The sequence below is a fragment of the Camponotus vicinus genome, unplaced genomic scaffold, assembly GCF_025532165.1.
Source record: "Camponotus vicinus isolate PSW18456_S1 unplaced genomic scaffold, iyCamVici1.0 SCAF_12, whole genome shotgun sequence".
NCBI lineage: Eukaryota > Metazoa > Arthropoda > Insecta > Hymenoptera > Formicidae > Camponotus > Camponotus vicinus.
The window spans coordinates 1,319,745-1,391,833 of record NW_028141948.1 but is presented as its reverse complement, the minus strand read 5'-3'; the positions used below and the strand labels follow the sequence as shown (position 1 = coordinate 1,391,833).

Genomic DNA, 72,089 nt, shown 5'->3' with positions numbered 1-72,089 from the left:
AATATTTAGCAACATCAAATGGAAGATTATCAAGAAATTAATTTTTCTGTTGCATTTAACACTTAACACGTGACAATAATTTACAGAATCTTACTGATATCAGAGTACCCATTCGATTTGTCTCGAACTTTTTAATTACTCACACATTTTATATTATATCATGCATCATCCTAATATATTATTAAGAATAATACAAAAAAAGGGTTTTTGCAAATATTTGCGCACATGTATTTTATTATATATACATATACACTCGTCTTATCTAAAATAAATGTAATATACTGAGATAGTGGAACGTCCAGTGCCTGCAAGTGGTTTCTTAAAAGAAACCAAAAATAAAATTAATTCAAAATTAATTAATAAAATATACTTGTTTGTAACCATAATTTTTCAAATAATAAAAATTTTGCACAAAAAAGTTTGCGCAAAAACTTATTAAATTAAATTTATATTTGAAAAAGTGAATTTTATCTATTATATCCATTTTTGAACTATTATTAAATATTTTCATTATTAAAATAATATTGATATTAATGGAAGAACATTTTTAATAAAAAAAAAGAAAATATATCTTCTCTCAAAGTATACTTAATGAATTTTGTATTTTATATTTAATAAAATCGATTTCAAATATACGGTGATCATCGTTAAATCACTGCCAAAAACATTGTTTTCAGGAACCGCCAAGAAAACCTGGGTTTAATTCCTACTCTGTAATGGAAACTTCCAATTTTCAATGAGGCACCGAACTAAGCATTGCGGATAGAGCCCACAAAAACCGACGAGAAATAACTCTCCGCAATGAAGATCGTTTCGACTCTCCGCCAGTACAAACCGCATTTGCTAGCGTCCACCTGACATGAGGGACAGCGATAAGGCTTCTTCGCCAAGATAGCGATCACGTCCAAAAACGTGAAAAGAACGCAATTGTTTGCAATATAATTTATTATAAAATCGTAAATCAATAAATCGTAAATCAATAAATATTTAACGCGATTCGAAATTTTCGAAATACATTTAATTAAAAACGATAATCAAAGAAAATTATTTTGTTTTACAGATTTTAATTTCCGCGTGATCGATAATGTTCAATATTTCGCAATATTTTATTTTCGAATATACTTACGTTTCTATAATATTAAAAGCGCGACAAATTTTACGAGTAAAAAGCTAATATCTAATTATTGGGTTAACATCGTGTTTTTCTTGATTCACTTTTATTTAATAATCTTTATATTATGTAAAAGAGTTTTTTTACGGTATTTGCGCGAGTTTCTCGAATTTATTAATAATCTTTTAATATAAAAAAATAAGCTATCCAAATATTTGAATAATTTTGCAATAAAAATATTGAAATAAAATATATCAAATGTGTTAATTAAACAAATTTTGTTATTGTACGTATTCATCTAATTTCGTGTAATGTACAATAGATTTCTTTTACATTATTACAACTAGATTATAATTTATATACAATTGCAAAGAAAATTATTAAAAATAAAAAATAATATAATTACAATTTATAGATATAATTACAATGTTAGATACAATTTAATAATTGATGCTATTAGTATCAATATTCTCAACACAAGAAAATTGCAAAATTTTTATTATTTGAAATGATTAATCAATGATAATCAATGTATATGGATTCAAATAAGTTAGAAAAAAAAATTATTTAGATTGAATTACTTTTTTCTGTCAATATTTTATCGAATCAATATTATCATATTAGATACTAATAACATTCACATTCGAATTTAAAATTGTATAATTTTCAAGAAAATACAATTTTTAAGTGATAAAATATTAATACAATTTACAAAAAATAAAATATTAAATTTAATACATGTTATACGTATAATAAAATGCAACTTAAATGTGTACATTATGTATTTAAGTTACATTTTTTACATTTTCCATACATTAATTTTTTATTTTTATTTATAGTTTTTTTTATAATTAATTTCAATTCTTTATATATAATTTATTTAATTTTTTTTACATAAAATAAATTATATATATGAAAATAATCCTAAAAATAACATATTTTTATGGTTTTTTTCCTGAAAATAAATTTAATTTTTATATGCCCTAATAGCCCTAACAAACCTAACAGTCCTAACAGACTTAATAGCCCTAACAAGCCTAATACAGACCCCTAAAAATAACATATTTTTATGTTTTTTTTTCTTGAAAATAAATTTAACTTTTATATGCCCTAATAGCCCTAACAAACCTAACAGTCCTAACAGCCCTAACAGACTTAATAGCCTTAACAGACCTAATAAAGACCTAACAGCCCTAACCGCCCTACTTGCTGGCTTACACCAGTAGAAATTCACGATAAGGTGAAATTTGGGGAACCCTAATTAGAAATCCGCGATAATGAGAAATTTAAGGAGCCCTAACCGGAAATTCGCGATAAAATTTAGGAAGCCTTAGCCGCGCAACACATCTTTTGGCCAATATTGCCAATATTGATATGTATTTTTCAAGCCAGTTATCTCTTCTTCTGGCCATATTCATTTTGACGACTAATAATTTGTTTACGATCGTACGATATTACGATCGTATTTTAACGTACGCCATTAAGTCGTCAGAAATCGCAAAATATAAATTATCATGCATATATAAAATATAATTAGCATGCATTTTAACTCTCCGTCGTCGGGTTGCTTATAAATATCTTTATCTTTTAGATTAAATATTTAGAAATTAAAAATCTATTTTTAAAAAGGCCGTTTTATAAAGGCCGATATATATAATGGAAATAAATATTTCATGTACCTCTATATCTATTGTTATTTTAAAAATATTTTTTCTTTTACTTTAATTTTTACACGCGTATTATCCCGCCAACCGAGAGTTAGAAGCAACGGATTTTTTCATGCATTTACAAATCCTTTGCTTCAAAATAAAAGGTTGTTACTTACCGGCACTGATGCGCAACAGCGGAGTTAATATTGAAGCTACGTTGTCTGTAACATACAAATATAAAATGCAAATTATATAAATGTTCAAAATAATTAATATTTTAAGAAATTATTATTGGACTCATTGAATTTTATATCCGATGCACGCAATTATAAATAAATATATAAATATGAAATAATTTTATAAGTAATTAATTTTTTTAAGTAGAAACTTTTATATAGAAAAAATTATAAAAATTTTCCCAATTTTTTCATGTTTAAATCATTCATATAAATCAAATTAATTTATTTATTTATATAAAATTAATATAAATAATAATACTCACCATCAGGTTGCTCCGCCGGTGCAAGATGCCTTTCCTAGGCCTGCTCCTCCTCTCAGATCATCTGGGTTGTTGCATCTATAACATACATATAGAAAATCCAAATTATAATAATGTCCAAAAAATTAATATTTCAAAAAATTATTATTTGTATATATTGAATTTTATATTCGATCCATATAATAATAAGCAGATTAATAAAATAATTCTATAAATTAAAAAAAAAACATTATTAATAATTCTTTAATAACTTTATAAAAGCTTATACCTTTACAAGATTATAGCTTTTATTTAAAAATCTTATTCTTCAATTCTCTTCTTTAAATCATATAAATAAAAAATCAAATTACGCGATTAATTGTTTAATTTAAATTATAATAAATATATTTAATATTTAATATATAATTGTAAATAAATAAATTATTTACCAGAAGGTTGCTCTGCCGAAGCCCGATGCCTCTCCTAGGCCTCCTCCTCCTCTCAGTCTTAGACGCGCGATACTTTCAGCGGCACTCCCGCACTCACGTGCGATATTTTTATATCGCTACTTTCGCACTTTTACGCGCGATACTGGACGGTTCCCGCACTATTCGATACGATTAAAAATTTTCTGTTTGGTCGCGCGATGTATATATTTAATATATATATACTTTAAACGGCACTCCCGGTTTCGATACGAGCGAAAATCCCATTTCACTTACGAGAGTCATCTTCGAGTCAACAGGTTGGGAATTCAACGACATCTTACCTCCAAACAAGAGTTAAGTCCGAAACGGAAGAAAACTATCGATTGATGGAATCAACGCGAATGAAGTTCACTCGACTCTTGTTCGTGCATAATATCTCATGGCTGTTAGAACAAGAGAAGGGACCCATTAACGACGATTCCAAGCAATCGATCGAATTCTAACCGATCCGTACCGAACTGGAGCCCGAAGCAGAGCGTGACCTCAATCAGCCGAACTTGAGCAAAAGCTCAAAACCGCGCGCCCATGTACACAGTACTGGACATACGTGTGCGCGGCCGGCATCACCAAGCGTGCCGCGATGCACGAGGCGTGAGAATTTCGTTACATTCGCAACGACTCAATGAGACATCCCGGTTAGTTGACGTCGGAAGATGACAACTCGATGACAAATAAGTGAAATTGGGATTGCGAGAAAGTCCAACGCGAAAACGCGATGACGCGATGACGCGAAAAAGCTAAACGCGAAAACGCGGTAACGAGACGCCGCCGTCCGCGACACGTTGACGGCACCGACGACGAAAAGTCGACGACGCAATCTGCGTCCAGCGCATTAAATGCGCGTGCGATCCATTGCGACTCGTGGCAATGCTGTGCAAATGGGTACTTAGCTTCCTCTTCAGGCTCCTTAAGATTTATCTTAAATAAAAGAATTTAAGATAAACCTCAAGGGACCATCCAAGTACTGAGCCACCCCACCTCGTCAAGGTGTACCCATGGGGGGTTATATTATATAAATTTATAATATAATTTGTGAAAGAGACAAAGAAATTTATATTATATATAATTTTACATAATTTGTGTGAAATTATATCATTCAATAATGTAATCTAAATCATTAGAGCTTCCGATTTTTATGTCACGTACGCAATAAGTGCATTTAGTTAAAATAATTTTTTTTTTCATTGTAATGTCTACTTATATATTGTTGAATAAAAAATTACACGACGATCATTTTCTTTAATAAAGAAAAATTGGAATCTAATTCACAGAGATGTTGTAATAATAAATAACAATGAGAAAATTATATAATATAAATAACAATGAGAAAATTATATAATAATTATATTGTATATAATATTATATTGTATATTATATATAATAATTATTGTCGCAATTGCTGCTCCTTAGATTTGCAACAGCGTTCATATTAATACGTGAACTGCTTAACTCTTTTTCTTATTATTTATTTCCGTTCTTACATGCGAAATGTTGACCGAGAGATAAAAGCAATCTGAATAAGAAAAATATCTAATTGTACATATAAAACATACTATCTTAAACTGAATCGATGAAAATTTTATTGATTAAAAATGTAACACAACGTATTATTTAAATACACAGAAAAAAAGGACATTCTTGTTTTGAAAATATATTTAGTTTTAACATGAAAATCTTGAAGTGAGATTGCGTTAATTAAAGAAAAATATAATTGCTTGAATAATTGCTTACTTGAATGAAGCCATTTTATATAGTTCAATCAAAAAAAATATATTCTTATGATTTAAGATTTAATTTTCCTGAATGGAAAAGAAACAATGTTAGATAGAAAATAATATTTTTAAATCAAAGATTATAATTTTCTTAAAGTAGAATTAAATAATTAAATATTCTTGAGATGACAATTATAATATTAAAACAAGGCTATAATATTGTTGAAATTTAAAATTATTAAATTCTTCTAAGAAGATTATAAATTGTTGCGTATGTACGAAACAATGAACGCCTTAATTTAAAGTATATAAGTCTTGATTTGACACTTATTTTTTTCTGTGTAAGCATTGTGTTACATTTTTTTATAACATTCTTTGCGAATTATTTATATAGAATAATAAATGTGTTTTTAAAATCTGCAAATAATTTTTTAGAAAATATAGTTAAAATGTTTTAAATATATTTTTTTCTAAGTGCGAATCGAAATCATCAATGAATTAATATTAATGTATGTTAATTACAATACCTTACAGCTGAAAATTAAAAGAATATGTGTATATGTAAACATTTATACATGACGTATATGTAACATTTTAAATGACATTGATTGCTTTAATCGTAATATATGAATAATATATAAAGTGCGCCTTTAAATAATTAATAAATTGAGTTTAAAGAGAAAGTGCTCGAAACTACATCGTTATAAACGAGTGTGTAAGTAACTGAAATATATGAAATAAATTTGTGTAACTAAATTAAGCATAAATCTTATACGCGATAAGAAAGTCGATGATAGGTGGACACGTAAATCGGTACATTATTTTAGTTTAGTTTTTATCTGCGTATCAAATTACAGTAGATAAAGCCGAGCCGATGCTCGCTCGAGCTTGCCCTTTAAAGGCAATTAGAGATAAGGCGAGAGAGAGAAAGATCCAAGAAGAAACGCGAATAAATATAGTATTATATGTATATGTATATATAAGTATGTGTGTGTGTGTGTGGGGGTGTGTGTGTGTGTGTGTGTGTGTGTGTGTGTGTGTGTGTGTGTGTGTGTGTGTGTGTGTGTATGGTATATTAACACGAATTAAAAGATCGAAAGATTAATCTAATTGAAAGTCATGATATAGTAATTGCTTAATTAATAATTAATTTATGCTCGCATTTTAAGCAAATTTAAAATATCGGAAATATCGAAATATATTTGACCCTGTGTGTGAGCATTATTAGATAAATAATTATTATTCGTAAGGATTGATAATCGAAAAATTATAATAAAATTTATAATTTTTACCGTTATTTCCATTTTTATTTTTGCAATTATGATCTTTAATAAAGATTTATCATCGTAATAAAAAAATTCATATCGTTTATCAAAAGTTTAAATTAGATTTAAAAGTATATTATTGCCTCTTTTCGGCGATAATGATTGATTATTTCACTGTATCTATTTCGTGAATAGCTATCATTACAGAGATCGCGTATAGTTTGACAATTCAATAAAATTAATAATAAAATTCCAATAAAATTAAATACATTTGTTTATAAAATTAACTTTGTTCTACGTTGGCAAAGGTTCTTCGTTTCTTTTGGAATATATTAAAGATTCTTTTATAATTAAATTTTACGAAATATAAAATTATTAAATTTATAGTATTTAATATTTAGAAATAAATAGGTAATTAGAATATTTTGTTATATTTGATTTTTATGTAGCTAAATTATACGATATTATGTAAATTAATTATACGATATTATTTATTAAAAGACTAATATATCTTTTACGAATCTTTTTGTTAAATTAATTATTTAGATCTACGATTCGATTGTTTTACTGCGCGTTCTCAATCCGAATCATATATTTAAATGATCGAAAAATAGAACGATAAAAAATAATAAGCAATATATCTATTTTAAAAATAGTATACGTAAATAATAAATAATTTTTATAAATTACTCACCGCATATCTCTCTGGCTGCTTCAGGCTCTCTCCCTGCTCTCTGGCTATCCGATACTTTTCCAGATGTCCTTCTCCTTTCTTCTTCATCCTTTGTTGTTTCCTCGTAGCACTCACATTCACTCGCGAACAAACAATTAATTATATTTCAGTCATATATAGAAACGATCGCGAGACACTTTGCACGGCACTCCCGATCGCAAAGTAATCATACGAGATACGTATTTTTATTATATTATTATTATTTTATTATTATTGTAAGAGAGGAACACGAAAATTACAATAATTCGCTCGATATTTAAACGAAGCCAAAATCATGCATCACTCGATTCTTACACTAATTAATTATTTCTATTTGTTGATGTATAATATATGCACAATAACGCGAATCATAAGATTGAAATATTAAAGTAATGTAAAGTGATGATACAGCAATCGTTTAATTAATATAATATATATGCATGTATTTTAGGAAAGTTCAAAACATCGGGCGAAATTGAATTTAATTCTATGCAATGTTAAAGAAATAATTATTATTCGTAAAGTTCGATAATCGGAGAATATTGCAAGAAAATTTGTAATTTTTGCTCCTTTCGCTTCAATTTTTATTTGCAATAATGAAGGATCGCGTTTCGATGAATTTATCGTCGCCACAATTTCCTCTTATTTATTAAGTTAATTAATTGTTAATTGTAATAGTCGAATTATATTTCGATACTAATCGCGATCGTACTTTTAGGGAAAGAATTCGATAATACGGAGCGTTCCGTATCACTACTTTCCCGCTGGAATATCGCCGTGCGAATGATACAAGGTTGTCGAGTATGTAAACAATAGCGCGCTACGTCACAAGGCCGAACGTCGTATTATTGATAGCTCGCTGCCGAAATATTTAACGCGTACTGTGACGTATGCGAGAATTGTATTTATATACCAGTATATTTTTAGTTACACACACACACGTACACTGAGAAGAAAAAGTTGTTAACTCGACTAAACCGTTTAACTGAATTATTATTTTTTTAATTGAAATATTTAAGTTAAATAGATGTCATGTTAGATTTATAATAGGTAAATATTTCAATTAAAAAAATAATAATTTAGTTAAATGGTTTAGTTAAGTTAACAACTTTTTTTTCTCAGTGTACACACAGATTAATTATTTATTAAACCTCACGAGGTATATTAATCGTTTAATAATATAAGCGTATTTATATACAAGTATATTTTTAAAATCACACACACACACACACACACACACACACACACACACACACACACACGGATTAATTATTTATTAAACGATTAATATACTTCACGAGGTATATTAATCGTTTAATAAATAATTAATCTATGTGTACGTGTGTGTGTGTGTACGTGTGTGTGTGTGTACGTGTGTACGTGTGTACGTGTGTACGTGTGTACGTGTGTACGTGTGTACGTGTGTACGTGTGTACGTGTGTACGTGTGTACGTGTGTACGTGTGTACGTGTGTACGTGTGTGTGTGTGTGTGTGTGTGTGTGTGTGTGTGTGTGTGTGTGTGTGTGTGTGTGTGTGTGTGTGTGTGTGTGACTTTAAAGATATACTTGTATATAAATACACTTGTATATAACTTTAAAAATATACTTTCCGTTATGTTAATTATCCGATTTTTATTCGATCGTTTTATTGCGCGTTCTAAGTCGAATTATACTTAGATCAAATAAATATTAGAGAGAATATTTATTTATTATATTAGAATTCTAAATGTGTGTGTGTGTGTATACATATATTAGAATAGAAACGAAATAGAAATAGAAGAATAATCATTGCTCGTAAAAATGGCAACGAAATGATAATTTATGATTTTGATTCCTGTATCGTATAATCGAGTATCGTATTTCGAGAGCAATCAACTATTTATTAATAATAAAATTGTAACTTACGAATATATTCCATTTATTCCGGACGTTAATATCGCGACAACGATGATGAATAAACTTTTCAAAAAATCAGTATATGAAACAGTTCTACCAATCACTGATACAAAAACTGATCAATTGACCGGTTGGTAAAACTGTTTTGATACTGGGTATTTTCTTAAAAGAACTGTTGGCGTACATACATACGTGTATAATGTTTACGCGCGTCACGCGTTCGAACTAACCTTGACATTCTCGCGGGAAGACTCAAACAGATCGTGCGTCGTTTGTCGAGATCTTTATGTTGTATGATCTTTAATAAAGATTTATCATCGTAATAAAAAAATTCATATTGTTTATCAAAAGTTTAAATTAGATTTAAAAGTATATTATTGCCTCTTTTCGGCGATAATGATTGATTATTTCACTGTATCTATTCCGTGAATAGCTATCATTACAGAGATCGCGTATAGTTTGACAATTCAATAAAATTAATAATAAAATTCCAATAAAATTAAATACTTAATTTGTTTATAAAATTAACTTTGTTCTACGTTGGCAAAGGTTCTTCGTTTCTTTTGGAATATATTAAAGATTCTTTTATAATTAAATTTTACGAAATATAAAATTATTAAATTTATAGTATTTAATATTTAGAAATAAATAGGTAATTAGAATATTTTGTGTTATATTTTATTTTTATGTAGCTAAATTATACGATATTATGTAAATTAATTATACGATATTATTTATTAAAAGACTAATATATCTTTTACGAATCTTTTTATTAAGTTAATTATTTAGATCTACGGGATAGAGAAGTACGATTCGCTCGACGTTTTTATGAGATCAAATTAAATACTAATTCATTACAAATGTTGTTTTCATTATTGATATATATATGCAGTACATGTATATTAATACGAATTATAGAATCGAAAGTTTAATAAAAAAGTGAAAGTCATGATACAATAATTGTTTAATTAATAATTAATTTAAGAATATACGACGAATATATTCGCACTACGATCTTTACTGCTCGAGTGTTGCCGTGTGAATGATACCAAAACCGTATGACTAGCGCGCTATTGTTTACATCGTCAAGGCCGAACACAGTGTTATTGTCCGTTCGTCATATCGAAATATATTGTATTATATTATATTATATTTTATATTATAATATAATATAATATAAATATGTTAAAGTACGTAAAATATTTCGATGACGAACAGACAATAATACCGACCTTGGCGTAAACAATACATATTTATATTATATTATATTATATTATATTATATTATATTATATTTTACGTATTTTAATACAGCATATAATTTTTCGATATTGATCGCGATCGCGTCTAGAAAAGGATTTAACGGAGCGTCTTGTATACTACTACTTTACTCTTTGAGTGTCGTCGCGCGAATGATAATAGAGCGAAAAAATTAGTCGGAAAGACTGTGTTATTATTATTTTTTATCGAAACATTTTTCAAGACTATGGCATATAAACATTAGCGCGCTATTGTTTACGCCGTCAAGGTCGGTGTTATTGTCTGTTCGTCATCGAAATATTTTACGTACTTTAACATACACACACACACACACACACACACACACACACACACACACACACACACACACACACACACACACACACACACACATACACACATGTGGAATATATTAAAGTATATAGCAACAAATATAGCAACAAATTAAATCTAAACTACCCTTAGGTAAAGAATAATTTTCTGCGCCCAAAATATCGAAAAATATCGTAAAATATCGCAATGCTAGAAATCCTAAACTATCCCTAGATAATTAATATTACCCTGCGCCTCAAAATATCGCAAAGTATCGCAATAAATTAAACCTAAACTACCCCTTGATACGGAATAATACTCCGCGCTACAAATATCGCAAGATATCGTAAAATATCGCATTGTATTTAAACTTATACTATCCCTAAATAATTAACATTACACTGTGTTCCCAAATATCGCAAAATACCGCAATATAAATAAACCTAAACTACCAATAGATACAGAATATTACTCTACGTCCATAAATATCGCAAAATATCGTAAAATGTCGCATTGTATTTAATCTTATACTGTGCCTAGATAATTAATATTACACTGTGCCGCAAAATATCGCAATATAAATAAACTTAAACTATCCCTATAGATACAGAGTAATACTCTGCACTCCAATTATCGCACGATATCATAAAATATTATTTGGTCTGCGAATATGTTGGATATATTTGCGATAGACTATGGGAAATATATTTTTCCAAGAAAATGATTGGTTTTTTGCTAACAAATTATAAAATATTAATAGCAGAAATGGAGCGATTGAATATTTCGATAAAGAAGTCGAGGAGCAATTATTCTACCAAAAAGTCAAGAGGAAAAGTTGATTATTTTCTTACAGATATAGTTTTAAACAATAGAGCTGATATATTATGTTTAAATGTTCGCATCATCAACCTTTCAGTACAATTTCTGGTTTTATTCCGTGCTATGTACACGAAATGCCAGTGTTAAATTTTTAATATAAACGAATCTTATGGTCCTCTCTCTCTCTCTCTCTCTTTCTCTCTCTCTCTCTCTCTCTCTCTATATATATATATATATATATATATATATATATATATATATATATACATAAATACATAAATATTTTGTGGTCACGGTAAATATTGTAAAATCATCGATCTTTAATAGTATCTCGTCAGTGGATATGCTTTCGAATGTTCCACTTTATAGCAAATTTTTTATATTATTTTATTATAGTTTTCATAACATCAAAATATTTAATGCTTGATGCTTTATATATTATAATACAATGTGCTAAATTATAAAGTGTAACATAATTATATAAAGTATTACTACGCATTTTTATCCAATGTATCTTCTTCTTCAAATCTTTGCAGTGTTGTAATCTGTCGCATTCCCAAGACCATAGGGACTCGTGCTTCTTCCTTCTCTCTCTCTCTCTCTCTCTCTTCATGCTTTTATCATTCTTTTACTTTCATCTTATTCAAAAAATGTAATAATCACTAATTAACTATTATAATATAATATATTATAATATAATTATTATATTCATAATTAATAATTATTAATATAATAATTATAATTACGGGGTATCTCTCTTAGTCTGACTCTTTTTCTTTGACCTATCCGGCATGGGTGACCCTACCAGTAATTAAGGTCGGTGTTCATATAGTCTTATATTTAAGATCGTTTTAAGTAAAATTTAGAAAATGTTTATTATTTCATTGAGATTGAACAGAATTTTAAGATGCGAAGACCATATTTAAGATGATTAAATATAAAAACAGATTATATAAATACCGGCCTATGTTACCGCCGGCATAGCTCTCCGGATCATTAGAGTACTCAAACCTCCTCACCCGGCAAATGCCTTCGTTAAGGTGGAGATACCATCGAGGAGGTAAAATTTTTTTATTTTATTTTCTTTTAATAGTGTAGGTTTTTCAAATTTTCCAAATAGAAAATATAATACATAGAATTTATAAAAAATATATATGTATATTATATAATTATAAAATATTATAATGTATAATTACATAGCTTGCAGTCATATAAAAATATATTACAAAATATACATTATAATTATAATACAATTTATAAATACATAAAATTTTCCGTTGAAAATATATAGTATATAATACATAATTATAACAATAATAAAAAATACATTATATATAAAACATAAAATAATACATAACAAATTGTTATATAGAATATATACATAGCATATTTTATTATATTACACGAAAATATCAGAAATGCGTACAATTTATTAGAAATTTTTAGAATGGCGTAGCGCTGATAATCTATCGCAACCAAAAGAATCATTAATAAATTTATCGATTATGTCTTTCAATAAGAAAAAGTACCCGGAATTTTAATGCATTTTGTAAGGTTTTCTAAAAGAAATGTTCGATGACGCGAAAAGATAAGTAAAGCATCGATGTTACCCAACGATTAAATCAGAAAAAAAATCGCGGTTTAAATTTCGCGAATGTATATGATGAATAAAAAAAATTGATAAAAATAGTAATATTTAATTACAATACACATAATTTCTATAATCGGAATACAACGTGCGCACACGCAATATAATTATTATCATTTCATGTGACAATAAAAATATTGCAACATTAGAGGCGCATTTCATATAATTTGTAAATAATATACGTAAGGAATTAAACGCGGATGCAGAATCTATAATACTCGATTTCTTTCCAAATATACAATTTCATGTAAATTTCGCGATCAAAAGTATATAAAAATATATATCTTGTGTCGCGGACAATTGCAAATAGGCTAAACTTTAATGTTCCTTAAAATAATCGCGTTATCGCCACGTTCAATGAAGGATAACTGGCCCAACGATTAAACCAGATCAAAATCCCTCTGCCGAGTGATACGCTGGTTAATATCTAACAGAGAGAAGAACGATCTTAAAAGTGGAAAGCGACCTCAATTTGTCTTATTTCTTCTATTTCGGATCCCGCGGAATCGATCCACAAAGGAAAGTTAAGTGATTCATTGAACGTCATAAGTCCCGCTACAGGAAGGAACGAATCCCCGATCTTCCTGATCGCTCCCAATAACAGTGATTTCGGCAGCGAATTAACGACTGTTACCCTTATTATCATTTTCAATATATGAGATTAAACTTCGCGTGAAAAAAAACATGTTCTTCCATTGTAAGAAATATCTTTTTTTACTAAAAAAATGACTGGATATAATGATTTTTATATACATGTTACAATCGAGTATATTTAGGAAAAATGAAATACATGCGCTTTTATCGTTGCTCGGTTAAATGTATGAATAATAATAACTTTAGGGTACCAAATGTGCTCGAGACAAATCAAATCCAATAACAGCGAGATTTAAAAAAAAATTCAATTTGAATATTTAGCAACATCAAATGGAAGATTATCAAGAAATTAATTTTTCTGTTGCATTTAACACTTAACACGTGACAATAATTTACAGAATCTTACTGATATCAGAGTACCCATTCGATTTGTCTCGAACTTTTTAATTACTCACACATTTTATATTATATCATGCATCATCCTAATATATTATTAAGAATAATACAAAAAAAGGGTTTTTGCAAATACATCACAATTTGCGCACATGTATTTTATTATATATACATATACACTCGTCTTATCTAAAATAAATGTAATATACTGAGATAGTGGAACGTCCAGTGCCTGCAAGTGGTTTCTTAAAAGAAACCAAAAATAAAATTAATTCAAAATTAATTAATAAAATATACTTGTTTGTAACCATAATTTTTCAAATAATAAAAATTTTGCACAAAAAAGTTTGCGCAAAAACTTATTAAATTAAATTTATATTTGAAAAAGTGAATTTTATCTATTATATCCATTTTTGAACTATTATTAAATATTTTCATTATTAAAATAATATTGATATTAATGGAAGAACATTTTTAATAAAAAAAAAGAAAATATATCTTCTCTCAAAGTATACTTAATGAATTTTGTATTTTATATTTAATAAAATCGATTTCAAATATACGGTGATCATCGTTAAATCACTGCCAAAAACATTGTTTTCAGGAACCGCCAAGAAAACCTGGGTTTAATTCCTACTCTGTAATGGAAACTTCCAATTTTCAATGAGGCACCGAACTAAGCATTGCGGATAGAGCCCACAAAAACCGACGAGAAATAACTCTCCGCAATGAAGATCGTTTCGACTCTCCGCCAGTACAAACCGCATTTGCTAGCGTCCACCTGACATGAGGGACAGCGATAAGGCTTCTTCGCCAAGATAGCGATCACGTCCAAAAACGTGAAAAGAACGCAATTGTTTGCAATATAATTTATTATAAAATCGTAAATCAATAAATCGTAAATCAATAAATATTTAACGCGATTCGAAATTTTCGAAATACATTTAATTAAAAACGATAATCAAAGAAAATTATTTTGTTTTACAGATTTTAATTTCCGCGTGATCGATAATGTTCAATATTTCGCAATATTTTATTTTCGAATATACTTACGTTTCTATAATATTAAAAGCGCGACAAATTTTACGAGTAAAAAGCTAATATCTAATTATTGGGTTAACATCGTGTTTTTCTTGATTCACTTTTATTTAATAATCTTTATATTATGTAAAAGAGTTTTTTTACGGTATTTGCGCGAGTTTCTCGAATTTATTAATAATCTTTTAATATAAAAAAATAAGCTATCCAAATATTTGAATAATTTTGCAATAAAAATATTGAAATAAAATATATCAAATGTGTTAATTAAACAAATTTTGTTATTGTACGTATTCATCTAATTTCGTGTAATGTACAATAGATTTCTTTTACATTATTACAACTAGATTATAATTTATATACAATTGCAAAGAAAATTATTAAAAATAAAAAATAATATAATTACAATTTATAGATATAATTACAATGTTAGATACAATTTAATAATTGATGCTATTAGTATCAATATTCTCAACACAAGAAAATTGCAAAATTTTTATTATTTGAAATGATTAATCAATGATAATCAATGTATATGGATTCAAATAAGTTAGAAAAAAAAATTATTTAGATTGAATTACTTTTTTCTGTCAATATTTTATCGAATCAATATTATCATATTAGATACTAATAACATTCACATTCGAATTTAAAATTGTATAATTTTCAAGAAAATACAATTTTTAAGTGATAAAATATTAATACAATTTACAAAAAATAAAATATTAAATTTAATACATGTTATACGTATAATAAAATGCAACTTAAATGTGTACATTATGTATTTAAGTTACATTTTTTACATTTTCCATACATTAATTTTTTATTTTTATTTATAGTTTTTTTTATAATTAATTTCAATTCTTTATATATAATTTATTTAATTTTTTTTACATAAAATAAATTATATATATGAAAATAATCCTAAAAATAACATATTTTTATGGTTTTTTTCCTGAAAATAAATTTAATTTTTATATGCCCTAATAGCCCTAACAAACCTAACAGTCCTAACAGACTTAATAGCCCTAACAAGCCTAATACAGACCCCTAAAAATAACATATTTTTATGTTTTTTTTTCTTGAAAATAAATTTAACTTTTATATGCCCTAATAGCCCTAACAAACCTAACAGTCCTAACAGCCCTAACAGACTTAATAGCCTTAACAGACCTAATAAAGACCTAACAGCCCTAACCGCCCTACTTGCTGGCTTACACCAGTAGAAATTCACGATAAGGTGAAATTTGGGGAACCCTAATTAGAAATCCGCGATAATGAGAAATTTAAGGAGCCCTAACCGGAAATTCGCGATAAAATTTAGGAAGCCTTAGCCGCGCAACACATCTTTTGGCCAATATTGCCAATATTGATATGTATTTTTCAAGCCAGTTATCTCTTCTTCTGGCCATATTCATTTTGACGACTAATAATTTGTTTACGATCGTACGATATTACGATCGTATTTTAACGTACGCCATTAAGTCGTCAGAAATCGCAAAATATAAATTATCATGCATATATAAAATATAATTAGCATGCATTTTAACTCTCCGTCGTCGGGTTGCTTATAAATATCTTTATCTTTTAGATTAAATATTTAGAAATTAAAAATCTATTTTTAAAAAGGCCGTTTTATAAAGGCCGATATATATAATGGAAATAAATATTTCATGTACCTCTATATCTATTGTTATTTTAAAAATATTTTTTCTTTTACTTTAATTTTTACACGCGTATTATCCCGCCAACCGAGAGTTAGAAGCAACGGATTTTTTCATGCATTTACAAATCCTTTGCTTCAAAATAAAAGGTTGTTACTTACCGGCACTGATGCGCAACAGCGGAGTTAATATTGAAGCTACGTTGTCTGTAACATACAAATATAAAATGCAAATTATATAAATGTTCAAAATAATTAATATTTTAAGAAATTATTATTGGACTCATTGAATTTTATATCCGATGCACGCAATTATAAATAAATATATAAATATGAAATAATTTTATAAGTAATTAATTTTTTTAAGTAGAAACTTTTATATAGAAAAAATTATAAAAATTTTCCCAATTTTTTCATGTTTAAATCATTCATATAAATCAAATTAATTTATTTATTTATATAAAATTAATATAAATAATAATACTCACCATCAGGTTGCTCCGCCGGTGCAAGATGCCTTTCCTAGGCCTGCTCCTCCTCTCAGATCATCTGGGTTGTTGCATCTATAACATACATATAGAAAATCCAAATTATAATAATGTCCAAAAAATTAATATTTCAAAAAATTATTATTTGTATATATTGAATTTTATATTCGATCCATATAATAATAAGCAGATTAATAAAATAATTCTATAAATTAAAAAAAAAACATTATTAATAATTCTTTAATAACTTTATAAAAGCTTATACCTTTACAAGATTATAGCTTTTATTTAAAAATCTTATTCTTCAATTCTCTTCTTTAAATCATATAAATAAAAAATCAAATTACGCGATTAATTGTTTAATTTAAATTATAATAAATATATTTAATATTTAATATATAATTGTAAATAAATAAATTATTTACCAGAAGGTTGCTCTGCCGAAGCCCGATGCCTCTCCTAGGCCTCCTCCTCCTCTCAGTCTTAGACGCGCGATACTTTCAGCGGCACTCCCGCACTCACGTGCGATATTTTTATATCGCTACTTTCGCACTTTTACGCGCGATACTGGACGGTTCCCGCACTATTCGATACGATTAAAAATTTTCTGTTTGGTCGCGCGATGTATATATTTAATATATATATACTTTAAACGGCACTCCCGGTTTCGATACGAGCGAAAATCCCATTTCACTTACGAGAGTCATCTTCGAGTCAACAGGTTGGGAATTCAACGACATCTTACCTCCAAACAAGAGTTAAGTCCGAAACGGAAGAAAACTATCGATTGATGGAATCAACGCGAATGAAGTTCACTCGACTCTTGTTCGTGCATAATATCTCATGGCTGTTAGAACAAGAGAAGGGACCCATTAACGACGATTCCAAGCAATCGATCGAATTCTAACCGATCCGTACCGAACTGGAGCCCGAAGCAGAGCGTGACCTCAATCAGCCGAACTTGAGCAAAAGCTCAAAACCGCGCGCCCATGTACACAGTACTGGACATACGTGTGCGCGGCCGGCATCACCAAGCGTGCCGCGATGCACGAGGCGTGAGAATTTCGTTACATTCGCAACGACTCAATGAGACATCCCGGTTAGTTGACGTCGGAAGATGACAACTCGATGACAAATAAGTGAAATTGGGATTGCGAGAAAGTCCAACGCGAAAACGCGATGACGCGATGACGCGAAAAAGCTAAACGCGAAAACGCGGTAACGAGACGCCGCCGTCCGCGACACGTTGACGGCACCGACGACGAAAAGTCGACGACGCAATCTGCGTCCAGCGCATTAAATGCGCGTGCGATCCATTGCGACTCGTGGCAATGCTGTGCAAATGGGTACTTAGCTTCCTCTTCAGGCTCCTTAAGATTTATCTTAAATAAAAGAATTTAAGATAAACCTCAAGGGACCATCCAAGTACTGAGCCACCCCACCTCGTCAAGGTGTACCCATGGGGGGTTATATTATATAAATTTATAATATAATTTGTGAAAGAGACAAAGAAATTTATATTATATATAATTTTACATAATTTGTGTGAAATTATATCATTCAATAATGTAATCTAAATCATTAGAGCTTCCGATTTTTATGTCACGTACGCAATAAGTGCATTTAGTTAAAATAATTTTTTTTTTCATTGTAATGTCTACTTATATATTGTTGAATAAAAAATTACACGACGATCATTTTCTTTAATAAAGAAAAATTGGAATCTAATTCACAGAGATGTTGTAATAATAAATAACAATGAGAAAATTATATAATATAAATAACAATGAGAAAATTATATAATAATTATATTGTATATAATATTATATTGTATATTATATATAATAATTATTGTCGCAATTGCTGCTCCTTAGATTTGCAACAGCGTTCATATTAATACGTGAACTGCTTAACTCTTTTTCTTATTATTTATTTCCGTTCTTACATGCGAAATGTTGACCGAGAGATAAAAGCAATCTGAATAAGAAAAATATCTAATTGTACATATAAAACACTATCTTAAACTGAATCGATGAAAATTTATTATTGATTAAAAATGTAACACAACGTATCATTTAAATACACAGAAAAAAAGGACATTCTTGTTTTGAAAATATATTTAGTTTTAACATGAAAATCTTGAAGTGAGATTGCGTTAATTAAAGAAAAATATAATTGCTTGAATAATTGCTTACTTGAATGAAGCCATTTTATATAGTTCAATCAAAAAAAATATATTCTTATGATTTAAGATTTAATTTTCCTGAATGGAAAAGAAACAATGTTAGATAGAAAATAATATTTTTAAATCAAAGATTATAATTTTCTTAAAGTAGAATTAAATAATTAAATATTCTTGAGATGACAATTATAATATTAAAACAAGGCTATAATATTGTTGAAATTTAAAATTATTAAATTCTTCTAAGAAGATTATAAATTGTTGCGTATGTACGAAACAATGAACGCCTTAATTTAAAGTATATAAGTCTTGATTTGACACTTATTTTTTTCTGTGTAAGCATTGTGTTACATTTTTTTATAACATTCTTTGCGAATTATTTATATAGAATAATAAATGTGTTTTTAAAATCTGCAAATAATTTTTTAGAAAATATAGTTAAAATGTTTTAAATATATTTTTTTCTAAGTGCGAATCGAAATCATCAATGAATTAATATTAATGTATGTTAATTACAATACCTTACAGCTGAAAATTAAAAGAATATGTGTATATGTAAACATTTATACATGACGTATATGTAACATTTTAAATGACATTGATTGCTTTAATCGTAATATATGAATAATATATAAAGTGCGCCTTTAAATAATTAATAAATTGAGTTTAAAGAGAAAGTGCTCGAAACTACATCGTTATAAACGAGTGTGTAAGTAACTGAAATATATGAAATAAATTTGTGTAACTAAATTAAGACAAATCTTATACGCGATAAGAAAATGATGACAAGTGGACACGTAAATCGGTACATTATTTTAGTTTAGTTTTTATCTGCGTATCAAATTACAACAGATAAAGTCGAGCCGATCTGCTCGCTCGAGCTTGCCCTTTAAAAGCAATTAGAGAAAAGGCTGCAACGAGGATGCGAAAAGAAATAGGACGCGAATAAGACGCGAGATATTTCACGAGCGACGAAATCCGAGTTTTCTACTTTTGGATTTAAGGATCAAGGATATAATTACTATAATTATTGGCTATCGATCGAATCCACATTGATTATTTAGGTCAGAAAAAATTCGGGATGCTACCGATATATTGAACATCTGACGCGAATATTAATCGTTACGCAAGACCAAACACAAATGAAGTGCAAATACATTCAATTTTAATATTTTTATAAATCTATTTCGTATAAAATTAAGTATCTAAATTTATTGATTGTATAATTAATTATTACGCGCAATCAATTTTTTTTGCCTTCAGATATATAATATTGTAAATTGTAAATATCAAGAATCGTCTTGAATATAAAACTTTTAATAAATTCAATCTATTAAAAAATATCTAATTCTTATATATAAAGAATATAATAATTACATTATTGTGAAATATTTTATAAAATATCTTAAAATATCAATTTGTACGAAAACTATTTTATTATATTATTTGGAATATTTTAAAATAAAAACTGAAATATTTTTTATATATGCGTTATTTATTAGATGATAATTTAGAATAAATTACTTTCGAAAAGATGAAAAAGAAACAATAATAAATGTCTGAAAGTAATACATGAATGATAAATACTTTATAAATGACGTACACCGCATATTTCGTTGCTGATAATTTTTTGCAATTGAAAGAAATTTAGTACTAATTCGCAGATATTTAACGACAATAAATAATAATGAAAAAATTATTAATATACTGATTATATAATGATTATTGTTAAAATTATTGCAATTCTCTATTTTTTGACGGCATTTATATTAATAGTACGCCTTTAATCGAGTTTAAAGAGAAAGTGCTCGAAACTACATCATTATAAACGAGTGTGTAAGTAACTGAAATATATGAAATAAATTTGTGTAACTAAATTAAGCATAAATCTTATACGCGATAAGAAAGTCGATGATAGGTGGACACGTAAATCGGTACATTATTTTAGTTTAGTTTTTATCTGCGTATCAAATTACAGTAGATAAAGCCGAGCCGATGCTCGCTCGAGCTTGCCCTTTAAAGGCAATTAGAGATAAGGCGAGAGAGAGAAAGATCCAAGAAGAAACGCGAATAAATATAGTATTATATGTATATGTATATATAAGTATGTGTGTGTATGTGTGTGTGTGTGTGTGTGTGTATGGTATATTAACACGAATTAAAAGATCGAAAGATTAATCTAATTGAAAGTCATGATATAGTAATTGCTTAATTAATAATTAATTTATGCTCGCATTTTAAGCAAATTTAAAATATCGGAAATATCGAAATATATTTGACCCTGTGTGTGAACATTATTAGATAAATAATTATTATTCGTAAGGATTGATAATCGAAAAATTATAATAAAATTTATCATTTTTACCGTTATTTCCATTTTTATTTTTGCAATTATGATCTTTAATAAAGATTTATCATCGTAATAAAAAAATTCATATTGTTTATCAAAAGTTTAAATTAGATTTAAAAGTATATTATTGCCTCTTTTCGGCGATAATGATTGATTATTTCACTGTATCTATTCCGTGAATAGCTATCATTACAGAGATCGCGTATAGTTTGACAATTCAATAAAATTAATAATAAAATTCCAATAAAATTAAATACATTTGTTTATAAAATTAACTTTGTTCTACGTTGGCAAAGGTTCTTCGTTTCTTTTGGAATATATTAAAGATTCTTTTATAATTAAATTTTACGAAATATAAAATTATTAAATTTATAGTATTTAATATTTAGAAATAAATAGGTAATTAGAATATTTTGTGTTATATTTTATTTTTATGTAGCTAAATTATACGATATTATGTAAATTAATTATACGATATTATTTATTAAAAGACTAATATATCTTTTACGAATCTTTTTATTAAGTTAATTATTTAGATCTACGATTCGATTGTTTTACTGCGCGTTCTCAATCCGAATCATATATTTAAATGATCGAAAAATAGAACGATAAAAAATAATAAGCAATATATCTATTTTAAAAATAGTATACGTAAATAATAAATAATTTTTTATAAATTACTCACCGCATATCTCTCTGGCTGCTTCAGGCTCTCTCCCTGCTCTCTGGCTATCCGATACTTTTCCAGATGTCCTTCTCCTTTCTTCTTCATCCTTTGTTGTTTCCTCGTAGCACTCACATTCACTCGCGAACAAACAATTAATTATATTTCAGTCATATATAGAAACGATCGCGAGACACTTTGTACGGCACTCCCGATCGCAAAGTAATCATACGAGATACGTATTTTTATTATATTATTATTATTTTATTATTATTGTAAGAGAGGAACACAAAAATTACAATAATTCGCTCGATATTTAAACGAAGCCAAAATCATGCATCACTCGATTCTTACACTAATTAACTATTTCTATTTGTTGATGTATAATATATGCACAATAACGCGAATCATAAGATTGAAATATTAAAGTAATGTAAAGTGATGATACAGCAATCGTTTAATTAATATAATATATATGCATGCATTTTAGGAAAGTTCAAAACATCGGGCGAAATTGAATTTAATTCTATGCAATGTTAAAGAAATAATTATTATTCGTAAAGTTCGATAATCGGAGAATATTGCAAGAAAATTTGTAATTTTTGCTCCTTTCGCTTCAATTTTTATTTGTAATAATGAAGGATCGCGTTTCGATGAATTTATCATCGCCACAATTTCCTGTTATTTATTAAGTTAATTAATTGTTAATTGTAATAGTCGAATTATATTTCGATACTAATCGCGATCGTACTTTTAGGGAAAGAATTCGATAATACGGAGCGTTCCGTATCACTACTTTCCCGCTGGAATATCGCCGTGCGAATGATACAAGGTTGTCGAGTATGTAAACAATAGCGCGCTACGTCACAAGGCCGAACGTCGTATTATTGATAGCTCGCTGCCGAAATATTTAACGCGTACTGTGACGTATGCGAGAATTGTATTTATATACCAGTATATTTTTAGTTACACACACACACGTACACTGAGAAAAAAAAGTTGTTAACTCGACTAAACCGTTTAACTGAATTATTATTTTTTTAATTGAAATATTTAAGTTAAATAGATGTCATGTTAGATTTATAATAGGTAAATATTTCAATTAAAAAAATAATAATTTAGTTAAATGGTTTAGTTAAGTTAACAACTTTTTTTTCTCAGTGTACACACAGATTAATTATTTATTAAACCTCACGAGGTATATTAATCGTTTAATAATATAAGCGTATTTATATACAAGTATATTTTTAAAATCACACACACACACACACACACACGGATTAATTATTTATTAAACGATTAATATACTTCACGAGGTATATTAATCGTTTAATAAATAATTAATCTATGTGTACGTGTGTGTGTGTGTGTGTATATATATGTGTGTGTGTGTGTGTGTGTGTGTGTGTGTGTGTGTGTGACTTTAAAGATATACTTGTATATAAATACACTTGTATATAACTTTAAAAATATACTTTCCGTTATGTTAATTATCCGATTTTTATTCGATCGTTTTATTGCGCGTTCTAAGTCGAATTATATTTAGATCAAATAAATATTAGAGCGAATATTTATTTATTATATTAGAATTCTAAATGTGTGTGTGTGTGTATACATATATTAGAATAGAAACGAAATAGAAATAGAAGAATAATCATTGCTCGTAAGGATGGCAACGAAATGATAATTTATGATTTTGATTCCTGTATCGTATAATCGAGTATCGTATTTCGAGAGCAATCAACTATTTATTAATAATAAAATTGTAACTTACGAATATATTCCATTTATTCCGGACGTTAATATCGCGACAACGATGATGAATAAACTTTTCAAAAAATCAGTATATGAAACAGTTCTACCAATCACTGATACAAAAACTGATCAATTGACCGGTTGGTAAAACTGTTTCGATACTGGGTATTTTCTTAAAAGAACTGTTGGCGTACATACATACGTGTATTATGTTTACGCGCGTCACGCGTTCGAACTAACCTTGACATTCTCGCGGTAAGACTCGAGCAGATCGTGCGTCGTTTGTCGAGATCCTTCAAAGCGCGATCGTTCTTTATAATTTTTGCAATTAATGATTACTAATTTGTACGATTTTTATTTATGCAGCGAGTGACGTGTTATTTTGATCCCGAGTGAGTCATTCTTTGAGATTTATTGCATTGTTGTCGCGTAGCAAAATGACAAAAGACGTGGTGTAACGTCGCGAATGTTGTACAAAGCGTGATTAAATAAATTGCTATGTCATCGTATGCTGATTAGTGCGTGATTACCTTTTTCGTGAATATCGAGCAATCAACTATTTATTAATAATAAAATTGTAACTTACGAATATATTCCATTTATTTCGGACGTTAATATCGCGACAACGATGATGAATAAACTTTTCAAAAAATCAGTATATGAAACAGTTCTACCAATCACTGATACAAAAACTGATCAATTGACCGGTTGGTAAAACTGTTTCGATACTGGGTATTTTCTTAAAAGAACTGTTGGCGTACATACATACGTGTATTATGTTTACGCGCGTCACGCGTTCGAACTAACCTTGACATTCTCGCGGGAAGACTCGAGCAGATCGTGCGTCGTTTGTCGAGATCCTTCAAAGCGCGATCGTTCTTTAAAATTTTTGCAATTAATGATTACTAATTCGTACGATTTTTATTTATGCAGCGAGTGGCGTGTTATTTTGATCCCGAGTGAGTCATTCTTTGAGATTTATTGCATTGTTGACGCGTAGCAAAACGACAAAAGACGTGGTGTAACGTCGCGAGTGTTGTACAAAGCGTGACTAAATAAATTGCTAGGTGATCGTATACTGATTAGTGCGTGATTACCTTTTTCGTGAGTGAATATCGAGCGAGTGCCATGAAGGAGCAGGAAGAAACTGAACAAGAGAAATGAAAATAACGACTCAGCGAACGCATCGTGCGATGGCGAAGCACTTGTGAGTAATTTATAACCTGTTTTATTTTATTATGTTATGGCTACGGTCAAGAAGACGCTGAGAATCCTTTGAAGCGTTTGATTGAACTATCATCAAACGCTTCAAAATATTCTCAGCGTCTCCTTGACCGCAGCCTTTATTTTATTATTTTATTATTTGTGAAATTAATTATTTGCCTTTATCCTTCATAATAATTTATTTGATCAATGTGAAATATTAAAATATTCTATATGTATTTTATATATAAACTTTACTTTAAATTATTAAATGATAATATACATAAATAAATATACATACATATATATATTTTAATATTATTTAAAATTAATAATTAAAATTAATAATTAATTTAAAATTAATAATTAAAATAAAAAATTAATTTTTGTTTAGTATTCCATAAAAGCATATATTTAAAAAAGAATTTAATTGCATGCAATAATTTTCCTAAATCTTAATTATTTGTTTTATTACCATTTTGTGTATGACTTGAGTTTATTTCTATTTAATTACATTTACTGAATATATACTATAATTTTGCTGTTTTTTCCGCATCAATGAGAATTAATTTATTTTTATTTCATAAAAAACTTTAAGTATCTTATCATATTTTTATCATTTATATATACATGTAATCATTTCTGCACAATTTAATATCTCGGAGTGAATTTAAAATTTTTTCTTCTCTTTAATAATAATACTTTAAACTTCAGTAAAGTATATTTTTACATTTCTGTTAGCATATTAATTCGATATTAAATTCAAACGTCACTTATTCAATATTATAAATAATATTGTAGGCAAAATTTATTATTCATACACGTATAGTATATTAAAATTATAAATATAATTATAGTATATTAAAATTACAAATTATAATATCGAAAATTTCTAATTCAAAGCCATGATATAATAATCATATAATTTATAATTAATTAATAATTAATTTATGCTCTCATTTTAGGAAAATTTAATTTAATTTACAGGAACAAAATATATTTGATTTTGTATGTAAATTTTTAAATAAATAATTATTATCCGTAAAGAGATTGATCGTAACGAAATTTACAACTTTTATTATTGCTTTCATTTTTATTTGCAATTATGAATGATCATGCTTTAATAAAGATTATCATTACAATAATAATTTCGCATTGTTTAATTTATTTAAAAGTTTAAATTAGGTTTAAAAGTTTAGTAATCGTTAATTATAATAATATCAGCTGATTAAATAATTATTATTCGTAAAGATCGATAATCAAAAGATCATAATAAAACTTATAATTTTTATTCCTGCCATTTTGATTTTTACTCGTTATAATTGAATAATTGCTTTAATTTATATTTATCGTTATAATATAGTTTCGTGTCATTTATTATAAATTTAGTAATCGTTAATTCTAATAATCATAGCAAACGTTTCGATATTAATTGCGATCGTGTTAAAAAAATAATTCGACAATATACGCGGAGCGTCTGGCACTATTACTTTCCTGTTTGAATGTCGTCACAGAAATTATAAGATCGACAGCGAATTAATAACAACACGATGTTCGGTTTTTGTGACATACAGCGTGTTAATGTTTACGCACCTTGAGTTATTATTCACGCGACACATACGAGTAGGAAAGTATTATATGGTAGAGGAAACTGCATCGAATTTCTTTCCTAAACATCATGACCAGTATCAGAAAATTATTTGTTATAATAATACGATTAATGATTAAATAATACAATGTATAATTAGATATATCTCGAAGATAATATCTTGAACTACTTATTTCGCATAATTTATTCATTAATCAAGAAGTATGTGTGATAAGAATCCAAATTATAAATTATTGTTTTGTTACGTTTTTTTTAATAGAGTCAAATATATTTTTGCGATAACTTATCGTTTTACTTTTCGACTTTCGATCAAATATAATTTACACTAAGAATGCGTAATAAAACAATAAAATCGAAGCTTCCAATAATTTCCATAAAGATTCCATGATACATTAATCAATTAATAAATAATTAATTTATAATCTAAAATATATTTATATTTTATTTTTCGCGTATATACAGATTAAAGTAAAATATTTCAGTGATAAATTGACAATAATATGATGTTCGGCCTTGGTGACATATGCGTGCTATTATTTACATATGATGGTCTTGTTATCATTCATGCGACTCCAACAGTAAAGTAATTGTGCAAAACGCTACGTTCGTTGTCAAATTACTTTTTTAAACGTGATCATGACAAATATTGATACATTCGCTATGATTATTACAATTAACTTTTGATAAGTGACACGAAACTGTATCATGACGATATCACGATCTTTATCGAAACGTGATCATTGCAAAAATTAAAGTAAAAATTGAAGAAGAAAAAATAAAAATTATAAATTTTGTTACGATCCTTCGAATATTGATCCTTACAGATAATAATTATTTTTTTAACAACGCTTATCAAATATACTTTGTTCGATATTTTAAATTTTTCTAAAATGTGAGCATGAATTGTTAATTATTAATTAAACGAAATTATTAATTATTAATTAATTGCCGTATATCGATGTTACTTTAATTTTTTTATTTTACGATTCATGTTATTGTGCGTATACTATACATATAAAAGTAATATTGCTATAGTTATGTGCATGATTTTGATCTTGTCCATATGTCGAGCAAATTCGTGGCTTCTTTATGATATAATAGGTGCTTTCCATTTACATCAAAACTCAGATAAATCTCACTTTTGTCTTTCTTTAACATGAATGTTGAAGAAAGACAGAAGTGAGATTTATCTGAGTTTTGATGTAAATGGAAAGCACCTAATATATATATAGAATGAAATATGCAGTAATTTATAAATTATTTCTCATTTGTATAATTTTCAAAATAAACATATTGCTAGTTCTCCTCGTAGTTCTCTTTGCATTTTCCTATTATTAGGTAGTGATTCACACACGCACATTCTAAATTATCATCAACATACATCACATTCTAAATTATAATATAACATATAAACAAATTATATTCCCGATATTATTTTAAAATACTCAAAATATTTATATAATAAAATATAACAAAATATCTTTAAAATAAAATGTCTATAAAATAAAATATTTTTCATATAAATGTTGTACATATAATTATCTCAAAAATTTTTCCATTTAAATAATTATTTATTAACATAAAAACTTAAATTCTAAAATTAAAATACATATATTAAAATTAAAAGTAAAGTATTGTTTACTTTGGCTACACAAATATATCCATATAGCTGCTTTCTTGTCATTGACTATGTAATACAAGATGGTATATCTCTAACTTTACTGATTCCGTCAACTTTATTATTTGTAGTCGATAAAGATGTTCAGATATATTGATATTGATATATAATAATTAATAACATACAGATATTTCTATTAATATATTAAGAAGAATACATGAAAAATAAAAGAGATATAATCATCTTAGAAATTAAAATTTTTTTCTAATATATAGATATTGATTCTAAGAAAAAGAAAGAATTTTACATTCGTTATAATTTCTATTTCGTATTTAAATTCAATATGAAAATATGATAATTATTATCTCGATAAATATATCTTATTAAAATGCATCTTTAAATTTATAGATAGTGTGTATAATCAAAAAAGAGCTATTTTAAATATTATTTTCACATCTTTTTACATTATTCTATTTCTTGCACATATTATATCATCAGTATTATCAGTATAATTAGTTTATCGATAAGAATAACAGAATTGAGAATGCGCTATCTTATCATGTTACTAACTGTTTACCTTCAGAAGAGTGCGCTTCAAGGCTGTTCCATACATAAACTGGTCTTCACCTGCTAATAAATATGTTTTCGCGCATTTTTGCGCACACCTACGATCATTGACAGCATTCCTTATCAGCCAGCTGATTCCTTAGTTGACAACCGGAGGCGCGGCCGGCGGTTCTCTTCCTCTCTCTCTCTTTCTTCCCCTCTTCCTTTTCTACCACCACCTACGTTCAAGTTGAATTCAACATTGACCGATTGACCGCCGACAAGCGAGCCTCGCGCAGTGCAAAAGGCGCGCACGTATCGCTACGTTATCAAAGAATGAATTGGCCCATCAATCCCTCGTGCCTTGTCGCGCGCGTAATCACGTAATGTGAACATCGCATTCATGGGGTGTCGGGGTGTCGCGTTAGCATGAGCATTTCTCAAGACAGCGCCGCTACCATCGTGTGCAGGGAGGTTTTCGACGAGACGTCTCATCCGACGAACGAAGGTACGTACGCATATACGTGACAGATGATTGGAATTTGCGTGTCCCTTTTTGCATCACCTGATCGTTCGCCCCCGCAAATCCAGATCGGATTGAACTCGCCGATTATCGGAGAAACGTTTACCTAGGGACGGGGCGTTCATTGTCAAACTGATCGATGTTACGTCGTTTCTTCCCGTAACGTCTTGTGTCCTTCGAATATGGTAATTCTGCGTGGATTTTATCGAGTATGCGCGAATTCTGTCGTTTTTCTTACGAACGATTGAAATATACCGTGCTCGACTAACGAATCAGACCCGATATCATCGGAAAGCTTGACCAAGAAATCTATTTATCCATATATGTATGAATTTCATGTGATCAATTTTTACACATCGCCATCATAGTAACTGTCGTCTACTGTCAACATGATGTGGTCAATTCTGGCCCTGATTTTTATAAATTTATTATATCTTTTAAAAATGCCTTATTTATGAAAGAAATTTTTAATTTATTTCTTCTCTGTTTTTAAATTTCGTAGAATTACGTGCATTATCGGTCATTGAAATTCGCAAGGAACAAGGAGAAAAAACTTCGCGGCAAAGTAAACACGCCTTGTCTTAAAGAAACTTGCCATTTAAAATCAGTCTGAAAAGAAGTGGAAGTATAAAAGAGATCCGGCAGCAAGAAGTTTCCTTGTTTATTTACATCGCACCAGGCGGGAATACCGAGCCCGTTCCCCAGCCGCGCGCGCTCCTGGAAAATCAATAATTCGCAGTGCGGCGAAAGTTTTGTCGTAGCATTCGACCGCCTCCATGTCACTCCGGTCGAATAAAGTAATTTTGGTCACCGGCCAAAACTTTTCGCACCGCTTACGGAATCTGGAACGGCGATTTTTCCGCCGGAATTGCCATTCGCGAGGCTCGGCTTCCTTTGGAGTAGCTGGAATCACGTTCGACCGAGTCGACGAGATGCAAACCAACACTTTAACCGGCGGAGTTGGAGGGCAGATGGTGGCTCTGTGGTCTTGTCCCCATATGGCAGCCATCGCATCACCTGTCCAGCCGTTGGGGTTGATGGAATTTTTTATCGGGGTCCTTTACACTTGTGGCGCTCTTTCGCGACCCCTTATAGCAAGCAAAAATCTTGCATTTATGATTCCACGACCTCACGCGTTTGACCCAAAGCTACTAGCGGTCATTTTCGTTCCTCTTTCAGGATTTTCGTTTTTAATTAATCTCAAAGAATGTTTAGACTCGGATAGCACTTTAGGCATTATGAGATAGATGGTAGTTTTTTGTGAAAGAGTTGAATGTATGTCATTCGCACGCAAATAGGTTCTTTGTGAAAATTTGTTCCTGTTGATTTTGTTTTTAATTTTCTAAAATGTCAATTATTTTTTGTCTGTTCTATATCATAGAACATATTAATATAATATAATATATATATAAAGAGAGAGACAGAGTTTCATTATGTTGTATCTTTAATTGCAATTTTAATTTATCATCTATAAAATCAAATTTTCAATTTAATCCGATTGAAAATTAATATAATATTAAATATTTTCTTTTTGCATTCAATGAATTAATACAACGAAAATATTTTTAATTTAATATTTGTTTGTTATTTAATATAAATCAAATATTATTTTATCAATGATATAACTTTTCATGTTAAGTGTAGAATAAAATTATCGAAGAGAAATGTGATATAAAATTATCAGAATTAATTTCTTTATATTTTTATTCACATGATATTGAAAATTTCATCTGTGACGAGAGAAATACGTACATCTAAGTTTAATATTTTTATCTATTATATTTTACACATTGTGCGTGTAGCAAGTGTGTTAAATATCTGTGAATTTTGATAATTGAGAAAATTAATATTTAAAAGATCAATAAAAGTTTACTTTGTTTTATATTTTTATATCTTTTATGTAGTTATTATAAATTAAAATGTCAGTAATATTAATATAAGTAGATATGTCAATCACAATTATTAAATTTAATTACTACTATACTTATTTTTTCTATTTTATAAAAAAAACTAATCACTATCGTATTAACAATTTTATTTCAATAATGAACATATCAATGGCTAGAAGAGTATTTCTTGACAACATTTTCCATGAAATGAGTTAAAGAGACTTCATGCTTTAATATTTTTAACCTGTGATCAATGAATTGTATAATTTATGAGCTCAATATAATAAGAAAGCAGCGATAACTACTTTCTACTTATTTAAGTTTACAAGGGAATTATTAATAAAATATGTTGTATACTGTAGATAATATTACATTCCATAAACAATTAAATAAACATTATATTTTGAACTCATCGAAAATTTTCTATCTTTTGTCCAGTAAGGAAATTATTTTTATATTGAAATTACAACAAAAGATTTTGTTTTATAAAGTAAGGAGAAATTTTAGTGTATGTTTATTGTAAACTTTATTCATACATTTATATATTGTTCATTAATATAGAAATTATCTTTTATATAGAACGAAGAATATAAAGAAAGGCAATCAATTAATTAAATAAAATTTTTTTATCCCAACTTTATCAAATAATTTCGCAGAAATATCGATTATTTAATTTATATTGTACTTAGTGGCATACTAATCGATTAATCAACAATGGAATTTCAGAGTTGTTGGATTATGCGAAACGTTTGGGAATTGATCCCGATGCGGAACCGCACCTTCTGGACTTGGCCCGCGAGGGTCTCATGGCGGCCTTGCCCAAAGGTTGGTCCCCATGTTTTCACGAAGCTAGTGGTGCCTGGTATTATTATCAGGCATCCACGGGCACCACTACCTGGGAACATCCCCTTGACGCAATTTACAGAGGACTTGTGGAGCAGGCTAGAATGGGCAACAAGAGGCAAATGAGCCTTGGTACGTATCTTAATATTTTATATCTGTTTTAATATTTGTTTATTCGAGTGAAATTATGACACAGCAGATATATTTTAATATGTTTATTTCCATATATTTCCTATTTACAATTTTCCCCTTATGGTATTCTGTTTTTATTTTTTTTAACATTTTTATTAATAATTGAGGATATATACTATATTTTATTAAAAGGAAAAATAACTTTCATATTATAAATTAATTTATCATGAATTAATAAATAAATAAATGATAAATAACTTATTTATTTAGAATAATTTATTGTGAATTATACTAAAGAGATGTAATTACTTTTTTAATTTAAAGCACATGTTCTTTTAATTATGAGCGACTTAATTATTTTTTTCTATCCATCCGTTTGCTGGATCAATTTCACTACCTTGACATTATTACAATTAACGTAATGTAATGATATTATCCACAAGTTACTTTGATCTTAATGATGACTCAGTTTTCAGTTTTCCCGGGAGATTAAGTAATTTAATCTAATTTAATCTACAAGTCGGTGTTAATTGCACATGCTGTATAATTGCCACCTAACTCTCAGCATTGTTAACGCGATATAGTCTAGATGCTTCATCAGTAATCAGTAAAATGATGCAACTTGGCAGTGTGAAATGCGCCTCTGGCTTTGCGTCAAAATTACGAAAAGCGTGGCCATATTTTTAGATTCTTCCGCAAAGTATCGGCCATGAATATCACGCTACGACTGTTAGCGGGAATTTAATGCAGAGTCTCTCAATTTTATTATCACACAAGTGCTTTTCTCATTTAATATCCAGTATTTTCAATTTTTTTTATACAGATATAATTATTTTTAGAAATACTTTGATTATACACACACTACAAAACGCAATAATATGCGCAATATTTAGCTTAGCTTTTGTAAATTTCGGTACTTTTTCCTCAAATTTATTTATTACCGAAACATAAGCATTTTTAAGTGTGAATATAAATTTAAATATAAATATTTTGTATTTATTTTGGATTATTAATTCGAAATTTAATTATGATCTCCTTAACTTTGGTGTATCCCTTCAGACATTCTCTCACAAACATTAATGTTGCGCCTTTTCTATGTTATAATGGTCAGTCTTATATATATAATTTTGTTTTAATATATTTAATGACTTTTATATAAATAATTTGTATCTAATACAAAGTTTGAATATAACAACGAATAATGATAATCAATAAAAAAAAATTATTTTGCTGCAGAAGAAGATTCAAAGACTACAGCAAAAGATCTTGAATCTCATGAGGATGCAACCTTGCCGAAAGAAACTCTGAAAGAACCTGCTACTCCAAGGGAAAGTACTAAAGAAACTAACCATCCAAAACCTGGCATAGTAGGTACCAAGATTCCCATGAAACTGGCGCCTCTACGGAAAATCGAAAGAATCGACGGCTCGCGTAAAAGGGATCGTCCTTCGTCTTTCGATAGGCTTCAATCAAGAAGAGAAAGTGATTCGAAATCTGACAATATAATATCCTTGTCGAGCGATCGAGCCTCCAGGGATTATACAAACTTGAAATTTCAAGATCCAAAGTTTTATGAATGTCCAAAATTGCTGGAAAAAGCAGATACAATCGCGACAACAACAGTACCTACAAAGAAAGAGCTTGACTTGAAAGAAGTATTGAAGAGATCTGAATCGCTGAGTCCGTGGCACGAGAAAGATTGGGAGCAACTATCCAGCAAGTTTAGTTCTGAAGAGAACATAATTGATATCGATAAACTTAGTGCCAGCACATTGGCGAGGCCTGAAAGACCTGAGAAATTCGATAAAGAAAAGCACCCAAGCCAGTTAGGTCAACAAAAGGAGTTGACTCTCAGTGGTGGCGGTTCGATGTTTCTGAAAAGTAATAGGAGTAGGGATAACACACCTAGTCAAGATGGCGGAAAATTAGAGGACTTCCAAGCATTAATGATTTCCGATGAAATTAATAACGCTGGCGGAGATAGACCCAAATCCATTCTAAGAGAGAAACAATTGGACGATGGTAAGATTGATGTGTATTCCAGAATATAATTTCTCAGAATAGTTCTTTATTTAAACATTTACTATAGTTTTGGATAAGATAACTGTATAAGATATAATACATATATAATCTACTTAAAAAAATATTTTTATTCTTTTAAAAACTAAGGAACATACTGACGAGTGGGATAGAAAAGTAACAATTTAAACATATAAAAATTTCAAGTGACATTTTGAATTTTTTAGTTAGCGTTAATACAATTTATTAACAATTATTATTCGATTTTTATTCGATTATTAATAGACGATCGACCATTGGATGAGGAACGTAAAAGCGTGCGGTTTGATTTGGAAAAGGAGATCAACTTCAATTTTACGTATTCAGAGTCCGAAGACGATTGGGAGTCCGAGTCTGAAGATAAAAATCCACGAATATCGGCCGTGATCAGTAATAAAATTACTGGTTCCATTTTATCACCGCGAAAACCAACTTCTGAAGACAACAATGACGATAACAAGAACGACTATTCTGAAAAAGATCAGGATAAAATGGATTCGGAGATTAACAAGCAGCGTCTGCCTTTGGAAAAAATCGAATCCATATCGAAAAACACAAAGCTAGTTGGAAAGAGATTCCTCGTGCAGAATGTTTCGGAGAACGAGCATCATAATCAGATGACGAACAATCAGATGAGGAACAGTCTAGAAATGGACAATAGTCTCGATTATTTGCCTAATAAATTAAGTGAAAAAGTGAAAAATATTGATTTAATATCTAAAAGCGAGACAGATTGCAGTACTGCAAAAAGCAGTGATTCCGATGAGATACGCAGAACAAGATCGATTATTGAAAAGGCAAGACACGTGACGAACCGCTTATCAAATTGGCAACTTGAAGACGATGAATCATCCGATATATCGAAAATCAGTCAACACTATGCGCAGAAAGAACGATTTGTCAGACCTAAACTAGAATATTCTCGAAGTATTGATGATATGAAAGTGAAGATGAACAGAGAACATGAGAGAGAAATTGAAGCTTTTAAAATCGAGCTCGAAGTTAAATTGCAGGAAAAGAAAAAGGAACTTGAAGAAAATTTTGCGCAGCAGAAGCTCTTGCTACAACAATATTTGGATCAAAAATTAGAAGAGGTGAAACAGGAAATGGCTCAAAAGGTATTTAGATTATTTTTATCATATCATAAATTCGTGAAACGTATAATATGAATTATGCCTTCTTTCTGAATTGATAGAGAGGATTTTATCGTAGATAGACTGATATTTCTCTGATACAAATATATTATAACTCACTACCATAATTCACTACCATTGTTAATTTTTTAAAAACTACACTTTTTTATTACATTTTTATTTTAAAAATCCAAAAAATGATATGTTTATTTCTTTTATTAATTTAAAAAGTAAATGAAAATTTAAAATAAATTTCTCTCATAGATTTCATTAAGAAACTACTATTTTTTTTATAGGAAGAACAGGAAATTCAAGCATTGATTACTGAAATGGATCAAGCTAGGATAGAGAATTTGAAAAAAGTTCGTACAGAGCTGGAAGTTTGTTACGAGAAAGAGAGACAAGAGATATTAACCAATTTGAAAACAGAACTTGATGAGAGAAAAAGAGAACTTTTGGAGCTAAGGAATCAGGAAATGGGGAAACTAGAAAACGAGCACGAGCGCGATCTGGGAGAGGAGAAGCTCGCAAAGCTGAATGAGTATGAGCTAAGAAAGCAACAAACAGAAAGTATCGAACTCTTAAAGAAAGAACTGGAAAAAGAACTCGAAGATTTACGAAACGAACTAAGAACGCAACAACGAGAGAAAATTACTAAATTCACTGAAGATCACGAGCAATGTCTAGCTGAAATCCTTCGTGATTTTAGAATGGATGTGAGTAATTAAGATGTACTAAAAATATAGATTTAATAAGTCACTATAAAAGTCATTGTGGCTTTTGAAAGAGAAGATTTATTACGAGTAAAGATTTTAATGAAAAGAAAACACAATCTCATATTTCATTAAAAATTTTTAGTATCTTATAAATTCTTAGTTACTTAATTCCCAAATACGTGTATTAAAGTATAGTCCAAATTTGGAAAAATATATTTTGCTTAACAATATTTATATTCTTTAAAGAAAAAGATATATATGTGATATAAATGTGTGATACTTTATTCCCTTTATTATAAATTTTAAGATTTTACTATTTTATTGTCAATGTCCTGGAAATGTGCAATTGTTAATATTGTATAAATAGAGTGTGACTTTTCAAATACATGATTAGTAAATATTATTTATTTCATGATTTTAATATTTAAAATGTAAGATTTAGTTAAAAAATAAAAAATAGTCAAATACAGTTGTAATCTTTTTATTTAAAATTTTCTATATTATAATTGTTTTTTAATGAGTGAATTTGTTAATTATATATAAATCTTGAGTAAAAATATCGTGTGGAATACTGAGGAAAAAATATAATATATAACATAAGATAAATTACTATATTTCTTTTTATGTTCAAAATTATGTAGATTTTTAACAAACTATAAAAGATAAATTATAAATAATATTTTTTTCAACATGACAATCGAAAAAATATATCTGAATTTGAATATTTGTAAGCATATGTGTATCCTAAGTAATTCATAAAATTAGATATTAGCGACGTTCACAGAGATGATCATTCACAAGGATATTCTTCAATCACGATCGATGCTCGCAACCGAAAAAATATTTGAGGATAATTTGTTTGTTGTGGCATTATAGGAAGCTCTCGCTCGTAAGATGTATAAAGAGCGATTGGAAGAAATCCGCGCGGATTTCGCGCGAGAAACAGAAAAGGAAGCAAGGAAACAGAACGAGCGGATTCTTCAGGATAGCATAGATTTTGAAAAGATGCGTTGCGAGAAGCGGCTGCTGCAGGACAAGTACACGGCGCTCAAAGAGAAGTACATGAAATTGAAGAACGATGTTCGTCTCGCTGTCGAGAGAAGGAGCAGGAGAAAAGAGGGATATACGACGGCCTCGGAAACCGAGAGATCGACATCCACCAGGACGAAGACGGACAGGACCGAGTCGTCAGAACAAAAGTGAGTTTTATTTACTTACGTAATTGAAGAGAGAATCAACACTTATGATTTCATATATTCAATAATACTTATATAGTTGAAATAAGCTTACAAAACTATATAGAGAAGAAATTTTAATATTATTGATATATATATGTTAGTTTTATGGAGTTCTAGAATTCTTCTCTCAATTTTTCACAGGATTTTTTTCCATATGTGATTGAACAAGAGAGCTAATAATTAAAAATATTATAAAGACGAATAATAATTATCTATTATAATTGTTTATATATATGTATATATACATTTTAAAGTAGATGGAAAATTAGATAATAATTATTTTTTATATTTCTCGGTTTTCTGATCTATTTAAGCGAGCATACTGAATTTGGTTTTTTGTATAATAATGAAGAAAATTTCTATCAGTTTTATTCATAAATAATAATAATCGTCATAATAATAATCAATTTCTATAATTTTTAATACGAGCACGCCTTGCTTACAGCACAAGCATGTCATTTCATGTTATATCTCATTAATATTTTCCTTCTTAATGTAATTACTTGATGTTTTTACGGTAATTAGCGAGAAATCATCTGATATATAATATTAAAGTTATATAAAAGGTTTATTTTATAATTAATAGTTATATACATAGTATAGTGTTATATATGTAATACTAGAATACTAACAATATTATAACTATACAAGGTAGACAAAAATAGCTTTAAATATCTCAGAAATAGTATGTGTTAGAAAAAAATGTTTTATATAAAAATTATCAATATTAATTGATGTATTAAATGGACAAACCATTTTATGGAATCAATTTTGTTGAAAAATTGACCTCTTTACATATAGAATATCCTAGAGTCACCGTATTATTTACTAATGGCAGATTTTTGAGATCGTTTTTCCCTAGGGGGAGAAAATTTTTCCCTAGGGAAAATATCGAGGAAAGTCATTATTTTTTGCAAATTTCCAATTTTGCCAATACATATATTTATAATTAAGCTTTAAATTAAAATTCTATTAAACTCTATCTGAAATTCACTAAGCAATGTAATTGTTGTAATATTTTAACTTTCTCTCTCTTTTCATAAAGTTTGCGGAAAGCTCTTCTTTTTAAATCGTTTATAATTTAGAAATTATTGATACTTCGACATTTGCGCTGAAGAAAAATAATCTCCAAATGGCCTGAAGAATTTATTATTGACATCAGATGGTGCACTGATTCGGAGATGCTTTGTATAAAAAAAACATAATTAATTCTGTAAATATATTCTGTAGATATATTATTCTCGCTAGTTTCTGTATCGAAACATTAATGTTGCACGTTCATTTTCAATATATCATTCTCACTAGTACCTTCGCAGTCTATACCTATTAGTTTTAATTTGCCGAGCGCCTCACGGCGCGTATTCCGATTAAACGGACTGTGAAGGTGCTTCGTCATGTTCATGCGATTTGCCCTAATGTCTGGCTATAGGCCTTAAATCGTGCTCGCAGTACTCCGCTGAAGAACGCGAGCTCGAGCCCAGTGACAAACGCGAAATCGCAGGAGGGGCAGAGTACGAGCGAACAAGTCAGAGAGCAAAACGATCCGGACAATTCGAGGAGTCAGAGGGCGGCCGCGGGGTTTCAGAAACACGCAACCCCCGTCACTGACTCGAAGAGCGCAACAAAATTTGAGTCTGATGATACCACTACCGCCAGCGAGACCAATACTAACATGATGATGATGATGAAGAAGAAGAAGAGCTTTAGTAAGAAAGTCGCTTCGAACGCGGGTCGTTCAAGCGGTGGCAGTAACAACAACCCTGTGGAGAACCCCGTGGAGAATATCAGAAAGCAGCTAAAGAAGCTGGAAGATCTCGGCGATCAGCTGCCGAGCAACGAAACGGCCTATACAGTGCGATATCCTTTCCAAGATAAAGGTGATTGTTTTAAATCTATCTCGCGCATCGTTATTTCCGGTCTATTTCCGAGGCAATATAAGTTTTGCTCACAAAGCCTCTAAAGATTTAAAACTAGGTCAAATCAGGTCTCGATCACACATTGAAAAACTTAGTTTTCTTTTAAAAAGTGATATATAACTTTGTTGATGAAACGACACAATTTATACTTTCCAATGAAGCATATATGACTTTACTTTTTTTCTGAACATTTTTAAATAAAACTTATATAACAAGATTTTATTATCATATATTTATCAATGTAAGACTTCAATAACGCTGCACAATTATAGAGAAAGTTATCAATTTTATTAAAATAATTTTTTTTGTAATGTTTTGTAGATAGCATTGTACATTATCTTTTTAAAGAATGTAGTTTTAATGTGAGTTTAGCTATTTTTCAAGATATGCTGTTTTTAATAGATTGTGAAATAATATCGTATTCGTGTTTGAAATTTTAGAAAAATATAAATAAAGTTTTACACCATTTTATGATATTGGAAAAAATTAATAATTGGAAAAATTTGTCTATTTGCATACTGTAAATAAGTATAATTTTATTATATTTAGATTCTCCCTTTTTTATATCAATATTATTCTAGGTTTCTTATATTTGTATCTTTTCTCTCTTTCTTTCTCGCTGTCTTATGTTTTTGCTAAAATATTACGAAATGATTTGTACAAATGGTATATTGTATATGTATATGTATATAATATACTATGTATGGATATATTGCAGTTATTTCTAGTCGATTATATTAATTTGTCGATTGTATTATCCATTGAATATCTCATTTTTTGGCACAGTTATTGTTAATACCTCGATTCTATAAATGTGTAAATAACTCAATTTCAAAACTAGTTGCAAATTAGTAATATTTCATCCCTCTAGATTGAACCGCAGTATATATTATATATATTATATCTCGTTTGTATCTATTATTCCTATCGACAAAATATATCTACGTTTACGTTTTATATATATTATTTCTTTTCTGTTCCATAGGATTATATACACTTTACTTTGGTTAATCTGGCTTATATCTTTCGACTTGTTCGTAAGTGCACCATTAGTTTTGCTTTCGCACGCTCTATTCACAAATCCTATCATTTTCATATTAGGCTTTGAACATATGAAGCTTAAGACTTACTACTTTATTAGAAACAAGATCCTGCTTCAAAACGAAAGCAAATGCTTTCTCTTACAGCGCCAGCGAATGCCTCTTCGGAGCTGGAATTCTTCCGACATCGGATCCATGTGGAGAGGGACTCGGTGAGAAGGGCTCGCGAAGCGCTGAGACAACAGAGAAGTGCCTTTCAGGGTAGGCAAAGAGCTTGGAAACAACGGAGCGCGAGGGCCACTCTGGAACAATTGGTGCAGGTATCGTTAATTATCACAAATTAAAAGTTACTTGTTCAAATTTGTAACTGTCTTTCATATTTTGACGTTATTTAAATAATATATAAAGTTTTAGTCACCATTATTGCGACTATACTAAATATTTCTATTTTTATAATAATATAAAAAACATGAAGGAAAGATTGTCTTTAATATGATAGTATTATTAGTTTAAAAAAAATTTTGAAATATTTATTTGCAGGAGGAACGCGAGCTTTCTGACATGGAGGTGAGTTTGCATCGCACCAGAAGTCTTCTGGGTGAAAAAGTTATACATCTAAGGCACCTGGAACAGTCTTTGGAACGAGTGGCAAACGACAAGCGAAATGAAAACGATGCGTCTTCCATAAAAAATGATGAATTGACACTGAGCGATATGTCGAGCGCCAGCAGCGGTTTCAGCTCGACTGATTTGGGAACTGACACTTTTATAGGTATGCTGCACAGATAAAGTTTCGAAATTAGATTATTTCGTAGAAAATATAAATTTTAGATAATATAAACAATGATAAGATATAAAGTCTTAATATTATTAACAATAATAAAAAAATATTTTACTTAACCATCATTTCATATTTAATCTTTATGATTCTTAATTGTCGTGCATGCGATTTGCTTGCCAATTCATTAAATATATGTATATACTTATGTCAGTCGGAAGTCTTTTAGGCTCGACTATTTAAAGATAAATATTTAACTGAAAATATAATAAAGATATAAATTTTTTTCTTAGCGTAATTATTTCTGTATTTGTTTCATAGATTATTATCAGTTTCATAAAAAAAAATCAAATAGCTTATTTTTTTTAAATTATGAAAGAAATAAAATTGTATTTAACGTGATACATAATTATTATATGAATGACAGCATAAATATGCGTTATATTGTATAGTCTGTTGTTGGAAATCTAGATAAGCCAGATCATTATCAAGAATCTACTGAAATCATCGCAAGTTTAGAGAACTTGAACTCAGAAATACGAGAAATTTGGGATGTCTTGAACAAGCGTCAGGATAACAATATACCACCAACACCGGCTCTTATGTACTCTTATTTGCGATGGTTGCGGTTTCATCATCTCACCGCGCAGCCTAACAGCATGCAAGGTAAAGAAAGACAGATATAGTATATGCAAAAATTTAAATATTATTGCAAACCAATATAAAATAATTTTAATTTTATATATAATTATCCATTAATAATATACAAAGTAATGTTATTTGATATTGATTGTACATATTTTTCACGGAATTGGATTTACATAGATTTTTTTAAATGGTCCCATACACGTGCGATAAATGAAATTTGTTTATAATCTGGTTATTTGTTCTTGTTTGTCAGAAACATATTATAGATGTGTCTATTTCTTTGTAGGTGCCTTTGGTACGCCCAACATACAATCCAACATTTTATCTCAATTAACCGCTGCCCAACCTCCTACTACCACAACTCAAAATATTATCGCTCAATACGGCCCTAATAGCGGCTTTACCACGAGCGTTGGCACAGTCGAGAGAAACGCTTCTAATTTGATGGAAAGGACCAGAAACCTAAGAGATTGGCTACGCCAAGCTCGTGTCGAATCCACCGACCTGATCAGTCCGGGTCAAGCAACCCTTTAAACGTTCAGAAAAACAATTCTCTCTTTTTCCAAACCTCTTTTCATCTGTAAAATTAATCCTTATTCTCAATTAATCATATGACTTTGAATCAAATATTAATTGAAGGTATAATATTGTTATTACTTAATTAGTGATAAGCAATTAGCGTAATATTTTATTTATAGAATAGCTTATTGTGCAATGTACTTCTCAAATTTATTTATTTTACGTAGATTTTATATGATTAGGAATCAGCTAGAAACAATTTTGCAATTCTCTCGAGAAATTAGAAATTGTCAAATCCTTTTGAAGTGATAATCCTGTCCGGCATATGAATCTACATTCCCGATTTGTACGGATTTCAAATTTGCGCTCGCTTGCTGCTCCGAATCTTGTTTCCTTCGTTATCGAATCGAAACGATCAAAATTATTAAGAATATTGTACGTGTCATTATGCGATAAATAATTCACGTATGAAAGAGAATAAAGTTGAACAATGTGATGTAAATGCATAATTTCCAATAATTATTTATATAGAGCACCGTTCTTTAATTATTCGAGTTTTCATGAATTTAATTAATCATTCCTTGATAAACTTGAATCGATTTAATCAATAAATTTAATTATAAGTCCCACAAATTTTATAGATCGACTACGGTATTGCATAATTCAAATAAATTCAATTTAAATAAAGTGTCTTAAGTGACGAGACTCTTGCCTTCTTGAATTTTTTAGAACAAAATGTTGTGAATAAACAAAGAATGAATATTGTTCAATATAATATCAAAGAGACTTAAGAAATTATTCTAGAAAAGTTAATTCCCTCTTTTGTCTTCCAGCGTGTTTTGAACTTAATCAGCTCTTCTTTAGCGTAAGCATATCTATACGCGATGACACATGTGCTTTGATTTTCGGTAAATAAACTTTATATATACATATATAATGCTATGTACATGTAAAGCTTGTAAATTAATGATGTAGGATGAATGCGTAGGCACCTATCTATAAATGGGATCTTTATGGAACGCATTTGTAAATACGACATATATTATATTTCGATATACATATATTATCAAAGTTAAAAGAGAGATCCCTCTCTCATACGGTACAATGCATGTTATGATGTACGATAATGCATGTAACGACCCATTTCTTCGATAGTCTGTTGATTCTTTGTATATTTTCGAGATTTCGATTAAGATATGTAACATATGCGCGCGCGTGTGCACATGTGTTGTAACATAATATAACTATATTATATATTATTAAACGCGTTCGACGAATATGTGGTATATCGTATATTATAATTGATCGTGCGCGATATTCTAATGACTACTGAATCACTTGTGATTTTACGAAACTCGAATCAAAAATATAGACATTCTATCATAATATATACTTTATAGAAGACTTTATAGATTTCTATAATTTATATCTCTTTTATATGTAAACCAAATTTTGGATATTTATGTTGAATATGAACATTTTTTACTTGCGTGATAAGAAAAGTGATAAGACGTACGCGTAAGATATTGCTACTATTTTTGAAGACTATTATTATCGTGAATATCGCGCGCAATCGTGGCAAAAATGCCTCTATGCTTAATCAGTCATTTTTCAAATGCCAAAACTTTCTCTTAGCAAATAATAGACATCACACTATATATACATCATGTAAATTATATATATTATAAATAGAGAATTGAACCCATATGCCAAACATTTTTTGATGTCGATCGAATTTACCCAGCGATGATTACTTCGATGTATTGACCTTGGACAATTCTTAGAGAAAGATGATGATATAACCACATAACGTATATAATATCACAATATGATGTGATCGCATCTCATTAAATGTACGATGTAGACTAATTGACGGTTGGAATGTAGATATAATGTTGACTTGAATAATTGTGTACTTTATGTAATTTCTAATTTGTTAAAAAAGTCGAAATGAACAGAATCTTTTCTCATTAAAAGATATAATTATCTACTAGTAAATTTTTATTTTTAGATCATGAGGAACAGAAATGTTTCCCGAATTTGGAATATTTAATCAACAGATACTTGGTAAATGTACGTAAAAGGTATTTCAAACGCAAGAAAGATTATGTGAGAGAGTATTATAAATTTTTATACTTAACTTTTCGTGCCATATATTATGGAAAATGATTATTAATGATAGCTTTTAATGAGAATTCTAAATATTATTGCGCAAAGAATGGACAAAGCAATATGAATAGAAAATCTATATGGAATATACAATTATATAATGTAATATATTTATCACTTTTTGTTATTTATATATTATTGTTTTATATAATGTAGTATAAAGGGAAAAAGAAAACAACTTCTTCCTCGTTTTGAAATCAAAATAATGCGCTGTTGAAAATATAATTATTTGAGATCTTATAATTATATCTTATAATTATTTGATATATAATTACGCACATATCTTTGAATTTTCTGATAAGAAATTTTATTTTTTTCTCTCTCGCACTGATAATTGTTATTACGACAAAAATAAACTACAATCGGTATGATTACCCTCGCATTCGTCGCTGTTTGTTTCAAATTCCTCTTTAGAAGGTAGCCAAGCGATTAATCGATGCAAATGATTCTGCGATTTATTATTAAGAGAATTTTGCGCCGCTTTTATTACCGGAGATGATTTGCATACCAGTAATCTAATACAAGCAGAATCAGGACCAGCCATTCTTGTAATCAATTGATTTGGTAGATTCGGATTTTTCGCTTGCTCAACCAAATGTTGAATCTATTGAACAGAATTAAAAAATGTGTTGCAATTGCATTGCATTTGCTTATATAAATATATTTTAATTATAAATTAATTTTAGACTTAAATTTATAGCTCTTTTAAATATGAAGTTCTTATCAAAGAGAGAGAGAGAGAAGAGAGGGAGAGAGAGAAAGTTTACATGTACAATATATAATGTTAATTATATGAATTATAATTACATGTAACAGAATTTTTTGTATTTATGTAAAATTTATCTAAAAAATTTGTCTAAAATTATACAAATCTTAGATTTGATTATTAGGAAAATTGATAAAAATTTAAATAAATTAAAAATCGATAAAAATTTGAATAAATTAAATCCAAGTAATCTTTTTTGAACTGTTATTTAAATCAAAATTGAAATCAGAGGTTCTTCGTATTTACAATAACTTACTTTTTCATTTTTATTTTCTAAAGTAAATTTTAAAGGATCCCAAGCGAGTACTTTGTCATCTATATTTTTGGCGATATTTTCTTGTGATTTTAATCCAAAGAGCGAACTTATCTGTCAAAAGAAAAATAGGAGAAACATATTGAATTTGATGCAAATATGAAAAGTACTGGTACTTAATAATATTGCATATAATATTTACCATCTGTGCAAGAAATATAACGCTATTGACTGCGATTGCTGCGACTTTTTGCGAATCAAGTCCAATGAGGTGAAAGAATGCGGAGACAAGATTTGAAGGACCAAATGGCTGTTTTGCATCATCATTTTCATCGTCACCGCGCTTCTGCTTCTGTTTGCCGCCTAAACTCTTAGATACTAAATCAGCGATGTCCTTGGCTGTTTCCAAATAATTACTTGCATACTGCAATCCTGTTTTTATCTTATGCAGAACATCTGGAATTAAGGTATATAATAATTGTTTTCATAATGCAATTTATTTTTAATCTAAGATAATTTGCAGAATATTTTTACAATGTGTGAATTATTTATACAATTACTAATACTTTCTATATTTATACAAAATTGTTAATTTTCTAAAATATCTTTTTGCGTAGAAAATTTCCTTTCTAAATCAAACAAAAAAAATATATAAAATTTATCTTCTACTTAATTTTTGTTTTTTTCTCATTTTTATTTTAAACTTTATTTTATATTAATATGTTATATATTATATATTGATTCATTTCTAATACCATTATGTACATGTAATATTTTTTATTAAAATTTTTGTCATATTTATAATGAAGTGAGAGCGAATGATTGATAAATGATTTGATGATATATACATTTAATAATCAATCAGCAATTATTTATATAGTTTTTTCCAGAAGAAAAATAAGCTCTCACCTTCGGTTTTTGCGAGCTGCACATTATCAAATATAGTTAGCCAGATAATGCAAGAGAGGAGACACGAGATATTCGACATTTCGTTGACGCTAACTGTCCAACAGTACTGAGACTATCGAGAATCTTTCTAAAGCAGACCATAACGGGTGTTTCGCGTTAATTGTGCGTTTATTTCTATTTCGCTGCGTCTCCGACGAAGCTCCAATTGAGTCGCGTGTTACGCGATTGTCGCTCTTCTTGCTTCGCCAGCCAAGCGCAAGGAGACATCCGCAGCATGTTTCGCAGCATGTGATTTAGTCACATTTCTGTTAGAAGTCAGTAGAAAGGCTAACGAAGGTGCTAGAAGTAACAGTTCAAGTTTGCATAGTTATCAACGTTCTACTTATAGAACCTATTCGAAAAGTGTTTAACATATTAAGCAGAAGTTACTGTTGAAAGTAAAATATTTATATCGGGATGCCAAAAGTGATGGTATAAATGGGAAGGAAGTGATATTCTGTATGAAAAAGAAAATCGAACATGTAAAATGAAATATTTTTATATGATTATCAGTATCAAAAGATTACATAATAAGAGACAAAATATATTTACTTCTCAAGAACATTATTTTATATTAATTTAAAAAATTTGTTTGAAGTGATGCCCATTTCGTCATAATTATGCTCTTCGTATTAAATGTTTGATTTATTTTTTTATGTAGAATTATTCCTTCTTCTCGTTTGTACCATGAGTTCTGGGGCACCCAATATTTTATCTTATTCACAAATTTCAGAAGATTTAACTATGCATTGCACTTTGCTGATATTTTATGCATCTTGCATTTTAAAAATGGCAACTGGAGAACAATCATCTTTATATATGGATGAAGTTCGCAGTTTAAGTGAATTGCCAATGAATAAATTAATCCAAATAAGATCTTCCCTTGGAAGTCCGGAAAATGGTAAACTATTGTCATTATAAATCCTTCGTTAAATATAATTTATAATTTAATATTAGCAATTTTTTTAAATATCTTTATTACTTGTTATTATTATATATTATAAAAAATCATATTAAAAATATATACTAAGCAGACTTTTTTCTCTAATCTATTTTTACGTTATTTGCAGATATTACTGATGAGGATCGAAATGCGCGCGAAGATATATCTAGTAGAAGATTATCCCTGACAATGCCAATGGCTTTGCCATTAAAAAGAAGTAGTAAGAAACCTATGCGACGATATGAGGAGCATTACGATGAAAAAGGCAAGGACTCTAAGATTTCAAAGATCTTTCAAAGCGCAATAACTGCGCTTTCGTTTCTCGCATTTGGCGGTTATCTCCTTACACTTATAATAACAGCAATTCGTCGCAATATGGGCAATAATAATACTAACGGGAATGTCGTTGTATTTTCGGTAAGATCATTTTTATTACTGCTGTTGTAATTTTTATTACTGCTATTATATATACTAAATGCATTATTATTAAATTTCTAAAAAGTGATTTATTCTTTTAAAAGGTTTTTTTCAGAAAACCGCCGTAGTATTTACGAAATCGTAAATTATAATATATTATAAGAATACAAATAGATTTTTGATAAATATCAACTAATCGATTATACTATTAAATTACTAATTAATTTTTTTAGAATCTGCAAAATCTACAGAAATTAAATCGCCCCAAGCGTAACATTTTAATATTCGATCCAATGGAGAATAATTTTGAAACCGACAAACTTTATGAAGGAATGATTATGCTTTCGAGAAGTTATGCCTTATATAATTGATTACAAACTATATAAACTATGTAAAAGTATTATATTTTGGGTAGATTTATCATTTATACATGTTCATTATATTTATTAAATCTTATTAAAAATATAAGATTTATTAAGATAGAGTAAATCAATAATAGTAAATAATTTATAAAAAATAAAATAGATCTGTAGGCAACAAATATAAATTATTTTATAATAATTATCTTAATAATGTGTTATTTTTAAAATTATGTATTGAATTAATTATATTTATTTCACAAATAAAATCAACATATATACAACATCGTAGCAGAATTTTATACTAAATTAATTAAATGTTTTATAATTTAATTTTTAAAGAGTTCCTTTTTTTCGTGGTTTGACTTACAAAGATAAGAATTATTTGCGCCGATCGATTAACTGAATTCGAAGAGTGCTTATCACGCAAATCTGACAGACTCTTGAAAATCCTAAAACCTAATAAAATCGAATAGAGGACCGCGATGTGTACATATCTTGAAGAATATTCTTAGCGTGTGGGTAGAGAGGCAGCTTCAAACATGGCTCTTCAAATAAACACCTAAGTGACTGTGTACTTCGCAGACCTCTACACGCAAAGATAACCATATGGCTCTTCCAGAGATATCATCGACCACATATACATTGTTTTACCGATATATGCAATTTTTTGTAGCATATCAAATTTTTCGGAATCCAATCCATCCCTGATTACGTATTATTCATGTTCAAAAGTAGCGACAAAAGTAGACACGAGATATAACATTTTTTATTTTGTTGTATTTTCATTCAATTAATCTACAGCTTATATTTTTAATTAGACGAATAATATTAGAATCTTAAATATATTTAATTATTATGCAAATCTAATTATGCGTGTGTACTAATGCTAGAAAATTAAAATTCTAGAAAATTTAGGAATGAAATAATATTAATAATTTTTTTACTTGAATTGAGAATCTTTTAATGACGCTAAGAAGTATCTAAGATATTTTATTCTCAAATATCTCTGAAAAATATCTAATTAAAAAACTTATTTGTAAAATAAAAAACTAGCTATTTAATATAAATTTTAGACACAATCTATCATTACGCTGTTATAAAAATGTATTACTGATTTTTAACTTTCTTACAGCATTTCTCGCGACGAAGAATATTATTTTGAAACTTGTATTCTCAACCACATCTGATACATCATTTTGATCAGACCAATCTTCTTGTGGCCACGCCTATCAGTATTTTCGTGGGCCAATCCAGTTAATCCAGTTAAATCACAACTGGTAGCAGTGATTTTTTTTTCAACCAGAAATCTTCTCTTAACATGGCACAGTCTCATTCATTCATTCACTTTTACGCTGTTCTGCAGTTCTCTCGAATATTTTTTTTTTCAAAAGTGATAATTCCTTGATAATGAAGTAATTTAAAGTCCATGCTCAAATTAATTTTCCTCTCCATCAAAGTCCCAATATAATTGCACATGCATAAAATAGTATTATAAAAAGTGCATACAGTGAATTGAGGTGAAAAAATAACTTAATAGTTATTCACAAATATCACTTAAAAAATTTACTTTAGTTTTAATAATAATTTTCAGTGTAGAAGTATATATATTGTGTATGATTAGACGTAACATTTATAAAATAGTAACGTATACTTTCAAGTACTAGTGACGTGAACGTAATTGATAACATCGTGTGAACAAATTCGTAAAAAAGAAGATGATTGGCACTAGTACTCACGTCATGGATAATTCTAATTGTTCAAAACAATTGAAATTTGGCATGGATCGCATTCTATCAAATGACATTCGCACGAAGAAAACAGGTAAAAATTGATAAGAGTAACAAAAGTTACAAATATATATATATATATATATATATATATATACATATATATATAATATATATACATATATATATAATATATATTTGTAGCATATAAATAAATAAATTCGATATATTATCTTGTTATGTATATTTTTGTCTAGTTAAAAACCCATTTGATATAAATCAGTTTTCTATCATATTTAACCAAAAATCATAATTGTGATCTTAATTTTATATATATATATACTATTTTATATGCGTTTAATATTGCTTATTACATATTTCATTTTCTTAAAAAGCGAATTTATTTTAATTCTTCGAAACTAATACGTTGATAGATATTCTTAAACCAGTTGCAATACAACTTCCATCAATATGTTGCCCTTGTATTGAAAGTTGCGGTCAATGCGAAAGTGTCAGAGCTTGCATGTCATTTTCGCACCCCCATTCATCATTACCTGAGGGCATCGCATCTACGTCTTATACTGGATTAATGGAGTTAGGAACTTTATATCGGCCGGCACCAATACGTCCTATACTGAGAAGTGAGTTATAATAAGCTAATAACTTAATATTGCATATTTTTCTTAAAATTTTACAAATTTTAAATTAAAATTCTGAGAAAAAGAGAAAAATAAAATCTTGATAGAATTAAGAACATAATTTTGTCTTCTATTTTATTTTTTGGAAACTTAATTTGTCATTTGTTATTTATTCTCAATTAATTACAATTCCAAACTTTTTAAAAAATTTGTAATAAAAAGACATTCAGTGATATTTTTATATGTATATGATTAAATATATTATTTTCAAAAATATAATTTTTTCAAATTTAAAAATAAAAAAAAATTAAATTTAAAATTTTTTAATTTTTAAATATAAATATATTTGTGTATGTATTGAATAAAAAATGTAGCATGTAAATATAATAAAATTTTGAATTAATGATATCTAATATAAAAAAATAGATAAAATACATATTTCATAAAAAGATTCCATTAAAAAGATAGACTTTACTTTGAATGAAAAAGAGAGAATTGTATGCTGAAATCTTCTTACTCGTAATATAATTAATTAATAATAATCAATTAAATTTAAACACGAGCATGATTAATCTTTGCGTAGATTTATAAGATTACTTTAAGAAGATTCAACCGGGGGAGTCGCAGGTTACGTCATTAACAAATGTTACCATATGGACACACTGTCTTGTCCCTCTGATATCCAGGAGCAAGCAGAACAAAATATTTATGTGTCAGTGTATTCTCGTGTTTCCTGTCTGTGTTTAAACGACATCTTAAGTGCCACCGAGCGTTTATACGCATGATGTAAACGGCGGTTTCAATATGCATTTTTTCTTTGATTATTATAAAATTCGACAGCGTGCTCCCACTCTTCTTTTCCCTTCTTAATAACTATTTGCTATTAATGTGTTATAAAATTTTAATAATAAAAATAAAATAGTAAAATAAATAAATAAATGGAGAGATAATAAATAATTTTAAAAATATCTGCTAATAAGTACACATTAAATAAGTTATTTTCTTATAACCTGTATTTTCAAAGGTTCATAATAAATATTAATAAAATAATAAAGTTATATATAAATGTAAGATATAAAGTAATATATAAGTCAATATTTTAATTTTAAATTATTATTAATTTATTGTGATTAATATAAGAATAAGAATATTTGAAACACATAATCTCTTTTTTATTACACTAGCGTTTTTTTTCTATTACATTTTGATACGATGCCAACATAATAACTTAAATGATTATATTAATCCTTTATATAGCATGCATATCTATGAAATGTAACGGAATTCATGAATTAGAAATATACGCTCAAAGAGAGATTAACATTGAAATCCCAAAATAACTGTGATGTTAGAGGTATCTGTTCGAATTTGTACGAAGATTTAGCTTGAGTGGGAGCACCACACTGTTTAAATACGTACAGATGTTGTATACTTTCATGTGGTTGTAAATCAGCTCGAAGTACCCCATCTTGGAGGCTTCTTTGGATTGAGATCTGTAGAAACTGATACCCATAGAGCCAAAAGTAACGTTTATCATTCATGACGCTTCTCCATCTAATTCACAATTACTTTTTCCCTTTTTTCGTCTCTGTAATACAAAAGTTTTAGAATATATTTGTAATAAATATTTTATATAAAGAATCCTCTATTTTTAATAAATACATGTATTTTTATTTATTTTTATGGCAGATTAAAGATATCTAATGTGTCATTAAGATAAAATTTTTAACATTATCAAATATATACAAAAAATTATAATAAAATTAAAAAAATTATAATGTTGGATTTCTTATATCTTAATTTATTGAACGGCCACACAATTAATAAGAGATTGCAATGTCTTTTGCGAATACATTGATATCTCTTTAATTCAACTCTAAATAAAAATGTGGAAAAAGAAAGCTACAAACGTCAAATTTTCTTTTCTCAATCGTTCTTTTGAAATGCTGTATTTATTATATTCATGATTATAATACAGAAACAAAAATAAATTTTAGAGACAAATTTTAGAGACAAATTCAGGTAAATAAATTATTAATTAAAGTTATTAAATAAATTAAAGTTATTAAATAAATTTAGGTAACACAATCATTTTTCAGCACCTATATCATCTTCTTCAACAATGAATTCTTCCGAAACAAACACACGAAGGAAGAGATCGTGGTCCAGAGCTGTGTTTAGCTCACTACAGCGGAAAGGTTTAGAAAGGAGATTTTCACTGCAAAAGTACATTACAAAGCCAGATAGACGACAGTTGGCAGCAACTTTAGGTTTAACAGATGCACAGGTTATATTATTTATAAAATAAAATTGCATTTAAGGAAATATTAATAAAAGAGATATTTATTTATATATTTTAATTAATAGAGCTTTTGCTTTTTTTATTGTTAGGTCAAAGTTTGGTTTCAAAATCGTCGGATGAAATGGCGACATACAAGAGAGAGCGAGAATGCTGCATCGGCTGGTCCAGATTCTACGCAAAAAGATATTCCGCAAAAATTAGTTAAACCCAACGTCAATGATACGATACAACAAAACGAAGAAGACGTAGAAATTGATGTAGATTTATAAAACTTTTATATATATATATATGTAGAAAAAATAATTCTGGATTCTTTTTAATGATACATTTAAAAGTTTTTTGAGAAAGTTTGAACATTAGAAGAATTGTTATTATAATACATAACGTATATTAAATATGTAAGAGCAATAATGTGTGCAATAATTGCGTATTCATTTTTTAAAGAAAAATGTCTTAAAGTTCAATTTTGCGAATATATAATAATAAGCGAGTTAATAACACAATAAAGGAAATTTATTATATGAAGTATTTTTTCATGTAAAAATAATTTACAATACAGTAAAATTGGCGTATATACCAATGGTTTGACATAAATTCGTTAATGCTTTATATATAAGCGTAAAAAGGATTTCCTTAACGTTTGATATTAAATCTTCAAAATTGTAAAACAACCATATATATTAATATCAGAGAATGAATTTTTTTATAATCGATAATACAATTGTCTATTTTTTCGATATGCTTCTATAGCAACGACTTTGTTATTCCTTCTTTCATCGGCGCGAATATTTATGGCTTAACTGTCATTATATGCAATCATATTTCACGATCACTTTAATTTTTTCAAGCTGTATATTTAGTAACAGGTATGTAAAAATTTAAATCTCTAAGTATATATATATACTTAGTGTAATATATATATATATATATATATATATATATATATATATATATATATATTACACATTATATACTTAAACTCGCGTCTGTAATTGTATATTATTCTATATTTACTTGCATTTTTGTCTGATTTTACAAATATCTATAATTGTATAAATATTTAACATAATTTTCTTATTTAGTAGATAAACAACGTCTTATAAAAATATCCTAATTCCAAAGATGATACATTGTTTAGTGCGACGACCCACTGTCCTTGCCCGACATCTTTCTTTGCAAATATACGGAACATGTTTCTATCGCTTAACAACAAAACTAGCAAACACATTGACAGCTAACGAGGAAGGAAAATGTGCACCACTCAACACCAATGATATAATAAGTAAGAAATATGGTGTTTAATTATACTTGATATTTAATCGTATATATATATATATTCAATAACTTTCAGTGGATTTAAATCATAAATTGTGCTTCGTCAAATATGCTTCTGCAAATCTAAGAAGAGAAATACTTCCCTGCAATAGTTGTAATATTAATAATCTTAAACTTCCTTTATCATCAGCTGCTACCGTGACGCAATCACATGCAATTCCGACAATTACTGCAACTGTGACGTCATCTAAAGCGATGCCATTATTGGAGACAGTAAACCCCGAGATGGTCACGGAAGACTTTGAAATTCCTGCATCAAAAATTGCGTCACTTGATCATGTGGATAAAGCGCCGTTGCCATTTGAGGATATTCCTGGCCCAATGATACTCAAGTTATGGGAAAAATACTGGAAATACGTGCCACTTCTGGGTACGCAACTGTTTTGCAGTCTGTTAATCAGCAGATTTACCCAGGGTATGATCCCTTGAAGAGTTCAATTGCTTAAAATTCGAAGAGCTATTTTATATTTTTAAATTAACCATGGCTTAAATAAAAGTTACGCAATTTTGTGAACCGCGTAGAATATAAATAAATAAATTGTGGCTCTACGAATTTTAAGCAAATTCGCTGACTTAGTTTCGAAAAACTACGTCTAATTAAGTGCAAAGTTTTTCGAATTTATAAAAACACACATATATAGATACATATTTAAACAAATTATTTACTGTTAATAGAAAAAAAGAACAAAAAATTAAAAACAATTATTAAATGTTTTTATTATAATTTATGTCAATAATTTAAATGAAAATGTTAAGATTATAATATAAATTTTTAATATTATATATAAATTTTTTTATAATTATTAAATTTTTATTTTTTAGTTATTTTAATTTTTCTTAGTTAATGAACTAATATAAAAAAGGTGTCTTAAAATTAGTTACTTATAATAATTAAAATAAAAAATAAATTCTAAGTTAATTCTAATTTGACATCAAATTTACAATGTATTTTTTATTCTAAAACCATTCCATGGATTATTTTGCAGGACGATTATCTTGGAATCGCAATATTACGCCAATTAAATATTTATTCGATGAATACGGATGCATTGTGCGGATTAATGGTCCTTTTATGAATGATATAGTTATGATTCACAGGTGAGATATTGCAATTAATATGTTTCTGTTTTGAAGCTAATTTATCAATTATTCTAGGCCTGAACATATAGCAGAAGTTCTCAAGCAAGAGAGCGAGTTAGCTATTTGTAGTGGCATCGATATTCTTCAACACTATCACCTCAATCATCGCAAGTGTCGTTCTGCTGGCGCGTTTTCTCGGTAAGTATAATATAATTAGCTTTACATAGAATATGTAACGCAGGAAGATTGAAATATATAAAAAAATAATGAAGCTAATTATGCAATTAATATTTACAAAAAATACATTTAAATATATATTATAAGCAAAACATTTTTCTTGAATTAAATAAATGTGCATGAATTTAATAATATTTATTTATATGAGAGAAAATCAGTAAGTACATCAAAAAATAGTTATTGATGTATAGTTATTGATGTTGGGTTGTGCCAATAACACACTGTCAATCAAAAACTAATTTTTTCCATTTACAGCTGCTCCATCCATTTATGATATACTTAAAAAATATTTTTTTCTCGTACATAGAAGTATTTATATAATTTTTATAAAATCATTCGTTATACAAGTATTTAATAATGCAATTTAGTGTAAACTTTATAAAATATTAGACAAAGTTCGGAGTGGTTAGAAGTAAAAGAGAAAATTGACCGGCCTTTACACGAAATTTCGAATTATATCGGAGAACTGAATTCAGTGTGTGGCGAACTCGTTAAAAGAATTCGTAATATACGCAATCGACAGGACGAGGTACATTACATATTAATAAACACTTATTTAATGTGCATTAACGTTAATTATCTTAAATTTAACGCATACATATAAATGTATAACATTTAAAAAGTAGAATAATATTATATAAATATTATATAACAATCTTTTGTAAATATCACGCTTGATAATATAGTATAATCAAACGTATAATAGCTTCAAGATTAATATTTAAATTATTATTTGAACAATAGGTACCATCGAATTTTCATCAGGAACTTACCGCATGGGGTATGGAATGCTTCTATGTAATGATGTTCAATAGGCACCTCGGTTTTCTCGATTCCACGTCGAAATCAATGTCTGAGATCACAAAAGTTATTAATGCGTTAATTACTGCTCACACGTATATGGCTCGATGTGAGACTGGATTTCAGGTGTGGAGATTTTTCGAAACTCCATTCGCTAGAAAACTTTTTGCAGCTTGCGACATTCTTGACGAGTAAGTCAATGAAAAATTTGATAGCATTTTGAATTTGATAGAACTTATTGAATATATTATTCCACTTTGTATATATATTTATATTATACAAAATATATTATATTATATTAATAGTAATTATAATTTTATTTAACATTTTATTCGAGTGCGTTAACCACAAAATTTTTTACTTTTAGTAATATTATACTTTATTAATGTGACACATTTACATGAATCTCTACTTTTCAGGATTATTGGGAAATATATTCGTCAAGCACAGAACAAGCTGCAAGCTTCTTCGTTAATAAAACAAGAAGAATCTGTAAATGAAAAGAAAAATTTATCATTGCTCGAAAAGATGATGATTCAGCGTATCCATTCGGACGATATTGCTACTCTTTTGATGGACATGATTATTCTAGGCGTCCAAGCTGTAATATGCAACAATCTGCTGCAAACAAAATAATAATATAAATATATGTAATAATTTATTTCTTTCTATTTCTAGGTCATAAATTGCGAGGCATTCCTGCTTTATTTTTTAGCGAGAAATCCTAGAATACAAAAACGATTGTATGACGAAATCACCTCTGTTTTACCTAAAACAGATCAAACAACTCTGACAAAAGAAAGCCTGGAAAATATGCCATATCTAAAAGCATGCATAAAGGAAAGCCTTAGGTATAACAGAATTTAGGAAAAACAATAGTTTTATTATGTTAACTTTTCTCATAATTTAGAAAACTTTATCTATATATATAATGACCAATGTAGAAAAATGAATAAGAAATGTTATATAATAAATTGATTACTATATATGTTTTTTTCATATGAAAGATTGCGACCTGCATTTCCTTACTTGACGAGATTGTTGTCGTCAGCAATTTCGCTACACGGATACACGATACCGAAGGGAGTAAGTTGCAGGTGAGAGTTCAAATATACACACAAAATAACAAGTAATTTTTATTTTAGACTTTCATCATAATGGCGAATCAAATAACATCACAGCGTGAGGAGCATTTTGAAGATCCTGGCAAGTATCAGCCAGAAAGATGGTTGAAACAGGACGAACATGAGCATAATTCCTACCAAGAATATTCATGTCTACCTTTCGGGCATGGTGTACGATCCTGCCTAGGAAAAGATATGGCTGAAATACAAATGATGTTACTCACCGCAAAGGTACATTTCTCGCAATAAAGTAAGTAATAAGATTGACAAAAAAATACATATTTTACTCTTTACAGTTGGTACGAGAATTTACAATTGAGTACGATTATGCTGATATCCAAAGTCGATTTCTTATGGTTAACGTACCAAATAAATCACTTCGTTTTCGATTCTTAGATAGGAATTAAAAGATGATAAAAGATATATACAGCTTAAACAATTAGAAGAATTTAAGGGGCATAATAGTGGACATAAATAAAATAAAAACATGCATCTCTTTATTATAATCATATTACGATTATCTTTCTGTAAAAAAGTCGATGTATGAGATAAAAGTATATTGGATATATAATCTCAAATTAATCTTAACTTACATATTATTTTATTGAAAGAATAATTTAAAGATCATAACAAATATGTGTATCTATTTATGCTTATGTATCAAATGTTAATTACGTTACGTAGTAAATATTTTTTGTAAGAAAAAAAGTATAATTTTTTTTATATTACTTGTTTACTATGTTTTACGGATTAAAATATTAATTTCGACAGATAAAAGACAAATAATTCTTGTAATTTATGATTATATAAGATATAAATATATAAGAATATTTAAAAAAATAAAAAGTATAAATATGTATATGAGAATATACGTCATTTGCATGATAATTTTTAACAAGTGGATTTTTATTACAACATTGTGGTTTTATAACACAATCAACGTTTTATAAAAATACAACTCACAATCAGATTTTTATTATAGATCTGTGATTCTCTTCTTTTACTCCTGGCCCATTATGATACGCACAGACGCCATGTATGAAAAAACGGTCGATACATACTGAAAAATAGAAAAAAAGCGACATTATTAACGATTTCGCATCTTAAATAATATTAAGTATTATGATTGCTATAACAATTTATGTTCAAGAATGTCTATTTATACGTTAAACGTATTAAAAGTAACATACACATTTTCTCTTTTTACGATAAATAAACATATCAAAAAATTAAAAATGATAATAATAGTAATATATAAAATATAATACATAATATTCGTAAAATATACTCTTATCACTAAATAATACGTTCTTACCGACGCGTAATAACTCATAGACAAACTTGGTAATGCACATGGGACTGAAACAGTGACCGGATGTTGACCTCTCAATATAACATTTATTAGAAGTTTTCGCATGACCAAATCGTCATTGTACCATAATGAATCGTAGACGGCTGACGCAATGTCGCTGCTCTAATTTTTTGCAGAACACATTAAAGTTAAAACATTATGAATTTATTATCTGTATAATGTATAATACGATTTATTTATTAAATAACTAACCGTGCTAATTACATGATCAGCTGGCCAGGCGTACATGTAGAGTTCTACAAAAGCGCCGGAAGCTATCATAAGAAAGGTCAGTTTCACTGACCATGGTTGACGCTACATATATTAGAAAAAGATATTACTATGTACATACATACATATACATAAATGTATAATATGTTAAATGAAAGAAATGAATATTTTTAATAAATTTCCTGAGTTAGAATTTGAGGAAGTACTTGGCTCTCCGGAAACAATACATAAGAACATAAAATGAACTTATTATATAATTACGATATATAAAATATACAACTTTCATCTAAGAGAGAGAATTACATATATTATAACTTACACTTATAACAGTAAGATAACCGAATATTACCGCGCCAATGCTAAAGGTTACGCATAATAACGCTACATAACGAATTGCAAGAGTCACTTCTTTTGCATACCTATAAGTATTCATTGTCAGAATAATTCATTACACAAAATACTTGATTATTATAATACTCGTTGTATGTAAAATTAATGCGCGATTAATTAATCGTTATATTTTATCTTAACATGCTGCTAACAAAAAATTATTTTTTGTCACTTAAAAGTATTTTATTATATTTTAATGTTTTTTCAAAAAATTCCATATATTACATCCAATTTTCCTAAAATTTGATAAGAGTTCAAATGAATACACGTAAAAGAATTTTTGGTACAAATAAAATTTAGTAAAAAGAATCCTGCAGCAATAATTATTTACAAAAATGTACATTTTAATTAAGAAAATACAAATGTTATATGTAAATGTACCTGAGTAATGAATAGTGTTCTTGTATATTTTTTATGAGTTCTTCCATGCTCGTCATCGTACGAAAACGAATGGACAAAATATGAAATCTGGCAGCTACAAACCAAAGTAAAAGAGCAGGAAAACTATTGGCGCTAACTTGTGTCATACTTTGATAAACAGTCAATATTTGATGTACGAAGATAATAGTTTTCAATGGTTGATTGTGTACATCAAATGGATACTTCGTCGCACATGGAAACGGTTGTGGCGTAAACAAGGGTGTAGTTACCATACTGAGAGCTGTCATTATTACCAAGCAAAAAACGCAACCTATTGACATTTAATATCAAATTTAAAAAATATTTTCTTGATATATATGATAACAATCATTTAAAGATTTAAAATTACTATATTTAATATCTTTAATAATTATTTTGATATGTTGTTAATTTCATAAAAATAATAATTTAATATAAATTTAACGTTCTCTCTCTCTCTCTCTCTCTCATTCATTCATTCTAACTTTTTTTTTCTTCTGTACTTTTTTTAGAAAAAAGGGAATCTTATTGGATCAGTCAGAAATTCATTTTATTTAAAGAAGTATAAAAATTGTATATATATATCAAAATTTCATAAAAAATCAAAATATTTATTAAATGATACATGTTTATGTAAGTATGTTTTCATGTAAGTATGAACTTACCATAAAACAGTTTGCATTTGTCAACATAGAGTTGTAAAATTTCTTTTTCATATTTTTGAGCTCGCTGGTAATAATCCTCCATTTCCGAAACAATAAACTGTGAAATTAAAAAAATAACAGAATTTTTTAATTAATTTTAAATAAAAAATTTACTTTAATAGAATTTTAATTCTTGACATTTTCGTTCCAATTATTCGAAAAATAATCAACTTCAATTGTTCTATTATTATAAGAACATCTAGTAGAATTAAAATATCTTACATACTATAAATTTTGTTAAATTTTTAGAATACAAAATTTACATGACTGCTCATAAAATATCGTTATATAATTAAAAGATTTTGAAAATTTAAATTTTATTTATATTTTAAAGTTATACATTTTTTATGTTAATATTAGTTTATATATATCACTTTTGAGAAAACTGTACTGCTTTTGATTTTTAGAATACAATTTTTTCACGTAAAAAAATCAATACAAATGAAAATCTTACCTGCAAACGTTTATTCTGTATTATGAAGAGTATCAATTGTAATAGAATTTGCAAGGCGGCGCTCAATTCACATCCTAGTTTCATCAAAAACATGTATTCGTTAGGCTGACAGAATGTCCATATCAGCATAACGATAAATATCGTCGTGTTCGTGCAGCAGAAATATCGTAAGGCATCATGAAAAAGTCTCTGAAGCTTCGTCGCGTTCGGCGATAGTGGCCAACAGCAAGCGACCATTAAGTATATTCTCAGGAAAGCAATTACTTTATCCAGTGTTACCTTTCCCTTCATAATACACGGAAGTGCTTCGTGCTAATTCACGACGGAAACTCAAGCTGGCACATGGACTTTAATCAATAACGCTGAGATTATTTATTCGAACACTATAATGACTCTGTTGCGTGAATTGCCGAGTAATGTACGCGCGGTGCATAAGATATAGCGTTGCACACCCTATATTGAGAATAGAATGCATCGAGGGCTTCCAACATGCGCGCTATTAAAAGATATCAGGCTAACATTTAACTCTAATACTGCTTATTTATTGCCGCTGATTTTATAAACTAATCAGTTAAATGTTTGCTGAAATGAAATGATTAAAAAACATTTTTTGAAAAAAATGTAGTTTTAATATTGTAAACTTTTTTATAGTTTAAGAAGAACTGCTTAATTTAATAATAAATTGTATATGTTATATATAATTTGAAACTGATATTTTGCGAAGTTTGTAGACGTTGTTTTACTTTGGGAAATGTGGGAAATTATTTGTAGGATATGATTCTCTTGGATTGTTTCATTATTTCATTAAGAATATATTCAAGGGAAATTTTGCGTATAGTGTTGAAGCGTGTAAAACTGGCGAGAGATGTTCTTAATTAGATTGATTGTTACCTAGAAAATTGTTTGCAGTGAAATAATTTTTATGGATACTGACTAAATATCTTGTCTTAGAGTGCAATTCCAACTATATAAATAGGTAATGATCATTAATTAATCATGTATCGAACACGTTATATCTCCTACCTATAAACGCTTTTAGACTTTACATTGCATTTATGTAATTGCTGACGGCAATTGTCCAGTAATAATTAATAATAATTCAGTATGTAATGAAGCACAATTAGCAGTGAAAGTCAATTGTAGACTCTTCCTAGCAATTAATTATATGATTTTTAAGATTCTTTAAAATAGTATAGATAAGAGATGTGTATGTATATGTATGTGTATAGGTCAAATTCAGTTCGATTTTAGATTTAATAGTGATACAATGTAGACTTGTAAAGAAATATCTTATTATAAATTATTAATTAATACTTATATCTTTATTTAATGGCCACAAATTTTATATATTAATTGATTTTGTTTTGCCTTTAATTTGTAAACTTTAATTATTATTCATTTGAATTTTGTTGCATATTTTAACAAATGATCGAATATTTAATAAAAATTTAATTACAAAAGATGAAATTTTAAGAATATTAATTTTTAAAAAATGCAATTGCATCAACTTATACAATTATAAATATATAAGTATATATTGTATATACAGGATGTCCGGTAATAATCGCATCATCTGTCATGTACAAGTAGAATGAGTTAAACTGACAATAAGTAGGAAAAAGTCTTCTATCATTTTATGATTTTCGTAAGAATTAATAATTTTAAGATATTATCCAATTCGCCATTAAATAAACGCGCGGCGAGAAGAAATGGAAATTATAAAGTTATCTTCAGAATACCTTTATGTGCAAGTTTTATTATAATTCTGCAATTCTATAATATAGCAGATATTTCATAAAAATACAGTTGCGTAAATTTTTACTATAGTTAAGATTTTTTTTCTTTTACTCCTGACCCATCATAAGGCGGACAGATGCCATGTATGAAAAAACAGTTGAGATATACTAAAAAGATAAAAAAGAAAATCTAATTATTAATGATTTAAAGTCCCAAGTATGCCTAATGTATTGTAATTTTTTCTTATTCATCTAGAAAATCTAAAAATAAATCACTTTTCAGGGCAATTGTTAGGGATAAAATGCAATATTAATAAATAGAATAAAATAGATAATAACAAAATAGAAAAAATATAAAATATAAAAACATAAAAGTATAAAATAATTTGCATATAAAAATTCAAATATAAAAAAAATAAAAATATAGCACAAAACGCCAAGTGCCTGATTATAAACATTTATATTTATAATCTATTCTTATATATTTTACTCTCTAAGTATTATATATAAATTTTTAATAAATAAATAAATATATGATGCAATATATAAAAATGTAATAAACATACGATACAACTGTACGATACATAAAATATATAATATACATAAAAAGTAATTATTAAAAAATATGTTCTTACCGACGCGTAATAATTCATAGATAAATTCGGTAATGCACATGGAACTGAAATAGTGACCGGATGTTGACTTCTTTGTATAACATGTACTATAATCTTTCGCATAGCCAAATCGTCATTGTACCATAATGAATCGTAGATGGCTGACGCAATGTCGCTACTCTAATAAAACAGCTCACTAGTTATAGATACATAATTATATAGATATACAGGATGATTCAAAATAACCTGCTGTCCTCAAATTACATATTCTTGATTCAATTCTGAAACGACTTTTCCTTTTGAAAAATTTTGCCCGAAGTTTAGTTCTTAAATTATAAAAGGAAATAATTATTACAGGTAACTTATTACAGGCTGACAATGAATACAAAAGGCAAGCAAGAGTGATTCAGACGCGGGCGCTTATGTAGGGCGCCTGCTGTGATCAGCTGACACACGATAGTGTGCACAGACACATACATACATGCAAACACACACACACTCTCTCTCTTTCTCTCACTTACTCATAGTCATTATTATCATTAGTTGATTGCAGTAGACGTAATATGTCATTTTAAGAACAATAGGTTATTTTGAATCACCCTGTATAATTATATCTATAATATACAATTATATAATCCATTTCTCATATAAATAACTAACCGTGCTCATTACATGATCAGCTGGCCAGGCATACATATAGAGTTCCACAAAGCCGCAGAAAGCTATCATGAGAAACGTCCATTTCACTGACCATGGTTGACGCTATTATGTACAAATATCCGAGGAAAAGATAATATTTTATATATATACAATATAATATATATTATGTAACTTACATTAAACAAATTTTATTTTAACAAACATTCTATGGACATGTAATTAAAAGAAGTAATTTGCTTTCCGTAGAATAAATAATGCAATTTTGTAAAACGAAAATTTTTTTATGCAGAATAAAATAATTTTCACACATTAAAGATACATATTACTTACGCTCATAAAAGTAAGATAACCGAATATTACAGCGCCAGTACTGAAAGTTACGCATAATAGTGCTACATAACGTACTGCGAGCGACACTTCTTTTGCATATCTGTAAAAGAATATTCATTTTCAGAAAATATAATTATATCAATTCTTAATTGACATTATTGTGGAATACAATTAATATATACAATTAATATATACAATTAATATATACAATTAATATGTACAATTAATGTATGTGCAATATTTCGTCTTATACATTATATCTTTAATAAAAATGTAATAAGACTAATAAAAATTATCTATTATACTATACAAAAAACTATAAAAATTATCTAATAAATCATTACAAGGTATAACTCAAAATAAAATTCTTTTTTATATCCGAGTTTCATAAAATTTAAGAATCTTAAATAAATACCCAAATATATATGTAGTAAAATTTATAGCGCAAATAAAATTTAGTTTAAAATATTGTTTAAAAAATTAATATATTGAAATTGTATAATTTGTAACCTTTTTTTATACATTATTGCATTATAGCATTCTTAATAATCGCAAGCACTCTCAATCCATTCCTTGTATAGTGTTCTTACAAATTAATGTATCATATTTTCTAATTGTCACAATTAATCCGGTATTGTCTTTTAATCCTATATTTTCTTTTATATATAATCTTATGCACCTGAGTAATATATAATGTTCTCGCGTATATTTTATAAGCTCTTTCATGTTCGTCATCGTACGAAATCGGGTGGACAAGATCCGGAATCTGGCGGCTACAAACCAAAGTAGAAGAGCAGGAAAAGTATTGGCGCTAACTTGTATCACACTTTGATAAGCAGTCAATATATGATGTGCATAGATGAGAGTTTTCAATGGTTGATGTTGTACATCGAATGGATACTCTGCTTCACTCGGAAACGATTGGGATGAGAACAGTGGTGCGATTATCACGCTAACACCTGTCATTGCCAACCAACCAAGAATGATACCTATTGCAAATATGCATACACGTACATAAATGTATGTGAGTATAATGTATATACACAAGATTTGAGCAAAATTTGGAACACTATTCTAATGTTGTAAACATATGATTAAAAGTTTTAATATTTTATTTAATGTATTTTTAACTCATTTTAACGCGAGAAAGATATACATAACTAATTAAAGACAAGACAATTTTATACATGTTCATATATATACATATAAATAATTATACATACCATAAAATGGCATGCATCTATCAACATATTGTTGAAAAATTTCCTTTTCATATTTTTGAGCTTGTTTGTAATAATTCTCCATTTCTAAAACAATAAACTACACATTTGTCAAAATTAATATTAATCATTTCATTATTGCTTTTTTTCAATCTCATATGTTTGATTATATTAAAACTGCAAAAGATAATGCACAGAAGATAAAAAATACAATCATTATGTTTAAAAAATATTTATTTCGTGACGAATAAATTTAATTGTACTTACACACATCAACATTTTACGGTTTAACTTATACATATTTTAAGAATAAGAATTATTAAAATTAGAAATAAGGTAATGATAAAAAAATAATTTTAACTATTTTGAAAGTGCAGTTTTGTTTTCTATCTTATTATTAATTAGCATCTTTTAAAAATTATTATTAATAATTTATGAAGAATGTAACTTTTGTCTCACGAGAGATATATATATAAAGATCTTATACCTGCAAACGTTTGTCCTGGAATGCGAAAAGTATTATCTGCAATGGGACTTGCGAGACGGCGCTGAATTGGCATCCTAGTTTCATCACAAGTAATGCATCATCACTGTGTTTGTAGAGCGTCCATGCCGCCGCAACGCTAAGTATCACTGAGTTCGCGCAACAAAAATATCGAAAGGCAGTACGAAGAAATCTTTGAAGCTTCGTCGCGTTCGATGGCAAAGGCCAACAGCATCCGAACGTCAAGTATATTCTCAAAAACACGATTATTTTACCCAGCGTTACCTTATCCTCCATAATAGCACACGGAAGTGGGGCGACTCACGATAGACATGCAAGAATAGGCATAGTACGAACTTTAATCATCCTCACAAGATTATTTATTCGTGTAAACACTCTGTAATGACACCGTCGTAAGGCGCCAAGCATGCGTGCTGCATAGGATATTAGCATACATAGGCACATTACCTGTTACATTTTATATTCGCAGCAGATTGCATCGATTTTCGAGGGATTTTCAATGTACGTGATACGCTATTAAGAAACATTAGGCTATTTGGATGAGACTGATTACAATTCTACAAACTAGTCTGCTAACAATTTACTTATTGGAAAAATATTAATATATAGTGAAAATAATAATATAAAAATGTTAGAAATAAAATAATATAATATAAAAATATGAAATAATATAAAAATGATAGAATAATATAAAAAATTATAATATGTAATTAAATATAGTGTTTAAGTACTGATAAATTTTGTCTCACTGCAAGCTTCTTTAATTTCGATATTTTTGCGCAATGTTTTCATATGAGTCATATATGTTAAATATAATTCGCAGCACTGATACCTTTTGAAGTTGCGAAAGTTGATTTACTTTGAGAAATACCGAAGTCTATTTGTAGAGCACTTTAATTGTTCACTATTTTATTATTCATTAAGATAATCGAGAGACTTTGAGAGAAATTTCATTTCATTATAAAATTACATAAAAACAACATTTATGAGAAACTGCTGACGATCTTATTAAATTGCTACGATCAATTATTACTTGGAAAATTATCTTCAAAAGAATAATTTTCATCGATATTGACTAAATACCTCATCTTGAACTGCCTTTTCCACCACATAAGAAGGCAAACGTCATTAATTAATCATATATATCGAACCTAAAGTTGGTTCAACTTAAAAGCACTTCCAGAAACGTTACGTTTCTGTAATTGCAGTCTATTAGTATATCATTATCTAGTAATAATTAAATCCACCACAATGTAGTATAATTAGCAATGAAGCGGAATTATAGAGTCTCTTATGATAATTGACGACAAGCTATCATAACAAACGTAGTGTACGACTTAGATAAAGTGAAGCAAATTCAAGTCATTACCAACAGTGATATCATGTATATGGAATTATGGAATTATTTTTAATTTATTGATATTTATTGAATTTAATTTTTTATAAATTGTACGTATCACATATTACACAGACACAAATCGACTTTTGTTTTTTTCTTTAATTTATTTTGACTCTTATTACTAATGGATACATAAGACAAGACAAATCTTGAATAAAAATTGCACTATATTACAATATTAGATTTTTTAAGAATACAATTTATAAAAAATTGCATTATTTTTATACACAATTACAAATATGTATTATATTGTACATCTTAAAAAATACTTTGTAGAAATGACTTATCATTATTTATTTCTTTTTCTGGAAAGTAACTTATTACTATTATTTATTAATTAAAAAAAAATTGTTACAGTTATTGTTATTCAAAGTTACAAGTCGTTATAATTCTCGTTTTTCATGCTATTAGATAAACAAATTTTATATTTTTAAATTATATTTTTATTAAATTATTAAATAATATAATCATATGGATATCGTTATTAATATTAATTATACGTTATTAATATTAATTATATTAATTATATACATATAAAAACGTATACACACATATAAGTTTCTATATTTATATAAATATAAGTATATTCTTGTATAATTTCAAAATTTATTGCAATTTGAGTTTATTTAACAAACATATAAAAAGAATTTTCAAATTTTGTTACAAAAGAGATTTTATATTAATCATATATTATTTTTAAAATAATTTTTTAAAATTTATTATCTAATTTTTACATAATTTTTCCATTTATAATATCAAATAAGGCCTGCAAGAATAAAGTTTGTTTAAAATTAAATTAAGAATATATGAGTTCGCTATATTTATTCACTAAAAAAATCTATTAAAATGCAAAGTATACCGTAATATATAACAAATTCTATAATATACAAATTACTTTTATTCAGAAATCCACGTTTTGATAATTGACAGATATTTATATGAAATTCTATATGAAAGAAATATTCATTCAATCAATCATCATCTTCTTCAAGTATAACTCGAAACGTGGCTAGATAGGAGAAAGCAGTCGAGACGTACTAAAAATGTTTTAAAAATTATGAATGTTTGATTTTGATAATTTAGGTAATTAATTGTGTTATTAATGGCAGTAAAAATGATAAATATGTTATCACAAACAAACTAGTATATAAATATATAAACTTATATATTTATATTATATAGATAAATATAGATTTACTTATTTTTATATTATTTTTGTTAAAAAATAAAATATATTATTTATATAATTAACAAAACTACGTATGAAAAAAGCTATCTCTAAATAATTATTTTATCTCTATTTTTAAAATAAAAGCAAATAAAAATATTTGTGCTGGGTAATTTAATACAACAATATCTAAAGCATGTATCTCATCAATAATGCAAAAATAATATATTCATAAGCACAAAAATATGATAACAAAAATTATAGTAAAGTCAGGGACTCACTGAGGCATAATAATTTAACGAAACAGTCGGTAGCATGCAGGGTATATTTACAGCTATAGGTTGTTGGCTACGTAATAAAGTGTGTACAAAATTCTTTTGAAAATCAACTTTCCCGTTATACCATATTGAATCATACGCAGCGTGTGCAATATTAGTGCTCTAAAATATTAAATTAGAAACATATTATAATATCACATTTTTTTCGCGTATCTCTACATTTATAAATGTAACTTACTGCACTTAGTAGGTGGTCAGCTGGCCACGCGCATAAGTATACTTTTGCAAGAGATGATATAAAAAAGATTAAAAATGTTGATTTTACCGACATTGGTTGTCGCTAATAAAAGAGAAAATGTAATAAACAATAGCAATAGTAGATAGCTTCTACACTATTTATGCTTCATCAAACGATATATAAATGTTTTTTTAAATTACACGATGCATACGATACAATATGTATGAGAGAGTTATTTTATATAGAAAAGTGGAATCATGAAAAAAAACTTTTTAAAATAATGTGAAATGATAATGTGTAATATCATAAATATAATATTATAAAAATTCTTGATTTAATTCTTAATGAATAAAAAGAATACATTTTTATAAAATGTACACTTGCATTTTATAAGGTAAGAATAATTTACTCACGCTAAGAAAAGTGCAACCAGTAAATATGATAACTATTGTACTAATAGTCAGCGATGCTAACATCACAAATCGAATAGAAAGAGTTACTTTTTTTCCATACCTGAAATAATATATCTATTTTAACCAAAATTTTGTAATTATGCCTGAAAATGTTTCATATTATTAAAGTAAATCAATAATATAGTAAAATAAAAATTAGACAATTAGCATAGACTTATACATAAAAGTTTATATTGTGTTTTTTTTCACAGAAAATATCATATAAATAAAATTTTAAAAAAATTGCTGGAAAAAATCATTTTTGTGAAGCTAATCTTATTTAAAAGAAAATAATTAGAAAATAATTCATTAACTAAAATCCGAGAAATTTAGTCATTTGTGTAAAGATTGTAGTGTTTCTCTCAAAGCTTTATTGTATATTCCATATTATTCTATATATTTATAATCAGTACAAAATACTACCGTTTCTCTTTATATTTGGCGAGCCTATTTCTTATATTTTTAATATTAAATAAAACAAAGAAGGTAATACAAAAAAAACAATGTATTTAATATATATATTATACAATATTGATTATTATTTACCAGAGCAATTCTTGATGTTCTTCTATACATGCACGTAATTCTGCAAATTCTGTAACTGCTCGAAATCTGCTGGATAAGATATCACATCTCGCTGACACGAACCACAACAGAAGCGCGACGAAAATGTTTGCACATACTTGCGTGTAACTTTGATATATAATTAGTATATGATGTAAATAAATGATAGTCTTCAAGGGTTGATAATCCACGGAAAATGGATATTCTGTGTCGATGGGAAATGGATGTGGTTCTACAATAGGACTAAGGAGAAGCAGCAGACCGGTAACAGTGAAGGCGGATATTGAACATATATAAATTGATTTACAACTATTAATATATTGATGAAAAACATTCCTCTCTTTTGGTTTTGCATGCTTGCAATAATCCTCCAATTCATAAATCACATACTGCAATTGAATCACGATATTAGATAAACAACAACGTTTATGACATAAGTATGGTTGCGTTCTTTTATAATAATATAATTTAAATTTTATATTAATTAGTCTTTCTTTTTTACAAAAATATATATCTATATATGAATCAGAATTAATAATTTCAAAATGTATAATTTTTACAAAAAAGTAAAACAATGATATAAACAATCGAATAATAAATAACACATTTTTTTCAAAAGATAGTAATAAATAAATAAATATATGTATATAATTCTATTTTTATTATTATCGTGTTTGTCAATTAAAATAATATTGTTTATTTCTTACCTGGAGATAATCATATTGCATCGAGAAGCAAATTATTTGTAGTGGAATCTCTAAAGTGGTGCACAACTCGCAGCATAATTTCATTATTAAAAATAAATCTGACCGGTTAGCATAAATTGTATATATTATCGCAATTATCATGATCAATCCGTGCAAGACAGAAAAACAACGGAATATTTTGTTACGTATTTTTTCCCATTTTGTAGCAGTTGGTGGTAATGGCCAGCAACAAGCAAATAACAAATCGGCTTTCAAAAACGCCAAGAGTTTCTCTATTGTCAGTGTATCTGTCATTACAAATATTAGGATTATTTTCTTATTCTGCTATCGTTACACGTGTACATATGATTCTGACATATGAACTGACTTTATCAATGGAGAGTGCTTCAAGCATTTCGCGCAGTCTTACGTTAGGTATTTAATGTACATATATCAACCATAAGCACATAAAACTTATATAATGCACTTATATATCCCCCCTTTCTTTGATGCACATTTCCTGTTATAATTTTACTTCTGGTAGAACCATGTGTATGTTTACAAATTATTTAATTAGCAAATAATGTATCGACGCTGAGTGTAATTGTACAATTATCTTCTTACTTCCCTAGACGTAGTTTCAATTAATATAGACGTAGAGTAGGGGATGTTAGAGGGCAACGAAGGAAGGCACAACGTCGTCACAAATAATACTGTGGTGTA

At 28.1% G+C, this 72,089-nt stretch overlaps 7 protein-coding genes and 3 long non-coding RNA genes across 15 annotated transcripts; 4 read left to right on the top strand and 6 right to left on the bottom strand.

Moving 5' to 3' along the window:
* Nucleotides 1-1,926: 1,926 nt before the first annotated feature.
* LOC145962564 (uncharacterized) lies at nucleotides 1,927-4,722 on the bottom strand. The gene is made up of 3 exons (XR_014435879.1): nucleotides 3,688-4,722; nucleotides 3,263-3,337; nucleotides 1,927-2,981 (listed from the first exon to the last, which is right to left on the bottom strand). It is a non-coding gene; the product is annotated as an uncharacterized LOC145962564 (long non-coding RNA).
* An 11,467-nt stretch (nucleotides 4,723-16,189) lies between these two features.
* LOC145963157 (uncharacterized) lies at nucleotides 16,190-18,985 on the bottom strand. Its single transcript, XR_014436094.1, has 3 exons — nucleotides 17,951-18,985; nucleotides 17,526-17,600; nucleotides 16,190-17,244 (listed from the first exon to the last, which is right to left on the bottom strand). It is a non-coding gene; the product is annotated as an uncharacterized LOC145963157 (long non-coding RNA).
* Nucleotides 18,986-25,159: 6,174 nt separating this feature from the next.
* Nucleotides 25,160-45,436, top strand: Cep164 (centrosomal protein 164). Of its 3 annotated transcripts, XM_083084065.1 has the most exons (12): nucleotides 25,241-25,683; nucleotides 29,490-29,960; nucleotides 32,591-32,839; nucleotides 34,076-34,861; nucleotides 35,144-36,015; nucleotides 36,327-36,746; nucleotides 37,623-37,945; nucleotides 39,434-39,861; nucleotides 41,088-41,260; nucleotides 41,481-41,712; nucleotides 42,190-42,384; nucleotides 42,653-45,436. In XM_083084065.1, the coding sequence occupies exons 2-12, from the start codon at nucleotides 29,882-29,884 to the stop codon at nucleotides 42,898-42,900; spliced, it is 4,005 nt and encodes a 1,334-aa protein (XP_082940191.1). In that variant the 5' UTR covers nucleotides 25,241-25,683; nucleotides 29,490-29,881; the 3' UTR covers nucleotides 42,901-45,436. The 3 variants fall into 3 exon arrangements, with proteins under 3 accessions (XP_082940193.1, XP_082940191.1, XP_082940192.1); XM_083084067.1 differs by lacking the exon at nucleotides 42,653-45,436 and having other exon boundaries at nucleotides 25,160-25,683; nucleotides 42,171-42,306; XM_083084066.1 differs by lacking the exon at nucleotides 29,490-29,960 and having other exon boundaries at nucleotides 25,244-25,683.
* Nucleotides 44,557-47,250, bottom strand: LOC145962755 (uncharacterized). The gene is made up of 4 exons (XM_083084070.1): nucleotides 46,983-47,250; nucleotides 46,276-46,529; nucleotides 46,077-46,187; nucleotides 44,557-45,658 (listed from the first exon to the last, which is right to left on the bottom strand). Exons 1-4 carry the CDS (start codon nucleotides 47,059-47,061, stop codon nucleotides 45,395-45,397), a joined length of 708 nt encoding a protein of 235 aa, XP_082940196.1. The 5' UTR covers nucleotides 47,062-47,250; the 3' UTR covers nucleotides 44,557-45,394.
* LOC145962754 (uncharacterized) lies at nucleotides 46,968-48,851 on the top strand. 2 transcript variants are annotated; one of them, XM_083084069.1, is made up of 4 exons: nucleotides 46,968-47,419; nucleotides 47,755-47,922; nucleotides 48,092-48,381; nucleotides 48,615-48,851. In XM_083084069.1, exons 2-4 carry the CDS (start codon nucleotides 47,766-47,768, stop codon nucleotides 48,750-48,752), a joined length of 585 nt encoding a protein of 194 aa, XP_082940195.1. In that variant the 5' UTR covers nucleotides 46,968-47,419; nucleotides 47,755-47,765; the 3' UTR covers nucleotides 48,753-48,851. The 2 variants fall into 2 exon arrangements, with proteins under 2 accessions (XP_082940195.1, XP_082940194.1); XM_083084068.1 differs by lacking the exon at nucleotides 46,968-47,419 and having other exon boundaries at nucleotides 47,669-47,922.
* Nucleotides 48,852-50,107: 1,256 nt separating this feature from the next.
* On the top strand, nucleotides 50,108-53,820 carry LOC145962914 (H2.0-like homeobox protein). The gene is made up of 4 exons (XM_083084400.1): nucleotides 50,108-50,564; nucleotides 50,905-51,111; nucleotides 53,208-53,395; nucleotides 53,500-53,820. Exons 1-4 carry the CDS (start codon nucleotides 50,459-50,461, stop codon nucleotides 53,677-53,679), a joined length of 681 nt encoding a protein of 226 aa, XP_082940526.1. The 5' UTR covers nucleotides 50,108-50,458; the 3' UTR covers nucleotides 53,680-53,820.
* On the bottom strand, nucleotides 50,766-53,344 carry LOC145962915 (uncharacterized). The gene is made up of 4 exons (XR_014436028.1): nucleotides 53,211-53,344; nucleotides 52,528-52,696; nucleotides 51,706-51,845; nucleotides 50,766-51,104 (listed from the first exon to the last, which is right to left on the bottom strand). It is a non-coding gene; the product is annotated as an uncharacterized LOC145962915 (long non-coding RNA).
* A 352-nt stretch (nucleotides 53,821-54,172) lies between the features above and the next one.
* Nucleotides 54,173-58,571, top strand: LOC145963061 (putative cytochrome P450 12a5, mitochondrial). 3 transcript variants are annotated; one of them, XM_083084681.1, is made up of 12 exons: nucleotides 54,173-54,276; nucleotides 54,496-54,692; nucleotides 54,876-55,160; nucleotides 55,732-55,843; nucleotides 55,901-56,023; nucleotides 56,453-56,591; nucleotides 56,807-57,054; nucleotides 57,283-57,466; nucleotides 57,542-57,714; nucleotides 57,871-57,949; nucleotides 58,009-58,218; nucleotides 58,284-58,571. In XM_083084681.1, the coding sequence occupies exons 2-12, from the start codon at nucleotides 54,533-54,535 to the stop codon at nucleotides 58,392-58,394; spliced, it is 1,824 nt and encodes a 607-aa protein (XP_082940807.1). In that variant the 5' UTR covers nucleotides 54,173-54,276; nucleotides 54,496-54,532; the 3' UTR covers nucleotides 58,395-58,571. The 3 variants fall into 3 exon arrangements, with proteins under 3 accessions (XP_082940807.1, XP_082940808.1, XP_082940806.1); XM_083084682.1 differs by having other exon boundaries at nucleotides 54,493-54,692; nucleotides 54,876-55,115; nucleotides 58,284-58,570; XM_083084680.1 differs by having other exon boundaries at nucleotides 54,493-54,692; nucleotides 58,284-58,570.
* A 304-nt stretch (nucleotides 58,572-58,875) lies between these two features.
* On the bottom strand, nucleotides 58,876-67,048 carry LOC145963179 (uncharacterized). The gene is made up of 15 exons (XM_083084867.1): nucleotides 66,564-67,048; nucleotides 66,080-66,176; nucleotides 65,536-65,845; nucleotides 64,857-64,956; nucleotides 64,527-64,628; nucleotides 63,888-64,046; nucleotides 63,365-63,420; nucleotides 61,939-61,969; nucleotides 61,517-61,828; nucleotides 61,024-61,120; nucleotides 60,341-60,650; nucleotides 59,889-59,988; nucleotides 59,552-59,653; nucleotides 59,303-59,461; nucleotides 58,876-59,047 (listed from the first exon to the last, which is right to left on the bottom strand). The coding sequence occupies exons 1-15, from the start codon at nucleotides 66,855-66,857 to the stop codon at nucleotides 58,988-58,990; spliced, it is 2,289 nt and encodes a 762-aa protein (XP_082940993.1). The 5' UTR covers nucleotides 66,858-67,048; the 3' UTR covers nucleotides 58,876-58,987.
* A 1,903-nt stretch (nucleotides 67,049-68,951) lies between these two features.
* On the bottom strand, nucleotides 68,952-71,471 carry LOC145962813 (odorant receptor 13a-like). The gene is made up of 6 exons (XM_083084170.1): nucleotides 71,388-71,471; nucleotides 70,663-71,069; nucleotides 70,078-70,177; nucleotides 69,665-69,766; nucleotides 69,430-69,588; nucleotides 68,952-69,017 (listed from the first exon to the last, which is right to left on the bottom strand). Exons 1-6 carry the CDS (start codon nucleotides 71,469-71,471, stop codon nucleotides 68,952-68,954), a joined length of 918 nt encoding a protein of 305 aa, XP_082940296.1.
* Between the last annotated feature and the right edge of the window lie 618 nt (nucleotides 71,472-72,089).

Coding starts and splice junctions, on each gene's coding strand:
- Cep164 (XM_083084065.1), top strand. CDS start 29,882: ATGAGCATTTCTCAAGACAGCGCCGCTACCATCGTGTGCAGGGAGGTT. Junction 36,747..37,622: donor TTCGTGATTTTAGAATGGAT/GTGAGTAATTAA, acceptor GTGGCATTATAG/GAAGCTCTCGCTCGTAAGAT. Junction 41,713..42,189: donor GGGAACTGACACTTTTATAG/GTATGCTGCACA, acceptor TTGGAAATCTAG/ATAAGCCAGATCATTATCAA.
- LOC145962755 (XM_083084070.1), bottom strand. CDS start 47,061: ATGTCGAATATCTCGTGTCTCCTCTCTTGCATTATCTGGCTAACTATA. Junction 46,188..46,275: donor TTATATTTCTTGCACAGATG/GTAAATATTATA, acceptor TTCTTTTGACAG/ATAAGTTCGCTCTTTGGATT. Junction 45,659..46,076: donor TAGAAAATAAAAATGAAAAA/GTAAGTTATTGT, acceptor TCTGTTCAATAG/ATTCAACATTTGGTTGAGCA.
- LOC145962754 (XM_083084068.1), top strand. CDS start 47,709: ATGAGTTCTGGGGCACCCAATATTTTATCTTATTCACAAATTTCAGAA. Junction 47,923..48,091: donor CCTTGGAAGTCCGGAAAATG/GTAAACTATTGT, acceptor CGTTATTTGCAG/ATATTACTGATGAGGATCGA. Junction 48,382..48,614: donor GGAATGTCGTTGTATTTTCG/GTAAGATCATTT, acceptor TAATTTTTTTAG/AATCTGCAAAATCTACAGAA.
- LOC145962914 (XM_083084400.1), top strand. CDS start 50,459: ATGATTGGCACTAGTACTCACGTCATGGATAATTCTAATTGTTCAAAA. Junction 50,565..50,904: donor CATTCGCACGAAGAAAACAG/GTAAAAATTGAT, acceptor ATACGTTGATAG/ATATTCTTAAACCAGTTGCA. Junction 53,396..53,499: donor TAGGTTTAACAGATGCACAG/GTTATATTATTT, acceptor TTTTATTGTTAG/GTCAAAGTTTGGTTTCAAAA.
- LOC145963061 (XM_083084681.1), top strand. CDS start 54,533: ATGATACATTGTTTAGTGCGACGACCCACTGTCCTTGCCCGACATCTT. Junction 55,161..55,731: donor AATCAGCAGATTTACCCAGG/GTATGATCCCTT, acceptor ATTATTTTGCAG/GACGATTATCTTGGAATCGC. Junction 57,950..58,008: donor GATACACGATACCGAAGGGA/GTAAGTTGCAGG, acceptor TTTTTATTTTAG/ACTTTCATCATAATGGCGAA.
- LOC145963179 (XM_083084867.1), bottom strand. CDS start 66,857: ATGGAGGATAAGGTAACGCTGGGTAAAATAATCGTGTTTTTGAGAATA. Junction 61,829..61,938: donor CTATATCTTATGCACCGCGC/GTACATTACTCG, acceptor GTCGTGAATTAG/CACGAAGCACTTCCGTGTAT. Junction 61,121..61,516: donor TACAGAATAAACGTTTGCAG/GTAAGATTTTCA, acceptor TTAATTTCACAG/TTTATTGTTTCGGAAATGGA.
- LOC145962813 (XM_083084170.1), bottom strand. CDS start 71,471: ATGAAATTATGCTGCGAGTTGTGCACCACTTTAGAGATTCCACTACAA. Junction 69,589..69,664: donor CTGACCACCTACTAAGTGCA/GTAAGTTACATT, acceptor TTAATATTTTAG/AGCACTAATATTGCACACGC. Junction 69,018..69,429: donor CGTTAAATTATTATGCCTCA/GTGAGTCCCTGA, acceptor AAACATTTTTAG/TACGTCTCGACTGCTTTCTC.